Raw genomic sequence first — 72,089 nt, forward strand, 5'->3', positions numbered from 1 at the left:
GAAACTTCTTTGCTTGAACACTTGACACAAGAAGACCTAACAGGAAAATCGTTCGGGCGCTATTGGACCGGTGGCAAGCGAAGCAAGCCGCCGTTGTTCGCTAGAGGCGACAGAAAGCCGAATTGGATTCCAAATTCCTGGTAATTGTTGCGCTGTGGTTTTCCAGACAGCGCTAACGTTATGCTAATGAGCTCGCCAATTTGTCAGCCTCTGTAAAGCAAGCCATCGTTGTTCGCTAGAGGCGACAGAGAGCCGAATTGGATTCCAAATTCCTGGTAATTGTTGCACTGTGGCTTTACAGACAGCGCTAACGTTATGCTAATGAGCTCGCCAATTTGTCAGCCTCTCAAGCCGCCGTTGTTCGCTAGAGGCGACAGAGAGCCGAATTGGATTCCAAATTCCTGGTAATTGTTGCACTGTGGCTTTACAGACAGCGCTAACGTTATGCTAATGAGCTCGCCAAGTTGTCAGCCTCTCAAGCCGCCGTTGTTCGCTAGAGGCGACAAAGAGCTAAATTGAATTCTAAATTCCTGGTAATTGTTGCGCTGTGGCTTTTTAGACAGCGCTAACGTTATGCTTATGAACTCGCTAAGTGGTCAGCCTCTCAAGCCGCCGTTGTTCGCTAGAGGCGACAGAGAGCCGAATTGGATTCCAAATTCCTGGTAATTGTTGCACTGTGGCTTTACAGACAGCGCTAACGTTATGCTAATGAGCTCGCCAATTTGTCAGCCTCTGTAAAGCAAGCCGCCGTTGTTCGCTAGAGGCGACAGAAAGCCGAATTGGATTCCAAATTCCTGGTAATTGTTGCGCTGTGGCTTTCCAGTCAGCGCTAACGTTATGCTTATAAACTCGCCAAGTTGTCAGCCTCTCAAGCCGGTGTTGTTCGCTAGAGGCGACAGTGGCAAAGCATGCAAACTGTACATGTTAGCGTGGGTCTTGTCCTACATTTATGTTGTGAAGCAAGTCTATGATTTATCAGTTGGTGAGTGATTTTCATTGCATTATAAACAATTGGTAATTGGTGGTCAAGATGTGCAAGTGGTTTGCAAAAGTAATTTTTTTTTTACTAGACGAAATACCCGGCGTTGCCCAAGTTAAATATAATATTTATCAGTTATTTTAACTCGTTAAAAATGAATTACACCACACAATAATCATCATAATGTACGAAGTCTACCTGAATTTTGTCTGATTAAACAAAATGAAACAATCCACCATACTGTGGCTCTTTATCACTATTGCATATTACGTTGCTACTGCTGGCCTCATGTTATACCCAATGATTATGGAAGATAAACGTGGTAATCTCAATATACCCAAAAAGTAATGTTACGGATAGCGTAAGAACTTTGTAAGAGGCTTAGATAATGCAAACATATTTTTGTAATGTCATAACAAATTCGCTTATGCCGAAACGTTTGCACTACGTGTCACTAAATAAAAATTTCAAATCATGTGATGATTGTGATGTGTTTCAAATCATGTCATATCTTGTGTCTAATAAAAGGTTAACCTAATGCTTCCCCACAATCAGAGTAACACCCCACAGCCTGTGTGAACGCGGCATTAATGCAATGGCGGGTTTAATTGTGTGACTTATCTGCGTGGCTCTAAAGATTTAATTCTTGGTCTCAGTCAACTCCCATTATTTTTGCATTTGGTTAAAACAAAAATTAACGTTTAAAAATCAGTTTTGTGTTTGAAATAGGCAACTAAAGGAAAGGCGCGAACGCGCTCCGACCATTTAATTACTAATCACGTATTACCAGCATTGTATAACCTTTTTCCTGAAGCCGCATGTTATAGCTGATTATTTAAAAAAGTATATTTAACATCAAACAAACTGCAACGTTGTGTGTTTTTCAAATGGAGCTACTAATCAGACAACCTTGGCTAAACACGTCTCGCATATGTTACGTAACGAAAACCCGTGACATATGTCGATCAAAAATTATTAACAAACGTAAGAAAGCCGCAGCACCAATTGTATAAATTGCGCGAAATTTAAGCAAATACGCAATCCTGGTAGGTATCATGCATCCAACAAAAAATAACGTTTGAAAATTAAATTTGCTTAGTGTTCGAACAGCTGAAATAAACGCGATAGTTTGCAAACTTATTCCAAATGTTGCGCAGTTTATACTCGGTTAGGGTTGCTGTAGTACGTTGTCTGTGAAGTGTCCTAATGTCTAATGTTACGGAAAACGCTGCAATAAACGCAATGTTTTGCGAGCTTAAGCTTTATTTACGTGGTTAAACAAACTGCAAAAAGGCAATAAACATAAAGTAGAAATTTTGCCACATGAATTTTTTTACAAGGCAATGTGCTTGACTTGATTTTTACGGTCACGCAGGTTATTTCCCTAAAAATGTTTGGAAACGTTTTACCCTCCTACGTCAAGAGGTTTTGCGTAAAGTCGCACGCACGCCCTTTGTGTATTTAACATGCGAACAAACTACAATGCTGTGTAATGTTTTTGAAATGGTATGACTAAATAATCGACTATATCACACATCACGTGGATAAGCATGTCACACATCTTGATAACAATTTACCATTTAGGTTGTAGCAATGTAGCAGCAATTGTTTAGATCTGCTTAATAGCGTGATATACGTAATCCCGGTGCTAAACTGCGTCAAACGTGGGAAAAATCCTCATTGAAAAAACAAATGCTTACTGTTAAACTGCTGCAATAAACGCAATATTTTGCGAACTCTACCAAGTATTGCGTGGCTAAACACGTTTGTTGTTGGATGTCCGTGTAGGTTTCCTGACGTTTATGCTTTTATTTAAGTATGTTTTAAAAAAATGCAAAAAAATAAAAAAGTAAATAAAACAAATATTTTTTTGCTAAACCTATGCACTAAACGCCAAATTAAGCTGCGTCCAACGCCAGACAAACCCGTAACCCGTTGAAAATATAAATTGCTTACTGTTAAAACTGCGACAACAAACATGATATTCTGCGATCTCTGCCTAAATTTGGCATTGTTAAACTTAAGTCTTTACCTGGAACGTTGCACACGTTTGTTAACATAAATTATAACATGTGATGTGCTTTTTACGTAATCCCGGTACCCATGGGCGCCCGCAGGGGGGGCAAGGGGGGCACTTGCCCCCCCTGGAATTTCAAAATGTGATTATTAGTATTATTTGTAAGTGTAATATGTATTACTTATGAAGGTTAAAAATAATATACACTATCCATTGCCCCCCAGTGGCGTATCTAGTGGGGGCGGGAGTTCTTACCCCCCTTTTTGTAAGTGATATTATCGTTTTTGGTTTGTTTTTGTCAGGGTTTAACAAACTGTTCGAAGCGGCGTGCTTTTTAAGTAATTGGGTCACGCGTCTTAATCTAATTCGAATCCAAAATCAAACGCAAAACGCCGTTTTTCGTCTTTAGTTTGGTCGACCGTAAACGCTGGATAGTTTTTCTCTATCGTTATTTGTTTAGGTCAGTGGTTCTCAACCTTTTTTCTTTCGTGGCCCATTTACCTTGCAAAAAAATTCTGCGGCCCAATAGAATTTTTATGAAAGAAAAAACTTTAAAATAGGTTTAGAACAAAACACAGCAGAACATATTTCAAAACAGATTGTTTAATCAACCGTGCATTAGTGAGATACTTGCGGCTGAACAATAAATTTACATTCCTTTTTAATTCCTCCCAAACGATTATTCCTTTAAAATGAAATATAATGACACAAATGAAACTAAATCTAGCTTTTTAAATTGGTTTGTGGCCCACCTTAAATGTTCTTATGCCCCCCTCTGGTTGAGAAGCGCTGGTTTAGGTTGACTGATTAGCAAGTGTGTATTCGATAATTGACAAAGCTAAGTCAAACCTTATTTCTTTTTTTGTCGCTAAAAAACGTCAAGTTATACGCAGTATGTTTCTCGCTGTTCGGTCTCTGCGCTAATATCCGATGTTGGTGTAACATCGACATTTGTTTAAATGAAGCAGATTCTTAAAAGGAGGTATAATGTCGTGCGCGTTTTAAAGTATAAATTTTTAAGTAATGATAGTTAACGCAAAATTATGCTCTTTAAGCATACTCTAAGACCACGTTCTAAGTGTGCAATGGACACGACTTATTTCCCCTCAACCTCAGCTTGTAATTTAGCTGACTTGGCACACAGCTGTTGCGCCAATCGTGGCATAATAACACCAGGAAAAAACGATCTTCGTTTAGTATTGCAGGTGGTGAAAGGCTTGCTTGTAATTTAGCGCTAGTTCCGTTCATGGAACTTAAAACTGCGCTGCTGATAACTGCGCTGCTACCACAATTAAACACACATTTTTCCTCGTTTGGATTCTGAGCCTAGGTTTGACTTTCGCAACAAACTCCAATCTTTCGTGGTTTGTTCTGGTGAGAAAAATTTTAAAAGTTAGATATTGATTGAATTAAAAGTAATCATACTTTACAATTAGGTTAATATTTTTCTTAAAAAACATAATTCAATAACTTAAGTTAGGTGATTGTGAGTGTTTGCCCAGACTTTAAGTATTTCAAATTTAATGTGAATCAACTTATTAACGTTTAAGTTAGAAATTAACTGCATCTCACGCAACACCTATGTCATTACTAGTGTCAAGTTTAGCGCGAACTTTAGGGAAATAATTCGTCATGCTGCAAGCATAGGGATGTCCGATAATATCGGATCAAAGTCGATACCCGATACCAAATGGTGGTATCGTTGATACTCGTCCGATACTAGGGTTGTATCGGCGCCAATCCTAAACCAAATTACGGACATTCCTAAATTCAAGTAAAAAAGTCTAATGGAGTTATTATCATTGCGCCAGTCAAGCAACTAAACTAACTATAGAACAATGAGAATACGCATTTCTATGCAAACGAAATTCAAGCTGAGGATTTTTTTACCTTTACAATAGCTCGCGTGATTTCCAGACAGGAAATGAGTGAAGGCGTTGGAGGCCAAACTAAATGGATGGAGCCTTAACGTAATTTCCTTTAGAACAAGGAAATACCAGTTCGCCTTCAACAACGAGCTAGCGTTTGGTTATTGCCTGCAGCTTGGTGCTAGCGCCTTACTGCTGTGCTGAGGTAAATGTGTAATGTTGTGTAGGTATATGAACAGTAATGTCAGGTTAGTTTATAACATCAAAACCTTAAATCAGTGGATCTCAACCTTTTCCTGCCGCACTCCAATCTGTGGTGTTTTTAATGTCACTTCGAGCTACCTGGTTTCAAAAGAAACCATTTTTACTCAAGTTTACTTAGATTGAATAAGCCAAATAAAGATTTTTTCAGCGCTAGCCGTACATTTAAGATTATAGGTCGTCTTGCCGCAATGCCGCAATGCACTTGCGTTCATTTCTATAAAACTTCGATTGCAGCCAGAAAGCTGTTCGCGTAACATTGGTCCGTGTGCTAAAGGTTGACAATCACTATTTGTATGTACGAACAAGATCCAGCAGGCAACGCTGCTATAATTATCGTCTCACGACTTGCTCCCACTGAGCCTGCCTACCTCTGTACCTGGTATAATATTATGTGTATGTCAATCGTTGGGCAGTGCTAGTTCAACAGGGCTAGATCACAGATATCACAGTAGGCTATATACCCATGCTGTCATTAACTTTGTATCTTGTTTCATTTTACAGACTGTATTTGGTAAAAGAAACTGTATCAACCAATCAAGCACAAGGAATAACATGGCCGATACTCCAAACCAAAACCAAGTAAGTTTTTGTCGTATAAAATAATAAAAATCTTTGCTGCTTTGGATTTTTAATTCCATGTCACCCTCCTCATAAATCTGTCTAGCACTGGTATTTGACAAAGTGAACTTATCTTATTAACTTATCACAATACGCGCATTGTATATTTTCCCGAAAAATGGCAAAATTGTTTTTAAACATGCCTGTATAACATACGACCTTGTAATGCGTCTGTACTAACTCTTTCGGTTTATTAGTTCGATTTTAAATAGCTTTAATGAATATAATAAACTAATGTTAAACCATTTAGCTTCAAAAAAAGGTCTCGCGTGACCCACGGTAGGCAAAATGACGTTATAAAATTACGTCACAATAAAAATAGACTTCTTAAACCTGCTGATTTTGGTCCAAAAATTTGAAAATGAAATGAGTCTTAATACATTCAGTGCAAAACCATTTTATTTTTAAATAAACTGTTTTGTTTGATAAAAAAAAAACAATTTTATATGTTTCCACAAGCCTTTAGATTTCTCGCAGTATAAACAGTTCATCGGAATGTATAACGTCAACTTGAATTTATGAGCAATCTAAATTTTTATCTGAATAAACAAATGCGTACGGCAATACGGTAAGAAAAAGTCTTAATGAATTCTAGACTAAAATCTCACAGTTTTAAGAAGGAAATATAATTATTGAAACTACGCAAAATATTTTGACTGTAATGGTAAAAGCAATCATTTAAATCAGTGGTTCTCAACCTTTTTTCTTTCGTGGCCCATTTACGTTGCAAAATATTCTGTGGTCCAATAGTTTTTTAAAAGAAAAAACTGTAAAATAGGTTTACAACAAAACACAGCAGAACATAATTAAAAACAGATTATTTATTGAACCGTGCATTAGTGAGATACTTGCGACTGAACAATAAATTTACATTCCTTTTTAATTCCTCCCCAAGCCATTATTCCTGTAAAATTAAATATAGTGACACAAATGAAACTAAATCTAGCTTTTTAAATTGGTCTGTGGCCAACCTCAAATGTTGTTAAGGCCCACCAGTGAGCCATGGCCAACTGGTTGAGAACCGCTGATCTAAATTGTACAATAAAGACGATAAAATGATAACAGAGCGAAATCTGTCGTGCAATGCTATTTACTAGGGTTGCCATGTTTTTTACATCATCTCTAATAAACAATATACTGATTTAAGGGGCATAAAAAGGCCGGAAACGTCAAAACAACAGTGCGCAGACAAGCAGCTTAAGTTAAGTGTTTTTGCGCAAAGCGCGAAAAAGTTTTTTTAATTGTTTATACCAGGGGTGTGCAACCTTTTATACTGCCGGGCCAGATATGTGTATTCCGGTTAAACCACGGACCACTTGTATATATATCGTCGACTATAAGTTTTAGTGACTACCACGAAAAGAAAACCGTTTCGTTTTTAGTTCATTGAGAATCAACGGAAAGGTTGCTGGCAACCCGTTTATTCACTAGGTGTACATTAGTCAGTTCTGAGCGATGAGGGGATTTTATGAACACCCCAAAAAAATTGTTCACACACGTACGTTTAACCGAACAATGCATTTTTTGAAGTAACAAATTTTCTCAGCTATGAAAAATTATTTAGATCGAGATGTTTGCGGTATAAAAACTCATTTTTAGCTGCGCAGAGAGAAATTTGTTTATTTTTTACAACTCACATGAACATTAAAATTGATTGTAAAAAAATTACATTTCAAATGAGGTAAAACGACCTAACCCCATTCTTTATTACACTTTTGCTATATGGACCGCAAGTAGCTATTCAAATCCATTTCAAAAATAAAAAAACTGCAGCGCTTAAGGCAATCCGCACATTCAACTTTCACACAGCTTGTACACTTTCACACAACTTGTACACTTCCCGCAACAGCATCCAAATCAAATTTTTGTAGTTTTATTTTGTGAACAGGCCACATTACTTTGGAATTACTTTCGCTTTCTGCTTCCGTCAACCAAGGAATTTTGCTATAAAGTTTGACTCAAAATTATGAACAAACTATTAATTAACTGAAACAGCTACTGCCGCGATAACTCCATTGTTGTTTTAAAACAATAGCTCAACAAAGGGATATCGTTTAAGGCAGTGGTCGGCAAATTGTTATGAATGCATCAAAACAGTGGTCGGCAAAATTTTTTTGTCGCGGCCCAAAGTAATTTTTTCAGAGCTATTGTAGGCCAACTAAAACCACTAGGAAGCAGTGTCGGATTGAGAATATTTGATTTTTAGGTGAAATATTACACGGCGCCTTTATTCCCCAAACTCTGCCATACCATATTATTAAACATACTATACAACGAAGAATATAAAAAATTTCAGTTAGGTCAATTAAAAAAATATTGAAACATAACGAATAAAAAAAAAAAAAAATTAAAAATTAAAAAAAATAACAATAAACCTTGAAAATACACCCCCTGACAAAATATACAGCAACCGCACCCCCGTCTAATTTATCTTAATTTTGAAAGATAAAACAATTCAATTGCTGTGTGTTGCGTTTATGTTATTTTTTACTTGAGATTTTTCTCATATTCGCACGAGTTCACCAGTTTTAATGTTTAACGTTTACTTTATAGACAAGGTTTTGACTTCAATTTGACATGCTCTAATCATTACTTGACACCGGGTATTTATTCTAAAATAAAAACGTAAAGGTGTAACGGCAAGAAACAAAATAGGACAAAAGTAAAGTGCAGCAAAGCAAATTAAACAAAATGAAACCAAAAAACAAATTCAACTGCATTGTGACGTAATACGAAGTCAGAAATGATCGCCATCTAGTTAAAAGCAACAACATCCTAAAAATAGAAAGGGCAAGCGGGGCATAGGCGTAGCCAGGGTTGAGCCTCAGGGAGCATGGCCCCACAAAAATTTATAAATATTTTACTCTTAATAATTTGTTATTTTAGCATTTATGAGCAGTACAACAGTCGATCACAGGCATGTCACACCTTCAATTGTCATGCACTGTTACGTCACAAACGATGTAGTTATTATTACGTTTGGTACACAATAATGTAGTTTTACTGCTTTTAGACAGTTTTTGCTCTTTGAATGTTTTTTGAGTATTGCGTTAACACTCAGTCAGTTGCTGCTCGAAACGGTTTGCCAGCATTGTTATTTGTGTTCGTTACGGCAGTTAATACAAAGACAAAAGCTAAACAAAAAAATTCATACTTTTTGCCCCCACCCACCCTAATTTTCGGCTGGCTGCGCCACTGAAACGGGCAACTTGACCAAGTCGAAAGATTTACATAAAAATACCGCGGGTGTGTAGCCGCCCCTGGTTTAAACGGCCCGTATTTACTTCGTTTTGTTGCGGTTAACAGGTGCAAGTACATGTTTGGGGAGCATAATCTCATTCTCTCCCCCTGAATCTTCCACTGGTCACATCCTTCAGTTTAATCGGATCAAAGCCGATACCCGATACCAAATGGTGGTATCGTTGATACTCGTCCGATACTAGGGTTGTATCGGCGCCGATCCTAAACCAAATTACGGACATTCCTAAATTCAAGTAAAAAAGTCTAATGGAGTTATTATCATTGCGCCAGTGAAGCAACTAAACTAACTATAGAACGATGAAAATACGCATTTCTATGCAAACGAAATTGAAGCTTGGGATTTTTTTACCTTTACAATAGCTCGCGTGATTTCCAGACAGGAAATGAGTAAAGGGGTTGGAGGCCAAACTAGATGGATGGAGCCTTAACGTAATTTCCTTTAGAACAAGGAAATACCAGTCCGCCTTCAACAAAGAGCTAGCGTTTGGTTGTTGCCTGCAACTTGGTGCAAGCGCCTTACTGCTGTACTGAGGTAAATGTGTAATGTTGTGTAGGTATATGAACAGGAATGTCAGGTTAGTTTATAACATCAAAACCTTAAATCAGTGGATCTCAACCTTTTCCTGCCACACTCCAATCTGTGGTGTTTTTAATGTCACTTCGAGCTACCTGGTTTCAAAAGAAACCATTTTTACTCAAGTTTACTTAGATTTAATAAGCCAAATAAAGATTTTTTCAGCGCTAGCCGTACATTTAAGATTATAGGTCGTCTTGTCGCAATACCGCAATGCACTTGCGTTCATTTCTATAAAACTTCGATTGCAGCCAGAAAGCTGTTCGCGTAACATTGGTCAGTGTTCTAAAGGTTGACAATCACTATTTGTATGTACGAACAAGATCCAGCAGGCAACGCTGCTATAATTATCGTCTCACGACTTGCTCCCACTGAGCCTGCGTACCTCTGTACCTGGTATAATATTATGTGTATGTCAATCGTTGGGCAGTGCTAGTTCAACAGGGCTAGATCACAGATATCACAGTAGGCTATATACCCATGCTGTCATTAACTTGGTATCTTGTTTCATTTTACAGACTGTATTTGGTAAAAGAAACTGTATCAACCAATCAAGCACAGGGAATAACATGGCCGATACTCCAAACCAAAACCAAGTAAGTTTTTGTCGTATAAAATAATAAAAATCTTTGCTGCTTTGGATTTTTAATTCCATGTCACCCTCATCATAAATCTGTCTAGCACTGGTATTTGACAAAGTGAACTTATCTTATTAACTTATCACAATACGCGCATTGTATATTTTCTGAGAAATGGCAAAATTGTTTTTAATCATGCCTGTATAACATACGACCTTGTAATGCGTCTATACTAACTCTTTCGGTTTATTAGTTCGATTTTAAATAGAGTAAATACTTTTTCACAATTAAAGTAGGATGCCGCCCTTGTGAGAGCAGCAACAGTATTAGGTCTCACTAATCTCGCAACTTTAGCAAACAGCAGCAATTACCAAACAAAACGGTATTTAGTTTAAAAGTACCTGTTTAAACAGAGATTCTGTCGCAGTGTTTAAACCAGGGGTTCTTAAACTTTTTTTACCGCCGACCCTAAAAGTTTTTGGGGACTCGCGTGGACCACGGTAGGCAAAATGACGTTATAAAATTACGTCACAATACAAATAGACTTCTTAAATCTGCTGATTTTGGTCCAAAAATGTGAAAATGAAATGAGTCTTAATACATTCAGTGCAAAACCATTTTATTTTTAATTAAACTGTTTTGTTTGATAAATTGATTTCTTCTTAAATATACACTAATATTTCAATTAGACCTTCATGGACCCCATAAAACTAGTTCACGGACCCCTAAGGGGTCCATGGACCCCAGTTTGAGAACCCCTGGTTTAAACTGTACGGCAATATAAAGCCCGTAGTTCAGCTGCGCTTCTATACAAACTGATAAGCATTTAACAAACATAACTATCTTTAGTTTTACGGTTGCTACCGGTTGCTACCGAACAGCGATCTACCTTACTTTGGAATTTAGTATAATCCGACAAAATATATTTTACAAAAATCAAGTATAATTAACAAACTTTGGAGCATAATGGTTGGAGGTTGTAGTAAGACGTAATAAGAATATCAAAGCCCATACAGAAGTAGGTAGCATTTTGAACGTTTCGAATAACTCTTTATTCATTTTCACCATAGAGAGAAGTCACTGATGGTAAGTGTATATATAGTGCTAAGACAGACATCAGAAAGAAGGAAACGTGGATAGATACATAATCTAAACCGGGTGTGCGGCGATTAGAAGGTAGGTCGCCGATAGCAGATAAGGCCATCCACGTGATCAGATGTTGAAAAGATAGAGGGGTATAGAAGCTTGGTCTGCGTTAATTTCCGGGTTGTGCCGTGTTATTTCTGATGTCTGTCTTAGCACTATATATACACTTACCATCTGTGACTTCTCTCTATGTTGAAAATGAATAAAGAGTTATTCGAAACGTTCAAAATGATACCTGCTTCTGTATGGGCTTTGATATTCTTATTACGAAAATAAAATTTACAAATAATTGCACAGCGGGGTTAATATTTGTAATCTTGCAACTTTAGCAAAACTGCCGGCGCCACATCATTCTCGGGATGCTTTAGTAAATAAGCGCTAACCTAATCGGCTTCAATGTGACGACATTTCGTGATGTGTATATCGATCGGGAATTACTAACAAACCTAAACCTTATTTTTTACTTGGAACGACTAAGTACCCAACGGCTAAGCACGTCAAACATCTTTTACGTAAAAAACCACTGACATATATCAATAGGGAACCACAAACGTAAAACCTTAAGTTGTAGCAGCCAATGTTCGCATTGCTTGATATTCAGCAAATACATAATCCTGGTGTCATACTGCCTCCAACGTAAGTAAAATCTCGTCTAAAACTGAAAATTGGTTACTATTAAAACCGCCGCTTTAAATGCGATATTTTGCGAACTCTATAAACCTAGTTTTGCGCGGTAACATAGTTCAAGGAGTTCTTAATTACAAAAGTCGCAAGTTGGAAACATAAAAATTTATTTTTATTAAGGCAATATACTTCATTTGATTTTTATTTCCACGCAGGTAATTGCGCTTGAAAAAAGGTTTTGCACGGTTACGTTAAGACAGGGTTTCTCAACCGTGGTCCTCGGCCCCCCTGGGGGGCCACGGAGCGGTAATTGGGGGGCCACGGTCATAGGCGTAGTCAGGGGGGACACAGGGGCTATTTCTCTGCAAGAAATTGTTAATATTTTACTCTTAATTATTTGTTTTGTAGCATTTATGAGCAGTACACGACTGTCGATTACTAGCATGTCACACCTCCATTTGTCAAGCACTGTTACATCGCAAACGATTTAGTTATTATGTTTGTTGTATACATTAATGTAGTTTTACTACTTTTAGTCATTTTGTTTTTTTCCTTTCAATGGCTTTTGAGTATTTCGTTAAAACTCAGTCAGTTGCTGCGCGAAACGGTTTGCTAGCATTTTTGTTTGTCTTCGATACGGCAGTTAATACCATGGCCAAAGCAATCAAGTTGTAACGAGCCTCGCTGGCGGGAAGCGAATAATGGACTTTTAATCGTAGTGTCATTACGGATTTGTAGTAAATAGTTATTTGTTTATGTTTTATATACAGTCGATTTATCGCTGTGAGGTATCAGCTTCAGCCTCAACTTTTACCTACTCAGCGTGTCTTGTTTTTTTCTGCATCGATAGGCGGTGCACCAAACCAAATACTCTCACTAGTTCAAGTTCAAAAACAGTTTGAGTGTCAAGTTATTTAAGTTGATAGTTTGCCTACTCAGGGTGTCTAGTTATATGGGCCGAAAATTTATTTTTCGGGACATATCTTGTTTTTGCTCGAATTCTTTTATGTTTTTTTTGGTTTGTTTCAGACCGTTTTTTGTCCAATTTACCTAGGGGCCTTCAGCTGGGGGTAGAAATTGGAAACAAAATATTACGTCATCGTAAAATTGGTTTTAGCTCTGTACTCCTACCTAGCGGTGGCAATATTTCCTAAAAAATGATCTGGTTAAAACGACACCGGTTATACAGACTGTCTCGCGTTAATACGCGACAAAGGGGCACTGTTAAAGCAGCGAAACAGATTCCGCCAAGGGAGTACATTCTGCTTTGAAACGCCAGACACAAGTATGTCAATACTTACAGCCGACACCTAAACATCTTCCCTGCCATCGGCTGTTATCTGCAATTACGAAAACTGTCCATTATGTTTTGATAAGCCTTTAGATTTGTGTATTTTTATTTTTATCATTAATGCATTAGGCAAACCATAATATAATCAATTCTTTGAAACGTATAACGTCACTCTAAAAAACACGTACTACGGTATGTTATGGATTCTACACTAAAAGCTAACATTCTATAACGTTGTGGCCATAGTATGATTTAGCTCGTTTTAATGGAATCCTTGCGCAATTCTATAAGATTTGCAAAAGTCAACTTTGTATCTCATGCGGCCGTTTGTAACAAACTTGCCCATTTTGGTTTAAATGTTTAAAAAACAAATTTCAATGAATTCTTCTCTAGTACCAGGATTATTATAACGTAAAAGCTTAGCAAAATTTACGTTTAAAGTCCAAAATTGGACAAGATCAATTGTAAGTGTCTATTTTGGTTTAAATGTTTAAAAAACGATTTTCAATTGAAAAATTATTTTTTCAAATTTAATGTCACAATAATATGTCAATTGCAGTCTTAGGATTTTAGGAAAATCATTTTTAAAACAAAAATACAATTTCTCAGGTCTTTCATCCATTATGTCACAGTTGGGCGCACAAACGTTTGACGTCTTTTTCGCAGCTGCAGTCTGGGGGAGTTTCTACTGCTCTGTAGTGAAATGATCTTTGGTAGGCTGCATTATCTTGAAACTGATGCGTGGCCGCCCTAAACAGACACCGCGTAACGCAATCTGATTTATGTTTATTGTCGCGTACACGCTTAATCAGAACCGGAACCTTTTACGCGATTGCGATTACTCAACAACGTTTATTTATTGCTTCACTACCATAAGAATATAATTATTCGCAAGGATTGGGAAGAATTACAATTTTGAATTTTAACTGGAAAAAATTAATTACACAGAAACTGCAAAATTTTTCGCTTGCAATGGTAGAATATAATGGGCAATTGTAAAACGAAATCAGTCTTTGAATATAACGCCACAAATGTTTCGTGGTTTTTGGAAATTTCGTTTTCTGTTTTAAAAGAACTAAACGAGTTTGCCGCAATCTATTAAGTGGAACATGCACTAAATGTTTTATTAATGCACAGAGCAAAATATTTTCACTTTTAGCCAAAACACACTTCAAAGAACCCTAACCCTAACATTACAATCTCCATTACCAGGATTATCATTTAAAACGCAAAGGCTGGCATGAGTTATGTTAAAAGTCGAATATTGGGCAAGATCCATTATAAGTTTGGTACAACTTTAATATTTGGTACAGCTGTTTGGACAATAATTTCGATAGCCATAATAGGTTGAAAGGAAAATGTTGTGGAGGCTGTTTCGCGCTAATAAGTGACAAAGGGGCACCTTGATTGCAGCGAAACAGATTACGTCAAAGCGTTGTATTTTGCTTTAAAACGCCAGAAGCCAGTATGCCAAACAAATACAGAAAAAACCTAAAAGTCTCCCTGGCCATCGGATGTCATATGCATTTATGGAAACTGTTTAGTATGTTACCATAAGCATTTATATTTCGCAGTATAACCAGTTCATCGAAATGTATAACGTCATCTTGAAATTGTGCGCGCATTCTAAATTTTAACTTAATAAACAAATACGGAATACGGTAAGAAACAGTCTAATGAATTCTAGACAAAAATCTCGCAGTTTTAAGAATGAAATGTAATTTTTTTTGTCTATATTGGTAAAAGCAGTCATCTATTTATACAACGAAGATGATATAATGATTTTATATTCACAAGTAAATAAAAAACAAAATCTGTCGTGGAATACTATTTACTAGGGTTGCCATATTTTTTACATAACCTCTGATAAACAACATGATGGTTTTAGGGGCATAAAAAGGCCGGAAACGTCACAACGTTTTAAATTTTTAAGCTGCTGTCACGCATATCAGTGCGCAAAAAAGCAGCTTAAGTTAAGTGAAGTGCGACAATGTTTTTTGTTTATATCCTGTTCATTCTTCGTATTTGAAAAACGGATTTTCTTAATTGCGCCTCAAATAGGTTTGAGGGTCTATAATCTGGTACTCATAAAGTTAACCTTTAAAACTTAACATATTCGGCTTTCATCTTTAAAATTTATGTTTATTATGTTAATTGGGTTTTTACGTTCAAAATTATGAGCGGGTTTTATTTTTCGCTATAAAAAAGTGTGACTTAAAGTTATTTCAAGCTCTCTAGGCCTACCTAGCGACAGTAATATCTAGCAATATACCACCTCCCTTTTGTAGTGTTCGCCAATAAGCTATTTATGTAATTAAACCGCTAGTAAACCATACAAATGATACTACGAACACCTTGTCATTTGTTAACAACCCAACAATCGGGTGGTTTTATGGCAAATTAATACAAAATGTTGATTGATAAGAAAAATTGTTGGTTGTTCTTAATTCGAATTTAGATATTTACTCCCGGATGGAGACTGTTTATTGTTACAGGGGCATCAAACATATAGTTTTTTAATTGATTGTAGGTTTTTATTAAGGGAAAATAAATTGTTTTTTTTGATTTGGTTTGAGGACAAGGAGGAGAGAGGGTTAAAACAAAAAGCGTTTTTTTGTGAAAAAATATTTGCATTTACGTCGTAAGGGATGGCAGAGAGAACTTGTTTTCAAACCGATTTTTGTCCGAAGCTTTATAGAAAAAGTAGACATGGTAGAACTTTCAAATTCTCAGACATGACGTAGAGTGGTATGTTGGTGCTATGTAGAGGTTTCTGAGGCTGCACCCCTAGGTGCCTTTGACTGGGGGGACAAAAAACAATAATGTGACGTCATATCTTAAATTCGCTGTAGCTATCGATTCCCATCTAACGGTTGAAAAGATTCAATACAGAACTAGACGGGGGTGTGGTTGTTGTATATTTTGTCAAGGGGTATATTTTCAGGGCTTGGTGTTTTTTTTAATTTCAAATTTTTACTTTTTTTTTACTTTTTTTTTTTTTTTTTGATATTTTGTATTTTGTATTGTATATTTTATATTATATATTTTATATTTTTTTTCCTTTACTTGTTTCTGCAAGCAAAAACAGATATGGGCCGAAAACTTCCTACTTAATTTCTGGCGTTGATGCGAAAGGGGTTCAAATATGGCGTCATAGTATTTGGGAAATGATCGAAACATATATTTGATAAATAAATTTACGTAGATAATGCGTACAAGCATGTTATTACACTTTGGCCAACTAACATGTTTAAAAAGCCAATTTTATCATTCTCTTAAAATGGTTTGACGTCCATGGTTTGCTTTTGCCAACTTTTACTCGGTCATTTTTTACCATGGCGTGGTCCGAGCAATCAAAGTTATAACAGACTTTAAATCTGTAGTTTCGATCAATATATAAAACAAGTTTATGTGCCTAATACAGGGGTCCGCAAATACTTTTTGGTGCGACCCAAAATTGCTAGTACCGAGGTCTCGCGACCCAAATACTTCGAATTTTTTTAATAAAATAGCTTTGCTAAAAAAAAACAGTAATTTATTGTGTTTCCATTCATTAAGACAGATCTACATATTATGCGTTATTAAAGAGAAAGGGTTCTGTAACACAACTGAAAAGAAGCCTTGAGTTTTACTACTTTTGATGTCTCATTCGGATGACAAATATGATTTAGCAACCAAAATGGGGCTTGCAGCCCCCACCAATTCCCCGCCATAACCCCTTCAAGCGCTTTCTTAGTGCAATAATTACTGGCAAGGTGTGTAATGTTTTTTTGGCGCGAATCACTAAAAAATGTCCGACGTCTCATCGCAGTCGTTTGAGGAAACTCAATATTATAAGGCTCACATCTAAGGATTTTTCAGAGGGCAATATTAATTTTAAGACAGAGGTCGACAACCTTTACCAAGGCGCGAACCAGACCAAACTCAGCAAGTTCTCGGCGGGCCGTATTAAATTTCCGCTAACAATTTTTTTATAAAAACGTGTGGTCTCTAAGCACTTCAATATAATAACTCTTAATCAGGGACAAACCCAAATGTTTGACGCAGTGAAAATGATTCTAGTTACACTACAACAAGGAAGCAACGGGCGTAGCGCGAAAAAAATGTTTAACTTGGCAAACCATTAAATTTACAAGGAGACGTGACGCATTTTCCACACACGACATAAAATACGAACATATTTCTTATGCTCTTTTTGTTAATGTTTATCATTAAATAATACATCAGCAAATTAATTTGGAAAAAAATTGATTTTAGAGAGTTTCATGCTACGAAAATTTTCCTATGCTTATGGTTGTCATCCGCACGTCACCTTTGGTGTGAGAAGACTACATCAAAACGCCAACGTAATTAAAAGTCAAATTTGATACACGCGGGGAAAAGTTTGTACAATTTCGTATAGTTAAAACAGTTAAAAATATTGTGCATATGCTGGCCTTGTGTACAGTTTGTGAAAGAGTTTGCGTGCAGGATGATTTTCATTGGAGGGCCAGATCCGGCCTGCGGGCCGAAGGTTGCCGACCCCTACTGAGACATAATTAAGGCTGGAAACTTTCGGCCCATATCTGTTTTTGCTTGCAGAAGCAAATAAACGTTTATACTTAACCACAAACCAAATTTAAATTAATAGTATTTGAAAGCAACCCTGATGAGTAACGCTATTTATAACTGTTCACTACTTTTTTTTCTTTTATCATGTTTTAATGCCGCTGTTTGGACACCAAACTGTTTGTCCTTGTTCGGTATTAGGGCTGTGCAATAGTTGCGGTTATAATTTGGGTTAGGGGTGAAATTATTAGTGGGTTTGGGGTTAGGGGTGGGCTTTGGGTGAAGGTTAGATCTTACTCTAGTCAGTGGTCGTATTCCGATGTAGGCCTTGTTCCACGTTATAGTTGTTGGTTTAAGTTTGGTTTTGTGATTTATTTCGACTTTGATGTTGTTTCAATTTCGATCTGTTACTGGAGTCCTGTCGTGAATGTTAATATTTCATTAAAAGTTTGTGATGCACCCTTGTATACCTTTTCGTTCTGCTGCAACCCATGTATATTTTGATGCACCCTACAGTGCACCGTACACACCGGTTCAAAAGCACGGGCGCCATTTTGTGTCCGCTGCATAGTCACGTGATGTGCGAATAAACGTCGGTTGCTCGAATGTTTGGGCGTAAATGCAATAATGCGTCGCGTCCAACTTTCCATCATTGTGGAATCCGTGCCATACCGCCTTGATGTCACTTTACATCCAAACACCAGCTGCTCATTATGACGTCACTTTGCATCCAAACAACAGCTGCTCATTATGACGTCACTTTGCATCCAAACACCAGCTGCTCATTATGACGTCAATTCAATTATTGCGGGAAAGGTAAGTGGCTAAATTCACCTCATGGTTGCCAGTTAGGATTTTTTAAAGTCAAATTTGAAAATTTAGGTTTTTTTTGAACCTCTTTGGATTTTATTTTCTCAAAAAAAAATCCAAATCAAATTTGGCTTTTTTAGGCGTTTTTTCGTTTTATTCCAAAATGTCATGAGTGTTATGTTGAAAAGAGATCAAACTAACACAAAAAGGGAAAAAAATTCCAAAAAATATCACAAAAAGAGAAAAATTTGCGAAAACAAAAAAAATTGCCAAGAAAAAATTCCAAAAAGAGAAAAAAATTAAGAAAATTTGCCACAAAAACAGAAGTTCAATGTACCAGCATGACCATTTATTGCATTTTTTATTTATTTAAGGAAAAACATAGGCTTGTTAGAGTTTGTAGTAGATTTGGCTTTTTTTAAAGTAAGTTTGGCTTTTTTTATTTTTTTCATCTAGCAACCCTGATTCACCTCAAAATCACAAACAGAAATGAACTAAAAGTAAAATAAAACTATTTACTTATTTGGTGAATTTATAATGTTATTGTTTCACTTGCCACAAAAGTAGGCATTCAAAATTGTAACAAGCTTATTTAATTTAATAGCTAATTTGCATTTGAAATATTATGGCAACTGGGCATAATGTGGATTTAGCTCAAGTTTGAATATTTATTCTCTATAAATTCGGGCGATTCTTTAAATAAAACCTTTAGGGAAACCAGGGCTGCGGAGTCGGTTAAAAATAACCCGAGTCCGACTCCGGTCAAAAAAATAAACGAGAGTCCGACTCCGGTCAAATGTGCGATTTCGTCGAGTCCCGAGTCCGGCCTGGACTCTACAGCCTGTATTTCACCAGTTTACATAACTAAAATAACGTGGATATTCAGCAATTCACTTACAGGGCCAGGGATGTTCTATAATTCATTCACTCACAATACATGTTCGGAAAATATTCCGCCATATAATATTCCGCCTTTACAATTTCCATTTGGCGGCCATATCAGTTTTAAAATTCGGTACTGCACATGCGCATGTCTGACTCTGGACTTGGGTAGTTTTACAAGGTCTTATCCGAGTCCTGAGTCCGACTTCAGCAAAAACAAACTGAGTCCCGAGTCCGACTCCGCAGCCCTGGTGGTAACACTATTGCTTAAACTTTGGGACGCACCCTCCTTGACACAATTTGTCCAAACTCACGTAACTATCACCTAATCTGTATAGCCTTTGTATACCTTTTGTCAGCTGTGCACCCTAGTTCTGCTATACACTTGGGTATGCAATATACTTGTTGAAGCTCATTGGATTAATGTACAGTTATTGCTGCAAGAGTTTCCTTAGTGGGGTCATTATATAACCAAAAAATGGCTTTACCTGTGATTTTTGTTCAGTAAACTAGTTTTTTACTGTGCCACAAGCTAAAAATGTTTGAGAACCAAGGTTTCTGTTGTTATTCCAATAAATTAAATCAGCAGGTGTATATAGGTCAAGACGTGCTCACTTCCTTAAGAATTCTTGAATAAAAAATACATATTTTGTCATACTGGTGAACTCCACCAGCACTGGCCAAGCTGTATACCATCCACCCTTGCAAACCATTCTTGGTTGTATACCTCAGTTTTATTTCGCTATGCAACAAGTTGTAGTAGCTGGTTCAATAGCAGCCCATTTAAGCAGTAAATCTGTAAATACCATATTTAACAAGGCAATGCTGGGTTTTAATTGCAGTACATTGTTTGGTAACCTGTAGGTCAGATCTAGCTCACCAAGCAGATTTATCCGGTCATCAGCCCCTTTTTTATTAATAAGATGACCTACTGTGCTATTCTATTTTGCAATCTGTCTTTTTTGAATAGCATATATAACGTTTTCAGTTTGTTTTTATATCTTTTCAGTCTGTTTTACCAAAGTTCCTGTAGATGAATGTTTGCCAAAAATCCGCCAGTTATGGTGCAACAATTGTAGAATGCAGTCGAGAAGTATAGCTTGCTGTCAGATACTGGAGGCCTAGGTCTACTAAAATTTTGCAATTAATTAACAGCGATGGAAGTGATTCATGACTGACCTACTGTTGGCGGCTAACTTAATCCAATCATTATGTTCTTTATAAGAAAGTAAATATTCAAAATGGGTGATATATTTATTTCTATGGCATGTAATAATGTTTATAACAAACTGTGTAACTGTCAGGTCATTTAACAATTGTGTTTTGACGTAAATTGCGAAAGATTAATAGTCTGATAATTATCGATTTTTCAGGTTAAAGCAGTGCTTCTTAAACTTTTTTAGTTTTGTTCACTCGTAGCATTTTTCTCCATATTTATTCACCCTTGTCCAATGATATGATAAAACTATCTCGTATATATGTAACAGCACATCCGGAATATCCGCCCTACTCGCAAGCTATCGTCCATTTTGGCCGGTTCACTCTTATTCACCCCTTTTGGTTGGTTCACCCCTGCAAAAATATTATTCACCCTGGGTGACCCATTCACCTGATTAAGAAACACTGGGTTAAAGTACAAATATCCGGATATATCCATTATCCAGATACTAGAAATATTAATATCCGAACCAACCTTAGTTGAACAAAGCGAAGTTGAGTAATAATTCAGTAAACTATTAAAATATAAACGAAACAGAATTGTAGGTTGTAAAGGAAAGTTACTAACTCCCAATCTAGTAGATTCACATACATTTTATCTGTATGAGCATCTTAATTTAACCATGAAACTGTAACATATCACAAAACATGCTAATAATTAGAATTTTCTTTCGAATAACAGAATCTGCCTGAATCCGAATGATGAAAACAAACTACTGGTTGCACATCAATGATAAGATAAAACTTAATACAGGACTTTAAAATCAGTTTGTTTATATGTTATAATATGATAAATATATTTCGCTACTAAAAGCATTATCAGTATCTAACACACAATATAAGTCAAGAAGTACGCTAATAAAAAATAATAAAAAACAACTGTTCTAGGCAAGTGGTGCACTGTACAATCCGCAACCTGGATCAACGATGCTTATATTGTGTTATGTTTTAAAATATATATATATATATTTTTACTTAACATTTTATAACATCTAAACAAATGATTTTCGGTTCATTAAGTTCTGCAAATAACATGCTTGTTTTTTTTCAATAATGATTAGGTTTCTCTCATGTTTGCAAGCTAATATCATTTAAAAGCATTGCTTATAATTATTTTCTTTTGTTCAGACATGACCTAATTCTGCATCTAAATTTGTCTTTGTACATCTAAATATGGGACAGTTTTTTAATGTATTTACCCAGTTTATCATTGTTTTATTTGTTGACAAAAATATTGTGTGTTAGATTTAATACTTATACACTTTTTGACTTAATTCAAGGAATTGTTGAACATTAATCTCCAAATAAAGAAAGTTGAACTAATATATAAATATTCCTTGCTCTAAAAATCCTCAACGGTTAAAAACAGTCAATTGAACACCTACTGACCCCTAGACGTTGCAAACCTGGCCTTAATTTAACCCCATAATATCCCCCCAAACCAATTTACCCTATTATTTAAACTTTTTGTCGAGCAGACTTTTTTTCTTTTTTTTTTGTCGAGCAGACATTTTAGTGACAATATGCAGAACAGCAGAAGCACATATCGTTAGGCCTATACAGAATTTAACTTTAGTAAGAACTAAGAACACCCAAAAAACAAAGAATTTGGGCCACAAATGCTTGTCACCAGAAGGCGGCAATGCTACCAGCCTGCATTCGACATAATTTATTTGTTTTTTTTTGTGGTGGTGATTTGCAATTACCCATTCCCTTACACTTGGTATTTGGGTCGCCAAGAAAAAGGTTGACAACACTGAAAATAATATGTCAATGCTTCTATGGGTCGCGACCTGAATGTGTGTCGACGTTTAATTCGGTTTGGTCGCCCACTGCAGTAGTTACACTTCTACAACAGTCAAAATAATCATGGTGTAAATACCGATTTTCAGATGCTATAATAAATTTCTCCTTTTTATGTTTCTAAATGTGTTTAAAATGTTGTTAACAGTCTAGACATGCCAAGCCGTGTTGTCGTATCAATATGTGCTTATACCAAGTTATAATGGATGTCTAGAACAGACCTGGGCAACTGCAGCCCGGCTTATTTTGTTTAAAACACTTATTTTGGAATCTGCAATTCAAACCTCAGGAAACAAACATGACTTTCTATATGTTTGAACATTTATATACACACCACTCTTTCCAGGGACGGATCAAGTTATGTAATTGCCTAACCCTTGTTAAAAAAGGCGCCATTCAATCTAAGGCGCACAAATGTCGACTTCAAAACGGCCGGTGCCAGACCCATGGCCCCTGTCCCCTACCCTCTTCCTACAGTTTTAAACTTTATTTGGGCCATTTAGGCCTCATTCCGATGAATTTAATACTTATTCCGACGATTTAGATATTACTCTGTCGTGGATATTACTTCGTATTTGGCTTTATCATGTCATTGGCACTATGCTTTTACAGATTTTTCTGCTTTAGGTACTGTTGTGAGTTTCCCATTTTACAAGTTGTTTGTAATTGCCTAACCCTTGGCCTTGAACATTATCAACCATGTTGTTAAACTGTTGGTGCTTAAAGATCTCACAAGCTTGTTTGTAATTTTACAAATACTAAGTATATGTTATAACAGGTACTACCTTTACTAAGCCCAACTATAGAAATGAAACATGCACTGTGCTCTTTCAAGTTTGTTCGTTTGGTTGAGTTGCGTTTAATATTAACCTACAGGCATTAGTTTGCTACTCAAGAACCAGTTTTATTTTTAGATTTTCAAGAGTGAAGCGAAAAACAATTCATTCATTATTTTCCTGGATACAGGAATCTACACAAAACAATGTTGTCATTTCACTCTTTAAACTTATTCACCTTCATCAGTCTTTACTGAAATAAAATCTGTTTGAGTAAATATAACCCTCTATACCTGGTGCCACCATACTTTTTAACAAAGAACGGGATAACTGTAATACCTGACGCTTGGGGCCAGTAACAGCTGTCAAACTTATTAACTTACTATATGTTACCTTCGTTGAGTATATATGTTGCCGCTGGTCGATAAAATCAACTGGACAGGCTTCATCTGGTCGTACTTGGTTGACCTTTACTGTAAACTAACAACTTTGCGCACCAAGGCATCCAGGCTTACCTAAGTGTGACTGTGAAAACACTAAAGTATAATGCTGAAACAATCAGATTTATGAAGCTCATATTGCATGAAGATTTAAATGTGTTTTATTGCAGGTTTTTCTTATTGTTAGTAGTAAGTAAACTGTTTTAAACTTGTGATTTGTGAGATTTCCTGAAGAAGAAGCGAATAACGTATTTAGTGAGGTGAGTGGCTGTGTGCAATAACTAAGTTTTGTGTGTTCGTTTACCACTTAAAGTAGCTTATACTTTTAACTCTCACTACTGTACACCAGGGGTTGTAAAGTGGGCGATGTGCCCCCCCTACGGGCACATGAAGGTTTTGCAAGGGGGCACAAAGGACTTTTCAAGAAAAACGTTTGCTAACAGAATATCTCCGAAACATACTTCTCAGTTGTGTCTAACACACTTTATTTTATTCCAAAAAGCACATTATTTTATTCCTGTTTTATTTCGTGCACTATTTTATTGTTTAAATACTTTTTTGCCGTTAAAAGAAAATGTGCCATGCAGACTGTCGCACAAGCTGTGCTGCACAAAATCTTATTGGCAATTAATGTGCACCTAGCAATCTACAACTCACCTTCTAAACAACTAGAATGTGCTTTAGATGCCAACATAATTACACTTCAAGCTAACTTTACTGAAGAAAAACATGGGGGTTAAAATATTTCAACCTAACTTTTACCTAAAGATAAACATAGGTATTAAAATAATTTCACATAATTTGCCGGATTTTCATTTAAGCCCCTCATTGTTGGTAGCTATGTTTTTATTTATATGAAAGAAAACTGCCTGTTTATGCTGATCAGTGTGGCTATTAAAGAGGCAAGAGTTTCGATAAATTGTGTTGAGGGGTCGCAGCCCCAAAATGTCCCCTGCTGTACATGAATAGTATATTTATGGTTATGTCCAACCTTTGTGAAGTTAGACTGAACAATGGTACATATATCAATAAGATTAACTCGTATTTCCAAGTATTTTGGCTTGTATAAGCACTGCCTTGCAAAGCATTAAAACTTCAATAGAATCCTGTATAATTTTGTATGCATTTGCTTTGTTGCTTGGCTTTAAGTGCTGAACTAATACCCAACATTCATCATAGCACCAACTTATGTTAGAAAGCTGTTTTAACAACTTATAGCTGGTCGTTTGTACAACTGAAAAGGCGTGTAACTTTAAATTTACACATAAATAGATGTTTGATACAAGGTCTGTACCAAAAAATCTACTTCTATATGATTTTGTGTATTTAAAACCTGTTAACTTCACTACATTTTACACCAAATGTAGTATTCTACGGTTTTGCTGGTTGGCCTTTTATTCAATGAAGATGACTTGTGTAGACTTTTTTTGGTTTATTTAGGGTTGTGAGTAGTAATTTATTTGCTGTAGGTTGTTTCATTAAGTTGCTTTTGCTTAGGGTTTGCATGAAAGAAAGAGAATGGCCGATAATCAAGAAGAAGGCAACGGAGCTCCAGATGATCAGATCATTGACTTGGTGAGTTTCACAATTGCATAATTTGTGAACACACATTCATCTATAAAGTAACAATATCTAAAGTACAATAACGCGATCTTGTATGGCTTATAAAATGTGAGAAATTACTTGGGTCGCGAGATTTTACCGAACTGATTTTTTTTTCAAAAATGGGTCGCCTTTAAAAGGTGTTGGGAACCCCTGATCTATATCATAGAAGCATTTTGTTCATATTAATATCAACATGCTCAGTGAAAGAGAATGGTTAGTTGTAAAACTGTAATATTGTGCAAAATATATTTGATATCTGTGACTTTCGTTTAGCCAAACAAAATGTGTGCACTGTGCAACCGTTTAGTTAACGCTAGTGTTAGTGATATAATAATAATCTTAATGATGTGGTAGTGATTTAACGGTTGTCCTTTCTTAAGGTGATATAAGATGCGCGTTGAATCATTTGACGTGCGCTGAAAATTGTGGTGGCATAGGTTGCTGACCCCTGTAACAGAGTGTGTTGAGATATTTGTCATGTTTGTTCAACTAATGTGTAAGTAATTTGGAAGCACCCAGGTTGTATTGTTCAACTAAAACCTAGCTACTGGTCTCAGATGTTGCATTATCTTTATTGCGGTTTTATCAGTTGATTTTGTACAATTATTGCAAATTAACTTTGTCGAATTTCTGGGTAGTTTGAGCCCTATTATAAACCTACACACCTACATTTGGCATCTCTCGGTTCATGCAATCACTTGTAACTAAAAAAGTAATAAGACAAAATGCAAAACAAAAGTTGATTTTTCACAGCTGCAAAAGACACTTTTATTGCGTCAAGTGCAACAGATGTTTAACACCAATTTGTTGCAATGATTGATGTTCAGCTCAATAGTAATATAATTTGTTTGTGTCATTAACAGAACCAACTTCAAGTGCAAAACCTTTTCCTTGGTGCTCAAGTTCAACAACAAATCACTCATGAGACGAAAGAGTTTCACACTCATGAGACGAAAGAGTTTCACACTCATACGACCAAAGAGCATCATGTGCATAACGTACAAGCTGAAAACTTACTTCTCACCAGCGGTGATGTTCACATTCATCTTCCACAAGCAAACGTCCAAGCAGATGACAACATCACTGAAGCAGGTTGGTGGATAAAACTTTAATAATTTACTTGATTTAAACTTTCATAATTCATTTTCGTTTCCTGAAATATGTCTGTTACGTGTTTATCAACACGTTAAACAATGTCTAACTAGTGACTTATTTGTGATATCTTCTATTTGTGTGATTACAAGCAATGTGCGCAATTTTCCCTACAACATTTTGGTTCTATCTGCGTTTTGGGAAATGCCCCTTTATCGTCAAATTTGTTTCTTTTAACGAAACAACTGTTTTTCTGATATCAATGTAAATTTTTGCTATAATTAACCCAAACTACAGAATTATTTTATTTGCTGGGTCATTTACTGAATTACCAAGTAAAACTAGGCGGGGTTACGATTGTTGAATGTTTTTAGGTGTTAGTTTTGCACAGTTGCGTATCCAGGGGTGGAGGTTCGGACCCCCCTTTTCATAAGTCATTATCGTTTTTTGTTCGTTTTGTCAGGGTTTAACTCACCAGTCGAAGCTGCGTGTTTTTTTCGATGTAATTGGGTCACGTGTCTTAATAGCAATAAACCCAAGTAGTCTTTGTAATTCATCGGGCCTGCTGCCTCTTCGACAAACTATACACGAGTTCGTTTCAAATACTTTTTGACTATTTTAACTACGTAAGTGCGAGAATAGTATAACAGCATTTGGTTTGTTTACGTTTTGCAGCGCTAAGATTAAGTTCAATTTGTAGACAAATTAGTGCATTGTCTAATTTTTTCCACAAGTCTAATTTTCCATTTTAAGCTTTTTTTGGAAGTTCTTGGTATATAAAAAAAAATGGGTTCCTAAATATTTGCAGACTTAAGCAATTTAGCTTGATACGTGGAGAATTGTTTCTCTTTAAGTGCCCCTAAAGGCCTCTAACACTCATCCAAATGCAATTTTGACCCAACAAATGGTAGAAAACAAACTTTTGCTTCCATTTTTACTTAATTTATTGCATTTAAATGTACAGTTGCGTTTTTTGGGTGTCCGAAAACCCCCTCTAGTGGTTAATTTCAAAATCTTGTAACTTCCTAATGGATTGGAATTTTTGCAGTTTTTTTTTTGTCAACATATTTTTTTGATCCATATTTTGCACAACGTAAATATTATAAAAATCTGGGACGGGTGGTTACAAAATTTCAATTTTTGTGATGATTTGATATGAAAATGCTGCCAAATCAAAGATGATTTGATATGAAAGGCTGCCAAGTGCTTCGCGGAAAAACAGAAAACCTATTCAAAAGTATTAGCCATATATTTTTTAACATTTTTTTTTTTTTGTTATGTGTGTAAATCTAGGTGTTAATTTAAACTTCTCATCTTACTACACATGTGTAGCCACAGTTCTCTGGAATTTGTGTATAACTTAGGCATAATCAATCTCTTGTGATATTTAATTCAGGCATTATATACTTATTAGAAAACAAACTGGGGTGGCATGCTAATGCTGTTTTCATTTCATGTAAATTGACGTTGGTGAATAAAAGTTTGGAGACCACAGGGCTATAGGAATGTTTTGAGCAGCATGGCTAGGGTTGCCAGAAAGTCTTTCAATATTTAAATGTTTTTAATTGTTGCATACTCTTTAAATGAAAGGATGTTTTTCCAAAAGCATTAGAATGATCTTTGAATTTATTTGCTCATTAAAGAATCTTTGAACACTATTTTTACTTGAATGTCTACGTAGCCCAGGGGCGGGTAACTTCTCCAGTCGGCGGGACGATGTGGGAAAATGATCCACCTTTTGTAAGACCGGAAACTGTCTGCGGGCCGCTCAAAATCGCGGGTCAGGTCCGGCAACAGGCCGTATGTTGCCCGCCCCTGATGTACAACAATAAATTGATAATATACTTCTGGGAGCGTGATTTCCTTCAATAGCGCGACAAAAAGTTTGCCGATCACTGATGTAGAAATTAAATCCAGTGAATTACTTTTGTGTTTAACTACGGGAAGGGAAAGGGGTGATAAAATATACTTTATGTAAGATAAAATTGATTCAAAATCAATAAAGGTTATTTGGTAATGTGCAAGAAATCAGTACACTTGGCAGTTTACGTTAGTCGCTCGTCCTATAATGACCGTACTACACCCGGTTTTAAGTTAAGGTTGTTGCGTTATACAGAGTTGATCGCTCAAAAAGAAAATAAGTGCTAAAGCATCTGCTCAGTACCTAAGAATCAACCTTAACCCAGTGAAGTAATATATAGAGTCATTCACAAAAGGCCATTCCATGCTTAATTCAAAGGGGCGGAACCCAGGTTTCTGGAGTTTCTTTATATTTTAAACAGTTAAAGATCTCAAAGAAAAAAAGATTGCAACAATTGTGAGCGTTCTGTGATGAGCGGTTCCGAAGATATGACGCTTTAAAATATTTGACCACTAGGTGGAAATAGGTCGTTTTTTGGTTCTGCTTCAGTGCTTTCAGCTCTCTGGAGGCTTTATTTTGCAGCAGAAGCCTGTAGTAAAATGCTATTTCCACATTTATTGGGGTGCTGGTTAGGGATGTTCAAAGTAGAATATCGAATCCAATTCTGCCGTTTATTTCGGGTAATTGGAACCGATATAATTTAATGTTTTACCGCGGATTGTTGCGCCTAATTGCACAAACGCGTGTGGTAAGTTGGCCTGTCACTGCGGCGACCAATTAGTGCAGTGTCAGCGTTTTTTCGGGCGACCAATTACCGCGTCTCGCGATAACGTTCGTCTAATAATTAAGTGTCAATCAAGCGTTATTGGGCGAGCGACTAACGTGTAATGTCTGGTGTGGAGTTCGCAATTGCCCTAAATGCGTTAAGTTGCAAAAGTAACATAGCGTTGCAAAACGTGCTGGCCGTCTACAAAATGCGCTATAGGGTTACTTAAGGTCAACTTTAGGCCAACATCCAGCGAGGTTATGCAGTTATGCACAACGTAATTGTCAAGAATTCGTTATGTCAATAATAACTTTGTATTCTTTGCAGTACATTATTTGACTGCATAACAGATCATGTTAGTCAAAAAAGAAGCACTAAAACCCGACAATGCTTTAAAAACAGGACCGAATTGCTTAAGACTTCTGTGTGCAGTGTTTCATTGTACTCACTATTGGCAAAAATCTAAGTTTTGGCAACAACCTGGACAGTTGACATAATACAGTTTACTGAACTGCTTCAAAACATATGGGAGAATTTTTTATTATAATGTACACATGTTAGCAAATTGTTTGGGCGATTTATTGCTGTGATTGTGGGCCCTATAGGGTAGATGAAGATTAATCCCTTCCCCAAACAAAACCTAGGTTAGATAATTTAATAAAAATATACTAGGATTCGCTATTCTGGATTCGTTATTCTAGATTCGAAACCTATTATTCTAGAATACCTTGGGATTCTACTTTGAACATCCCTAGTGCTGGTTTTCAAAATGATGCTTAAACCACTATGTGGTTATTTTTTTTATATGAAAATCGCATTTGAAGTTTTATGACTTCCAAAGAGTTTTCCGAAGCTCTCTGCATTTTTTTTCAATTTTTTTGTTGGCAAAATAGTCTTTAGACAACATAGTATTTGGACAACCTATACAAGCCGAAACGTTGGTTAACAATTGCAATTACCAGAGGAGCTGTTTTTGATTTATATTACCATGCCTGGTAGCAACAGTTTTTATGGTATTTGGACTTTCTAAAGTGGTTCTTGGTATTTTACAATTAGTAATTGGTTATGAAGTTTCAAACTTGAGCCTCTTGTAATAAAATAAAAAGTGACCAAACTTTCAAATGTGTTCAACTTTACATACAACTATAGTACAGACATACAATAACACATTAGCTGAAATATTTCTATTCAACAGATTGTATAAAGTTCTAGAAAAACAAATACATACAAGTAATAAGACAAAGTATTTGTTAACTATGTTTGATAATAGTGTGTGGTCATACCACTGCCTGTTACTTGTGAGGTTTCAATTTACACAGTACGTCATAAAATTGATTATAGCAAATACCATTGTATCGAAGCTAATAAAACCAGGAATGGCCGCATATATTTGACCAGAGCACATAGTTGCTATTTTAGATTATTTTCATCTAGATTTAAATGTTGTGGTATAATTCTAGATGTAATATTCTACAATTTACAAGATAAATATCTGTTTTAGATTACTATTATTTTAGTTTTCGATTATAAGAATTGCCTTATTTTTACAAAAATATGACAACTGGATATATTTTTTTATTAATTTTATAAATTTCAAATTTTCACCAATTGAAAATTTATTAACTAGGTATAAACAAATTTCGAATAAATGGTTTTGTTTCATGAAATAAAAAGAAGAATATAAAAGGCAAAATTTTTCAACGGTGTCCTTTGGACCCCAGGGGGGCAACAGGCATGTTGTATTTTAATTTTTAGCCAGTTAACCATTTTGTTTTGGTTTACGTTTTGTCCAGAGATGTTTTTAGAATTCGTGGGCAAAGGGATCACAAAGTGTTTAGCGCTAATGGAAGGTAGCCACGACACTTATAAGGTTAAGAACCACTGGTCTAAGGCATCAAGCAAGACCCTTTAAGCAACTTTATCTTGCAATATGCCAAATGATATTTTTATTTTGTACAAATATATTCATTAATTACTTTCTAGAATTCCTGAAAACTATCCAGCTATTTCTAAATATAATTTCTTTAAATTCAAGAAAATTTCTTTAAATTCAAGATATTAACTGTTAAAAAATTATTACTATGCAAGCACCTATTTCGTTCTCATCCACTTGAAATCATACCTATCCAACATAGAGAGTCATATTGACATTGTCTTGGAACCCATTAATTTACTTTGTCAAAGTTGGACAAGCCATAAAAACTAACCACTTTGGTGCTACTATAGCTGGAGTCCAAAATTATGTATTGTCATCTGGTTTGTCTGGGGCCGAAGCGATATACTAATAATAGGATCTTGTTTCAAAAAAAGTATCTCCATGGTTAAACCATATTGCTAACTCCTTTCATGTTGCTTTAAGTATTTTGCTGGAGTCTTGGCTAATTCCACCAATGCTAATTTTACAGTAATAAAAAACATTGTACAATACAGTATTTGATTGAAATGTGAGCATTTTTTTAATAAGCCTTTAACAGGGTAACCTACTCCATCACTAGGAGATATTTGTAGCTAAGAAGATATAATCTGCTTTGATGTCAAACAGCTCTACACATAGTTGCATTTCTGCTTTTAAATTTACACAGTATGTCATGGAATACAGATCTACACATAACAAAATATCTGCAAAGTTTTGTACATTGTCTCATTGTTTGCACTTCTTTATCTGAAATCTTATACAATATGTTGAATAGAAATATTTAAGCCAATGTGTTATTGTATGTCTGCACAATAGTTGTATGAGAGGCTGCAAAAGTCCGCGTATTAACGCATTTTAAAGTTTGGTCACTTTTTATTTTATTACAAGAGGCTTAAATTTGAAACTTAACCAATTACTAATTGTAAAATACCAAGAACCACTTTAGAAAGTCCAAATACTATGTTGTCTAAAGATTATTTTGCCAACATAAAAATTGAAAAAAAATGCTGAGAGCTTCGGAAAACTCTTTGGAAGTCATAAAACTTCAAATGCGATTTTCATATAGAAGAAATAACCACATATAAACATCATTTTTTGTTTAAGCATTATTTTTGAAACCACCACCCCAATAAATGGGGGAACAGCATTTTACTACAGGCTTCTGCTGCAAAATAAAACCTCCAGTTAGATAAAAGCACTCAAGCGGAACCAAAAAATGACCTATTTCCACCTAGTGGTCAAACATTTCAAAACGTCATGTCTTTGTAACCACTCATCACAAAACGCTCAAAATTGTTGCAATCTTATATTTTCTTTGAGGTTTTTAATTGTTTAAAATATAAAAAAAATCTGGGAACATGGGTGGACAAATTTTGAAAAACTTTAAATTAAAGATGGAATGACCCAAAATAATTTAAGGCCTTGCATACATGCACCTCTCCTTGGGTTATAAAAGCCTAATTAAAGCATTGCAAATAAAAAAATTACTGGCTAGATTATAGTTATTGTGTTTTACCTCCCACACTTAACTTAACTAATATTTTTGCAGCTATAAAATGCCTTTCTTTGAGGGTTGCACTTTACCAAAAGCTAATGCTAATACTTTGTTCATATTACATCCAATAAGATAAGTTTATGTTTAGGACATCTAAAGCTAGTAGCATTAATTTGTTCAACTGATGAAGCAGATGTCTGCTAAGGGCTGAAACTCAAACAGCAACTCAAATTAACAGGTTTAATTTGTCCCAAAGGCAAACAGAATTTATTGAATCTATTGTTTTACTATGTTTTAGATTCAACCTCTGTTGAAGTTTTACTGGAAACTATAAAGGAAGATCTCAAGAGACCACAACAAGAAGTTGTTTCACTCGGGCTAAACTACGAGCAGGAAAACTTTCCCTGTGTTCATCCAGTTCTAAGGACAGAGGAAAACTTTTATCGAGGTGGAGCCGGTAAAACTGAAGACTATAAGCCTTTCACACAACAAAGGTATGTCGATTCTGGCTCAAAGGAGATCAGTTTTGAGCGATTGCATGATTATGTAGTACCTCATCGCTACACAGCTTTAGTTGGGGCTCCTGGTTCTGGGAAATCAACCATTGCCAGACGACTGTCAAACACCTCTTGCATAACGTGGATTCTCCTGTTGTGCATGGACATGCTCTATGGGTCAGAAAGAGTCACTCTAAGGCAGGTTGTGGTTGATTATGCGTACCCATGGTTAAGCGAAAGAAAACGAAACGCCATATTTGCAGCAATAATGAAGTTCCCAGGGAAATTTGGGATCATACTTGATGGTTACGATCAAGCAACTTGGTCACTTGATAATGTAATGCCTAGATATGCATCGTATGATACTCCAATGTTAGTTGAAGAGGTAATCGCAAATTTATGCACCGGAAAATTCTTTCCAGGCATTTCTATAGTTTTGACTTCCAGGCCACATTCTATAGTAACCCTTAAAAAATTACTTCGACCAAAGGAAATTGTTTTAGTACATGAGTTTACACCAGCCGACATGAAAAAACTATTTTTTGCTTTTGCTAAAAATGAAGCCCAGAATATATGGGATAGCTTTACCAAACTCGCACCTGTGTTACTTGAGCTTTGTCTTACCCCGATCATGCTTCAATTGATCCTTTTGGCTGCTTTGGGTACAGATAATCTCACCGAACTTTTTAACATCACTCAGATTTTCATAGTTTTACTTGAAAACCTGAGACGCTCAGAATTTGCCAAGGGTCATGACATCGAAAATATCAAAGTTAAAGTCGCAAAAATCGCTTACAACGCCACAAAGAATTCAACTGTCATTATGACCTATCCACAAATGGCTGAGCAAGGTTTAAGTGATGTCATAGTCCAGGATATTATAATCGCAGTACCTGGGTATTCTCACTTTAACCAGAAACTTTTCGACGGGGACAAAAAGTTTTATTTTTCACATCAGTTACTTCAAGAATTCTATACCTCTGTCCATATTAGCCAGAACATGAGTTTAGATGAGTTTAGTCAGATTGTCGATGGTTTGGTCGCTAGTCCTCACTGGGCGATGGTGAGAAGATTCGAATGTGGTCTTCTACTCGGAGAAAACTTCACAGTTCCAGAATCCGATGAATCCTCCAGTGATGCAGAATCCGATGAATCCTCCAGTGATGCAGAATCCGATGAATCCTCCAGTGATGCAGAATCCGATGAATCCTCCAGTGATGCAGAATCCGACAAAAGAAAAGGTATGTACACCATTTCTAACCGTGATTTCTTAGATTATATTTTGGTTTGGTGACATAAGCAAAGTACACCGTGTAGTACAAACTACGCTAGTATGAAATGTATTGTATCAATATGTAAGGCGCTTTTTTACCTAAAATCGTTAAAAACGCCGTTTTTCGTAATAATTAATTTTGACAAAACTTTAACCTAGTAGCGTATCCAGGGGGGAGGAGGTTGAAAACGCCGTTTTTGGTCTCCTGTTTGGTGGACTGTAAACGCAGGATGTTTTTCTCTTTCGCCTTTTGTTATTTGTTCAGGTTTAGTATTCGACAATTGACAACGCAAAGTCAAGCCGTCTTACTTATCGTCAAAAACGTCGAGTTAGGCGCAGCTAATGTTCCTCACTGTTCGCGCTAATATCTGATGTTGGTGTAACATTGGCATTTAATGATTGTTACCGCAAAATTATTCTCTATAACCATATCCTAAAACCACGTGTTTAGTGTATAATTGACACAACTTATTTTTTCTATCACTTTGCTGACTTTGGCAAACAGCTCGGCGCAGATATTGCGCTAATCGTGGCATAATAATACCCGGAAAAAACGAGACAATTTTATCTCTTTGTTTGTTTCGGTTCGTTTGGTTGGAAATGTAAATTAAATTTGTTTCATCACTTTCCTGAAATTACTTTGTGCTCATGAATCTCTTTAAAAAAAAAACTATTACACTACACAATCTTGTTAGACTATAGCTTGTACAAATAGATATCATAAACATATTTCTTGCTCAACTCTGTAAAAAGTCAGCAGTGGACTGGAACAAACAATATTTCACTCTGAAAAGCTTAAACGTGAAAAAATAAATATTACATCCCGAGTTTATTGGCGAACTGAACTAGTCACTCAATTAGGTATTTTAGAAAACTGTATGTGGTGAGATTCGAACTCACGACCTCGGCCTAACGGGTCCGCCACTCTACCAACCAAGCTAAGTTTCCCTTTTTATCAATAATGCCTTAGTTACGTCCATATTACAAAGTATGCAAAAGTTTAGGTTAAATTTGAAAATCAACTTTTGGTACATAAAGCTTTTTTTTGGTGCAAGTTTGTCATGCACCCTTTGGTAGTGGTGTTGCACCCCAAGCATAATTTGATACATACTGGAAAGCTGTTGGAAAAATATGGATGTAAGGTGGTCATATGTGAAAAGTTTAATATTTTTATATTCACAAAGTGCTATGTTTCACCCAGGAACGTCAGAACCATCAACTAGTTCATCGACGCACTTGGCAACTCCGCAACCACTTGACGGCGCACCATCCACACTACAAGTAATGCAGTTGATGTTTACAGACAAAAATATATTATAACAAATAAATTTCAGTAGCATTTTGTGCTGTTTTGCATAAGTAGTGCAATTTTTGGTTTAAAAGTTTTATATAAATTAGTTTAGCTAACTAATTAGTGAAAAAGCATTCCATTAAGAAATTGCTTTGGATGTTTGGAATAGTTTTAATATTTTTGTGATTTATTGAAATGCAATTCTTTCAGGCATCTGTGTGTGAGGAGAAGATACAGGGAAGCTCCTTGCTGCTCGATCAACATCCAAGCGTTGCCCCAAGAGAAGCGCAATCAACTTCAAGCTACGGGTTTGCTATCACCACCAACCTGTTTATTGTCACAAGTTTTGTGTAATGCTAAACATATTTAGGATTTGGTCGTGCCAGAATGTTTCACCTCGACTAAGACATGGCCCATTTATCCATAGAAATCATAGTTGTTCAGTTCATATTTAAGTGGATTAATCGCTTACATCAAGAGTCGGTAACCTAAGCCCAATGGAAACAACGTTGCAACAAATGTATTGATTGCGGCCAGTAAGTCCTTATGTGGATTTGTAGCAACACTTTATTACGGTTCTTTGTTAAAACTAGGGTTGGGCATTTGACCGGTCAAATTCTCGTCAAATAGGTCAAATATTGGTCAAATACTATTCACACTATCAAAATACAATTGAAGGTAAAAATAAGCCTTGATTTTAAATTTAAATACATATGCGAACGTTTTGGCTCCAGTGCAATGGTTTGTAAAACAAAAACAATTATTTTTTGACTATCAATAAGAATTTTTGCAAAACCATGCCCATCTTGCAAGCAATACTATATCAGTATTGTAGTGATTTTTACCTCTACTACAACCACCAAGTTAAGCCACCAAGTTTATTAATGAAATTTAACAAACTGTGAATGTATCAAGAAAAAATATTTTTACGCACAACTTTTGTCACTATATCTGAGTTTTCTAAATCATCACCAGGGTCCACTAGAGATAAAGCATTTGGTTCTTCTAAATTTCTAAGTAGCCTCAGATTGTGGTATACCCTAACTAGTGTTTCCTTTTATGACAAATGTGAATTATCATTTATTCTAAACAAAATAAATCTACTTTGCTATTACAAACACTTTGTTATTAGCACAGAACATGTGTCCGACTGCTGTACAACCGACCAACCGACTGCTGTACAACCGACCGCTGTACAACCGACCGCTGTACAACCGACCGCTGTACAACCGACTGTTGTACAACCGACACATCAACAAACTGACCAACAGGTTGCTATTTCTTTCTATAATTTGGTGTGATTGATATTAGTAGCAGTTTAGTTTGATCGCATGTGAATACAATGGGATAAATATAGCCTACTGGTTGGCATCTGGGAACTTCAACGTTTTGTAGCTGGACGCCATCGTGGTCGCATCACACCCAGTGTTCTAAACAAGCCAATTTAAAATGACTAAATCCCAGTCAAATCACTAGCAAGCAACTTAAGTCCAAGTCAAGTCTTTCTCAACAAATAACAAGTATAAGTCGTTAGTTACCCAACCCCAAGTCAAACCCCAGTCACAACATTGTCATTTTAGAACAAATGTTAAACTTGAGTTCTGAGCAATATTTCGCATAACAAATATCGAAAACCAAACTCATCGTAAGTTAAGATTTCTACAATGGACGAAAATAAACCAGTATTCAAATTAAAGCACTAAATATCAGTTGTGTGAGACAACATTATTCAACCTCCAGCGCTGTCATCGTCACTGTGACTATGACGTCACCAGTAACACCCCTTCCAACCCCAGGTAACCTCACACTTTGCGCCCATGCTTCTGCTTGATACGCATTTATAATTATAAGAGTTGTTCTGTTTGTTCACCAGCTATGTGTGTATGCAGGTTGCCAAGCAACAAGCAGCTGAACCACCTGTCAATCAACCAAACCAACTCTATGTCGACCAAAGCAGAACGGACAATCCGCAGAAACCAACAAATGAAGGTAAGCGACCATTTGATGAACTTACACCTGGCAATGATTCAGATTATCCTTCATTTGGAAATCATTAAATGCTCAGCATCAGGGGCGGATGTAGGGGGGGTGAGTGGAATATTTTTTTCGCCTATTGTTTTTTTTCGCGGTTCCCTAGGTAGTATGGCTTATTTTCGCCAAAATAAGACATATTTTTAAGCTTTGTAGTGGTGTTCGAGCTTATGGCGCCATATAATGAATATTTCAAAAAAATGGTAAAATTCGTTTCGCGCACTCGCGCAAAGCGGCGTTTTTCAGATTTGCAGAGACGGCTTAAGTGACCGTACGCCAGTATAGCAGAATGCTGGCGACTTGGCGACTATGTCGGCCAAAGAATCAGCCAGAAAACCGAAGAAATGGGTGCAAAAAAATTAAGCAAAAAAAAAATTGAAAAAAAAAATTTATTTATTTTTCAAAAAAATTTTAAGTTTTTTTCCAACATCCAATTTACAAAATACCTTGTGGTTGTTTCCACACATATATTTTTGAACAGCGGAAATATGTAATAACATTACATATTACAATTGGCAGAAATTAATTTTGTTTGTGTCATTTTAAAAATAGTTATGGTAGTGTAAGGCCTATAGACTGTTTATTATTTTAAAATGTACACACTTTTGATCATAGGCTACAATTGTTACGTGTTGGCAGTTTTACTTTGAATTGGCAAGTACTTCTACATTGAGTTGATTTCCTGTATATTGAGTTGAATTCCCCATTCCTGTTAAATGTACTGGTATAACATTCGCATCGGCATATAAAGGATGTACTAGGCTATGCTTTCCACCTAAGGCCTAAAGTATATTTTTGGTTGTTTAATTACGCAAATGCTAAAAATTTTCTTTAGCCTGGTTTTGCTACGTTTCTGTGTCTTTTTTTTTTCAGCAAATCTACCCCAAAGGTAATATGGCAATGTGACTGTGACCATTTCTATTAAATTTTATTATAAATATCATTATTTCGAGCAATATAAATTGAAAATTTATCCAAAGAATATTTTTTCGTTTTGAGCAGCACGTTTTCACACAGGTTTGCCTGAAAACAGCTATCTATGTAACACTTTTAAAGCAAGAAAAACAGACATATACGTCCACCCCCAGGCCCCAGGTTGTACCTTCACATGTCCCTTGTGTACTTGTTAATAATGTCACAAAATTATTTGCGCCTTCGGTGCTACGTTTATTAATAGCCTTGTTTATCGCCAAAACATGGCAAGGTTCATACATTCCTTTGGCGAACACATCATTTAAGGGGCGCGACCAAAAACCGAAGAATTTTCGCCAAAAATGCTTGTCACCAGAAGGCTGGCAAGATTCTGCCAGCCTGCCGTACGCTGACCTCGATTATATAATAACTAACTTATATCCAAGTACAATTAAAAGCTTTTTTGTTGTTAATGCAAATCTGTATCAGAACCAGCCTGCCAATATACTTCATCCGGCCCGCCGCCTCTTTGACAAATTAGACACGAGTCCATTTTAAATACTTTTTGACTATTTTAAGTGTGTAAATGCAAAAAATTTTCGCGCTTCGCGCTAATGATCTTCCTACATCCAGTGTGTTTACGTTTTAATGCTCTTTTTGAACTAGATCAGCGCTTTTTTTACTGTTGCGCCGTGGAAAGCTGCCAAGTGCGTCGCGGACAAACGGAAAACGTATTCAAACATAATCGACAAATATTTTTTAACCATTTTTTTAAATGTAACAAAAACAAGAAATTTAAAATAAATACCGGTGTACCAAAAAAATCGCGCTCGCTAGCTTCGCTCGCCAGGTCTGCCCCCAAATGGTTAACAAACACTAAAATAGATTAACTATAAAATTTATCGCGATTTCTCAAAGTAGTTTTATTACACTTTTTTAATAGTAGTAGGGGGATGGCGACGTGTGGACTCGAGTTTTAAACCAAGTATACGCTTTTTTAGCGAATTTGCGCCAAGACTTTACTGCCTCTTTAAAAGTAATTATAAACACGTTTTCAAAGTGCAAAAAATCCGAGGCCCACCTGATTCACAATTGTTATAAAGTTGTAATAACACCAAATCTTATTTAACATATGTTGTGCGGCCCGCAGAGACCTTTCTGAGTTTGCTTTTGGCCCGCGACTACTACACAAAGGTTGCCGACCCTTGTGTAACCTATCTAATGTTAGGATTAACTCTGCATAGAGTTTTGCTCATTTCAGCAACCTTATTTGGCAAAAACCAACTACAGTAACTTAAAAATTGAGAAAAGTGTCATAAAAGAACCACAGCTGACCCCAGCAGACAACGCTATGGTTTTATTGCGACGTGGCCTCGGCGCTTTTTCGGTGGCATGTGCGGTTGCTCTCGCCTTTTCGGGAAAAAGCAAGATGTGTAGACAATAGACATGGTAGCGTCTTTCAGCGATATTCTTCATACCGGGTCAAACTAGGAAACCGGCCCACTGTAGAGGCTAACCTTATTACTTTTTCGTGCTTTCAAAAGGTCTGTTTTTCGCGTTATTTTGCAGGAGTTGGTTTATTCGGCCAGCCGATGTTATTTTTACCTGAATTATGACGTCACGCAATGGCATACTTTTGTGACGTCATATCTGAAAAAAATTCATGGCCCTCCCAAAACTGAAATCCTAGATCCGCGCCTGCTCAGCATCTAATTAAGCTTGATGGGCGACTTAAAAGTGCGAAAAGTGAAAGTTTGTCAACAAAAAAACTTACATGTTTGTAAAATATGTTTTCCTGATATATTTCCAGGCAAGGCTGAGAAATTGTACAAACGCCTTTTAAAGCAATTCAAACGAGAGCCCGAAGGTAAGTTTACAACATTTATTTTACTTTGTGCTATGTTTTCACTGGACATATGTATTCAAACAAGTAAAACACACGTGAGCATATTGGGCTGCTACAAGCTTTAGCCGTGAACGCGATTAAAGAAACTCATTAAGTAGATGGCGGTAAAAATATAAAATCATCAATCTATGGATAACCTAGCATTAAATAAATATCTTCGTGTAAAAATGACTTCGTTTGAAACAACTTCTTCTCCGGGTTGATCCACTTACGTAAACTTTTTACTATTAGTTACGATTTTGAAAGTTAGTTGTCCAACAACATAAAATAAGCCGCCTACATGGCAGAAATATTACAATATCTTACACAAGTACTATCTCTTTTATTTATTGTGATTTTTTGCCGGTCCGTGGACATATTTTTATTTAATCAGTTCGTTTAAAAAATTTGCAACTTCTGCTTTAAACAACCATTGTTAGAACAATTCACACTTGTGACGTCACAGTGCCAATTGCTGGTTCAACCTACAATGTTATTTTTGTTGCTTTTTTAATATTTGTTGAAAACTGTGTTTAGATATTATTGGAATGATTGTTGATTTGCAAGAATGCAATGAAGCAGTGATCCAGTCTTTCGCAAAGCACTTCCCTGTGGAGGCTGATTTTCACTACCAAACCATCGGTACAAGTTCATGCCACGCTTTGGGGCGGATGCTCCAGCATGTCGACAAACCAATCGAGAAGTTGGATCTGGGGAGCTGCAAGCTGACAAGTCAAGGTTGGGAACACATTTGCGAAGGAATCGGGAAAATGACTCACAAGGTAAAGTGCTTTCAGGTAATTATCAGCATGTTGTCTCATTTAATTTATTTATAGAATAATTTGTATTTGTTACATTATTGATATAAAGATTTCAATGCCATACCCTGGCTAACAGTTACTTGTAGCGTGGTTTCCCATATAAGGAAGCATGTTAAAACAGAATCGCCCCCCCCCCCCTGTTTTTAAGGGTACAGAATAAATATGAAATTAATTACCGGGACAACTTATTAGTTTACTTCAGGGGCTACAAACATGTTAAACGATTGGTTTATGAATGTTAGTTTGTAGCGTTTTTTTCCAAAGCATTAAAACTGTATTGCAAAGACTAAACAGGAATTGCGCTTTAAGCAAAAACGCATTGATCTATTAAATTATATTTTTATGGAGTTCAAAATCCTTATGACGCTTTGGCCTAAGACAGTGTTTCTCAAACTGGGGTCCGCGGTCCTTTTGGGGGCCGCAAGACAATTTCCTGGGACCGCGAAGCACCTAACAAAAAATCAACACGACGCTCCCGAAGAAGAATTATTTTGTTTAATAAACTTTTCAGGCAGCTTACTTTTCCAAACCAAGTTGGTTATTAGTTGTCCATTGACGTCATTGCACGCTTCAAGTTAAATTGTCCATTGTGACGTCATAGTGTTGCCTTGTGCTAATAAGAGTTACGTTTTTACAGCTTGCTGCGCTGACACTGTGGGCTATATACAGTCACGGTTTTAAGACTGTTCGTGATTGCTTCACTCAAATAAGTGATTCGTTAGAGGTTAACATAGCCGAGCTGATAGCAAAGAAGCAAGTGCACCCATCCCATTGTTACCATTAAAAACAGCGTGTTATTTTGTGTTAATTTGTGTACATTTTTAAAATTTGTAATTTTATTTTTATGGCGAATATTAATATTGAATATTAATATATTTTTTTTTTAAATTATTTTTTTTTTCAAAGTTTAAAAATACAAGCCAGTCTTAAGACGGTGGTAACTTTTTAAAGACGGTGGTTTGTAAGAGGTAGGTTAGTCGCTTAACAAGTGTGTTCAGCAAATTTCTATCTCTTGGGTTGGCGTTTACTTCGCGATTTGTTGTTAAAATTATAACATTTCATCTACTTGCTTACAGTTATCTATTAAATGTATTTTCACCAATATTTTAATATATATATAACATATTAGGCTAGAATAGGTATATGGACATTGGACACATTAGGTAATGGGTGTTTTTAATAATATTTGCACAAAATAATTATCGTTATATTTAGACAGTTATCGTTTTCACACAACTTAACCATTTGAATTAGGTTTATTGAAAATAGTACTGCATATTATAGAGCAGGGGTCGGCAACCTTTTTCTAGTCGCAGGCCAAAACCAAACTCAGAAAGATCTTTGCGGGCCGCACAAAATGTTAACTAAGAATTGTGTGATTGAAATGTTAGAACATCTGTGAATCAGGCGGGCCTCGGATATTTTTTGCGCTTAAAAACGTGTTTAATTACATTTAAGTGGCAGTAAAGTGTTGGCGCAAAGCGAGAAAAAAGCGTTTGTTTGTTTAAAATTCGAGTCCACATCATCCATACTACTAATATTAGTAGTATCGTCATCCATACTACTAATGAAAAGTCTAATAAAGCTACATTGAGAAACGCGATAACCTTAATAGTTAATCTAGTTCAGCGTTTTTTAAGCTTTTAAGTTAGGGCAGACCTGATGAGCAAAGCAAGCGCGATTGTTTTTTGGTAAACCGACATTTGTTTTAAATTTGTTGCAAGTTTTTGTTACATTGCCGAAAATAAAAAAATGATAAAAAATATATGTCCATTATTTTAAATACGTCTTCCGTTTGTCCGCGACGCACTTGGCAGCCTTCCGCGGCGCAACGGCAAAGAAGCGCTGATCTAGTTTAAAAGACAGCATCAAAACATAAACAAACCGGGCGTAGAAAATAAAGCACATTGAAATTTTCCGCACTTGCATAGTTAAAATGGTCAAAAAGTATGTGAAATGGACTGGTGTCTAGTTTGTCAAAGAGGCGGCGGGCCGGATGAATTACATCGGCGGGCCGTAGGTTGCCGACCCCTGTTATAGAGTATCCTTAGAGATGTGGTCACAACATATCGCCACAAATTTATGATGACAATCAACAAAATCCGATAATTGGTGCCTGGGAGTTCACGGTTAACATGGATTAAACTTCGCTGGGTTTCCGCCATTTTGTACTTGACGCGCATCATGTGCTTCATGTAGATCAGAAGTTCCCAACGTGGGCGGTACCGCCCCTTGTGGGCGTTGGCGAGTTACAAGGGGGTGTTTTTTTCTCGTTTGGGGGGGCGCCGAACACGCATAAGGTGGCGTTACATAAAAGTACTTTCCACAAAACTTTACAAAAAGTTCCCATATAAATAGTAACAAACAGCACTGTAATACTGTATGTAACATTTGAGCTTAAATGGCAAATTTCGTTCTAAGAACTTGTAGAAGCCCCATACCCCCCCATTCTTAACTTCTGACGTAACAATGTAAGGGTATTGTTCTTATGTAAGGTTGTTGTTGCGCTTAACCGTTTTATACGCGGGAAAATGTTTGTATATTTAAAACAGGGGTCGGCAATGTAATTCATTCGACCACCGCCTCTTTGACAAACTAGACACAGTCCATTTTAAATACTTTTTGACTATTTTAAATAGTGCGAAAAATTTCAATGTGCTTTATTTTCTACCTCCGGTTTGTTTACGTTTTGATGCTGTCATATATCAGCGCTTCTTTACCGTTGCGCCGTGGAAGGCTGTCAAGTGCGTCGCGGACAAACGGAAAACGTATTCAAAAATGTTATGCATATATTTTTTAACATTTTTTTTATTTTTTATTTTCGGGATTGTAGCAAAAACTTTCAAGAAATTTGAAAGAAATGCCGGTACCAAAAAAAATCACGCACACTTCGCTCGCCAGGTGCCCGGACTTAAAAAGGTTAACAAACACTCAACTAGATAAACTATAAAGGTTGTCGCGTTTCCTCAAAGTAGTTTTATTACACTAACATTAGTAGTATGGATGATGTGGACTCGAATTTAAAACCAAACAAACGCTTTTTTCTCGCTTTGCGCCAACACTTTACTGCCACTTAAATGTAATTAAACACGTTTTTAAGCGCAAAAAATATCCGAGGCCCGCCTGATTCACAGTTGTTCTAACATTTCAATCACACAATTCTTAGTTAACATTTTGTGCGGCCGCAAAGATCTTTCTGAGTTTGGTTTTGGCCCGTGACTATAAAAGGTTGCCGACCCCTGATTTAAGTCTTGGTGCAGAAAGTTGAATTTTTCGTGATAATAACATAACCTTGTGAAATAATGTATGTCTAGTAGGAATTAATCTTTTATGTTCAGCTAGCGCCAAGCTGGATTGCATTATGAAACTATATGTTGAATTGTCAGCCATTTTTATTGCAATAGCGCAAAGAAGTATTCACCAGTGTGTTTAAAGCTTAACGCAATTATTGCAGGGAGTCGAACCGTTTGAATTTTCCGGTTCAGGTTCGGTTCGGGTTTAAGGATTTTTTCGGAATCCGGTTCACTTCCGGTTTCGGTTTCGAGCAATTTAAAAGTTCCGGTTCAGTTCCGGTTCAACTCCGGTTCGACCATCGTTATTTCAAAACCGGTTCATAAAGTTCCGGTTCGGATCCAATATAAGTTGCGTTAAATCTAAAAATGTGGGTCAATAAATGTAGGGAATAATCTTTGAATTGTAAGTCATTTAATCTAAGTTACGTGACTTATTAAAAAACAGCAACTCAATATTGAAATATCTAAAAAATAAAAAATCAACCTTTTATTTAATCAATATTTATATTTTTTTCATAAAATTTCGAACATGGCCCGTTCAGCTCATTAAAATCTTATAAAAAAAAATATTGTTATATGTAAATTTTATGTCCTCCTTGTCCTGTTACCTACATGCCTTATTTTTTAAGTTACGCCATTAATTTAGTTCAATTTATACACATGCTCACGTAAATTCCTATAGTGAATGCATGTTAGTCAACCTAAAACATGACTGACAGCTCATCGAAACAAAAGTACAGACAGTATAATGTCAGAAAACGATTGAAATAATACTTTACTGTAAAGCAAGATGGGGGGGGGGGGGCGATATGAAACAATATGGAGCGCAAGGGGCACTAGTGTAAAAAAGGTTTGGAAAAGTATGCATAGCGCTTTAGTGCTCAACTGCTCATTGAACTTAATTAAAACGGATAAAAGTTCGCTCTTGACGCGAAAAAAGTATAGTTCTTTAGGGTTGTTCATGAGAAAAAATTTACACTCGCCAGTCTGGGTAGCGGCTATCAATCAACACTCGCCAAATTCGTTGGCAAGCCGTCTGCAAATTTCCGTCCTAGCGCGGTCATTTCTTGGGTTATCGTTAACCTGTCTTGTGGTTTCTATACGTAAACATTAGTTTTCATAAAAGTCTGTTCGTTTATTTCCAAGCATGGATAAACAAATTAATGACCCATAAAGCAGTTTACGCTTAAAACAATGTAAACATTTGGAACACAATACACGTTTTTTTTTAGTAATTTTAATAAAAATGTCAAAGCCATAATATTCGATAAAATCAACATTTCGCAATTTACAGACGTTTCATCAATAACGCATGCGATCATCAGTGTAAAAATCAAGTGAAGATAAAAGCGATAAAACATCAATGTAAAGAATGTAAACAATTCCTTAAATATATTTTTTCTACAATCTTTAGTGAAAAAATAACACTGACAATATTTACAAGCTGATATGACAGCTACACGAGCTAATGAGAGCGCTTTTCATTTCAACATTTGTCAATTGTAGCTTGGTCACAATCACTGTCCTTGTCGTATTCATCCGATCTGCAATCAGCGTCAACGACCACAGATCTTGATGGCGATTCTTTTTGTGTTACTTTTCTGCAGCGTTTAGCTCCATTTAGCCACCCGTTAATGGCTGGTTGTGGGTCGAATTGTGTAACATCAGTGGAGCATATTTGCACCACCGTCAAGTCGTTCATCGTATCAGTGGCTAGACGGTTCCTCAAACAAGTTTTCGTCAATTTCATGTTGCTGAATCCACGTTCGTTTTCGGAAGAACTAGCCGGCAAACAAAGCAGTGAATCAATAAGAGCAAAAATGTTGCTGTAATCGTCACCAAATGAACGACCAACCTCATCCCAAGATAGTTTCGCGACCGATTCCTTGAATCTAAATAAAATACTGCAATTACTAAAATAGATTATATTTTTAGATTGACGCTGATACCGTCTGCATAAATGCATCTTTAGCAGCTGCCATTTTCCTGCCACGCTAACACTATCTATTCCAGCGCTTACGAGCAATGTGGAATACTGTGTACAGATCATTTGCACTTCTTTAAATACTGCAAAATATGACAAATAATCAAAACTAAAACTGTATTTATTCCATAACCAGTTACTTTTAATTCTTCTTTGTCGAACGAAGGCCATCTTGGGAAGCTTGCAATCGCTGTGGCTGATACGAAGCTGTCAGTTCCAACAGAAAATCTTTTTGGAGCGCATAAATTACTTTTTCAACCAAAAATTTTTGCTGACCTGTTCAGTAATCGGCATGTCACGCATTTCTTCCCCATTAAATATTTCCTCGAAATTAACTTCTTTGTAATATTTGTTTAGATTAACACCATTTCTAAAATATGAATTTACTAACTTAAAAAACACAGTCTTGGGAATTATCGATGTACACTGAAAAGTATACGTTTGTTGTAGAAAACTACCTTTCTTCAAAAATGCGAAGAACATCTAATGTTATGTCAAACTTTTCCCTCACATCAGCCAGGGTTGCCTGGTCAGACTGTAGACACAGCGATAACGAATGAATCGGGGTTAGCACATCGTAAAGTAAATGCTATAAAGACATAACATCAGATCTCTTCATCGGCCGTAAATAGCCACCGCTCTGTTTTGCATCACCCGTCAAATTTACCGAAAAATAATTTCCTTTACCCTTTCCTTTGCTGTAAGATCTCCAAGTTGAGCGCGGATTGCGCTGTACCCTCGTATAACATTCTTGATTGACAGCAGAGCATGACCCACCCATCTTGTGCAACACACTCTCGTGGGCATTACGGCACATTGGTTGAGGCCCTCAAAAGCCCGTCTAAGGTTTAGACGCTGTTACGGGCTGTTATGGTAAAGATAGTATAGCCCCATTAACAGGACAAGAACACTTTCGTATAGCTTGTTCTGTTTTATAGCGTCTTTGGAGGAAAGCTGCAAACGATGTGCAAAGCAGTGGACAACCACAACGCTAGGCTGCAAACCCTATAATAAGCCTGAAAGCCACCTTTCTTTCCTACCATTACATTAGCTCCATCACAGCAAAAGCCAACTAACCTTGACGTAATCTCTTCCTTGCTTATACCCACTTCTAAAAGGGATTTTAAAATACTGTCATAAATGGCTGCAGCATTCGGACTCTCTGGGCTTCCGAAGGCGACAAACTTAGTTTGCACCAAGCCCCTAACGCTATAGCGGACATGAACGGATGTCTGCTCCGTTATGCTGCTGTCCTAGTTCACACAACCAACAGTTGGCAGATCGGTCTTCTGTGCTTAGCAATAGCGTGATCGTTTCTCAATAAATTGCCCATTCTTTTGCTGTATTGCTCATTAAGCTGATTGAATGCTATTAGAGCAGGAGCTGTCGCCGGTGATTTTTGCCCTTCATAACACGAACGAGCTAATGCATGGACTTCACTTTGCTCGTGATAAGCAATCGACTCACTTAAAAGATTTGCACCCTTCGATAAATATTTTGGAAGTCGATTGATGTTTTATTTTCTCAAAATGCTCTATGGCCTGATTGTTTTCCATTTTTCTAAAAATCCTCGCGCTCTCTTTTTTTCGTATTCTGGTGTTATTGTGCTTGAGACGTTTGGCCGCAGGTTGCTTAGCGCCACAAACAAAACACCGCATTTCGCCTAACAACACTATAGTTACTGACTGAACAGCAAATAATGACAAAATAATTGTAAATTTACAACTAAACCATTTATTTGCAAAGTTACATGCACCAGAGGTTCTGTGCTGCTACGCCCATAGTGGGTCGTTTCTATTTTCCAAGGGCGTCCGCAATGGTTTCGTTTCGTATCTAAACTTCGCTAGACCGTTTCGCTCCCTGAAAACGTCTTAAAAAACACTGCTTAAAAATATTATTATAAGACATTTGCAATTGAACTTATTGTTACCAAAAACTGCAGTAATTGCTTGTAATTTTCGAATACAAACAATTCAATAAACACAAAAAAGTAAAATTCTTATCGTTGGGTACATCACAAGTCCAATAAACTTTTCAAAGGCGTCATCGACTGGGTTAAACATTTTTTTCTAATTAACAACGTTTAAGTTAAAAAATAAACTTCAACTATTTACCACTGCAGCAATGGCGATGTTTTTAAAACGGGACAAAGAGTCATTAGTACGAGTTCGAACGTGACTTCGATTAACCTTATTATTTGTGTAGTGTTGAAGGTATTTGTGCTTAGTGTTTAAGAAAATAACTGGCGCTAAGTAATATTTCGCTTAGTAGTGGTGCTTAACACAAGTTGTCCTACACCAACTAATTACATTTCTCGCCGAAGCCACAGTCGGGCGAGTTGGTGTCAATCAGCACGGGTAGGGGATGGCCTGGTTGCCCTGTGATGCAACAATAAGCCAAAATAAAAACTCTTAACCACCCGTTATAAAATACAGTGCAATGAATGTTCGGTTATTAAGCGGCCCAACAACTACATGATATGACCGAAATATTAAAAAATAGCTCGTGGCCACTAAAAATTGCAAAAAGGTGCACATCGGGCCACAGTTTGCCGACCACTGTCTTACAGGTACAAGCCTAATCCTGGACCTGTGTGACGTTATGATAAACATTGACAAAAAATATTGTGTGACAATACTAGCGAAAAAACCAGAGGCAGCGATGTCACATTTCTTTTGTGTGCTTATGCAAACCATAAATCGTAACAAAAATACGCCGCTATACATAAATTTAAAGATTGTCGCGACCAAAGTGAACGCCTTTGCATTTGCAACTGATTAACGTCAATCGCGCGAAGCTAAAAAAGGGTTTCAAAATGGCAAGAGGTTTATTAGAGACTTGACGCATTAAGACTATATTTAAAAACATGTGTACTGTTAGGTCAGTTTCACAAACCAACTTTTATTGAGTTGACAAAATTTGTATCAACGTACGGCCGCCCACACTTTTGTTTTCTTTAACATGCGTGGTGTAAATCAAACATTGCTATGTTTTGCTACTTTACCTTAAATTTTCGGTCAAAATTACTTGAAATTTGTTTCGGTATAAACTTAAGAGAATTTTTTTTTTTTTTTTCGAAATAAAAGTAAAAATCTTTTTTTGGCTTGCTTGCGAACATATACACCCTCACCCATTAGTGATTAAACATTACTTTAAACTACTTTTTAGTCGGGAAATAGCTTAAGTTTATAACTACTGCATTATTAAAAACATTTGGTAATTGATTCAAATATCTAATACATATGCGGGTAATAATTTAAACTGTACCTTCCCTGACGTCACCTTGAAACAAGCAATAAAACTTTTTGCGGTATTTTGCCACTTGTATATTTTCGTCCAAAATTACTTGAGATTTTGTTTCGTTTTTTGTACAAAATAATTTATTTCAACGAAACATTGAAAAGAAATATTTAAACTCACGGCGTTATGTTTCTATGAATTAGTTGGAGCTTTACCTCACAAGCAACCAAATCGAAAACGCCGGAGTGAAAAGTTTGTCAGAGATTGTTCACAAGTTGGAGGAGTTGGATTTGGAGAATTGTGGCATCACAGACATCAGTCCACTCACCGACGCCATCAAGAACAAAAATTGCAAAGTAGGTTGTTTTTAAAGTTGGATTCTCGAGAAGCAGTCAGAGGTACAGTAGCCAAACAAGCAAGTTCGTGAAATTTAATAAAAAATGTTGCATTTATAATTTAGCAAAAAGTAAAAATGAAATGTTTTTGTTTTTTAGTTTCTCTTAGGTACACATACACCCATTAGTTATTAAACATTATTTTAAACAACTTTATTAGCCGAGTGAATAACTCATTCCATAATTTTTCTGTTAATTTATTCAAGCAATAAATCCATTTTTTGCTACAGTTGCCGAACAAGCAAATTCGTGAAATTTAACAAAAATAATAAATTTATAATTTGGCATGATAATATTGTTAATTTTCATCAAAGATTGTATACATTCGTGTTTTGCTACTGCACCTTTGATACGTGGGTAATGATTTTAAACCGTACCTACACTTATGTCACTTTAAAATTTAAATCAAACATTGAAACGTTTGGCTACTTTACCTTTGCAACGAAATTTCTTAAAATTATGTTTTGTTTTATTTTTTTAATGTTATATTTCTGACTTTATCTACTGCACCTTCAGCATGCAGGTAATAATTTAAACTGTACCTTAGCCAAACAAACGTGACGAAAAATGTGTGGCATGTTATTATGATTGCTACTTTACCTCCACCACTTTAATGCCCTTAATTGCAAATGTGTTTTGTGTCGACCGATTCACCCACAAAGTGTCAGCTGTGCTAAACCATCTCACTAAATAAATAGACCGTCCTAAGTAAATAATAATAATTAACCAATGGGTCAAATTCACCAATAATATGTGTCCACTGCTGAGAGCCCAAGGGTAACAACTTTAAAATCTTAATGCTGTGAAGTTTATAACTACTGTATTAACTAATTAAAATATTTCTGTAACTAACCCAGGGTTTTCGGCCACGGAGCGGTCATTGGGGGGCCACGGGCAAAGGCGTAGCCAGGGGGTGACAGGGGCCAAGAAAAAAGACCCAAAACCCTCCCCCCGAAAAAGATAAATATTGTACTCCTAATAATTAATTTGTTGGTAGCGTTTATGAACAGTTCCACAACAATCACAGGCACGCCACACCTTCAATTGTCATAGACTGTTACGTCACAGCGATATAGTTATTATGTTTGCTGTACTTTTAGTAATGTAGCTTTAATATTTTTAGTCTTTTTTTTATTTCTGCTATCTGAATGGTTTTGAGTATTGCGCTAAAACTCAGTCAGTTGCTGCTCGAAACGGTTTGAGCTTTCATATTTATTTGTCTTCGATACGGCAGTTGATACACTGGACTGGAAAAAGCGATCAAGTTGTAATGAGCCTCGCTGGCGGGAAGCGAATAATGGAATTTTAATCGTAGTGTCATTACGGATTCGTAGTAAATAGTTATTTGTTTATGTTTTATATACAGTCGATTTATCGCTGTGAGGTATCAGCTTCAGCCTCAACTTTTACCTACTCAGCGTGTCTTGTTTTTTTCTGCATCGATAGGCGGTGCACCAAACCAAATACTCTCACTAGTTCAAAATATTTGACCACACAAAACATTTTAGGCTGGCTACAGGCACAACTCTCTAGCTAGGTATTGCAAAACCAAAATGTCACTACTTTTATCACTTGCCAGTTGTTATGACTGTAAAACTTTCTTGTAACGTTTTGTAACTCATTTTTCAGGCACGTTTTTTGACCCTTCAGTATAGGGATGTTTAAAGTAAAATATTGGATCCTTTTTATTTGTTTATCGCAGAAAGTTACGCCTTATCCTACGTATGCGAGTGACAAGTTTAGATAAAGGCCTGTCGCTGTGGCGAAACATTAACTGTGCTGCTTTATATGTAGCCATGTAGTGCGGCGTCGGCGTTTTTTCGGGCGGCCAATTACTTGATGAGTTCATAAATCAAAGTGGACTTAAACCTGCTGTTTTCAGTTCAGCAAATGTCAAACTGAAATGAATTATAAATGCATTTAACAAAAAAGTATTTTTCTTTAATTTAAGTTTGTTCTTTTGAAAAATTTGTTTCTTTTTTTTTTATAAATTACACACTAAGATTTCAATTAGGCCTTCGTTGACCTCAAGAAAAATAGGAACTACGCAGTTGCTGAAGTTTTATGTCTCAATATAAAAAGTATTTGCTTAAATGCTTAGGTGGGAAACACCGTAAGAAAATGTTGCTGTTGTCAAATTGTGATTTTTCGAGGCCATTTAAGTTTGCAACACACACAAAAATTATAATTTGCCAAAGCCACCAAACTGATAAAACAAATATCATACAACAGTGTTTATTTTTATGTGGCCACACAAAACCTGTTTTTGTCTGTAACATATTATAACCACTCGGTATGTCACTTCACATTCATCATATTTAAACTATCTACTTGGTTGTTTGAATATTTATTTTGTTTTGAATCATATTTCACTTCTCTTTCCCCGATGTACTAGCATTCACCGCCATATCTAAAAAATTGAAAAAATTATCAGTAAGTTGCCGTTTCGGTAAGTGATGAAATCCGACATTAAGGTGCTGAACATTATCACCTGGAGCTATTTGGTGCCTTGACGCCATTTGTGGCTCACTTTCAAAATCTAACCTCGCTCGTCAATTTGTTGTTTCAGATCAAGTTGCTGGATCTGAGAAGGAACCGCATCGGCGACGAAGGAGCTCTTGAGCTTTCTCGCGTCCTCCCAAACATCGAGGAGTTGTGGGTCGGTGATTGTGACATCACTGAGGAAGGCGAGGAGGTGATCAGATCGAAACTGAGAGAACTTGGACTTGACGTGAGTAACAACAACAAATACAACAACAAATTAATGTTTCAACAGAAGTCAAGGAAATAAACTTTTTGTTTTCGGCGTTTATAAAAGAAATCTTACTTGGAAGTAAAGCTTATTATTTTAACACAGCGCCGCACTTTATTGACGGTTTTTACCAAATTCGCCCAGAATATCAGGATTAACACAAAAATATGCGCAACTAAATAAAATCACGGTTTCGACTCAATTCGCGTCATTTTGTGACGTTTGTACCTCGGACAAAATGTGCATTGTGTGCTTATGACGTAACAGTAGGCCCATTGATGGGACGAAACAACTTAAACAAAATATTGCGAGCTCATGTTAATAACATCCGGGATATTATTTGCGTTGATATTAGAAACAAATTTAAAAATATTTTTTTGATAAGTTGTTGAATATCCGAAGTAAACTAGTAATAATCCGAATAAACTATTACAATAATGATTAGGAGGTTACAGCAAATACGCTAAAATATATATATTTGGAAGTTAAGCAACGAAACAGAAATATAATGCAAAAGTAATATATTTTCCTAATCATGTACTTTTAATAACAACGGCCTATGTTAAAATGCATCTTAACAAACAATTCGTCTGGTAGCACTTTTCATAAAGTCACTCAATGTGGGGTTGCCAGTAAAAAATTATAAAAAGCCTTCATTACAAAAAAAAATAGATTTTGCGGAATAAACCTAGAATACATATTTATTATATTATCTTGAATTATTCTTCGATTGTCGCCTTTCTTATGTAAATTGTGAAAAGTAACATCACTCACTACATATGTACATTATTTAGCTCAGTATACATTACGTATTGAATATAATTATTCACTGTGCCTCTTCTTAGCTATTGTTTAAACAGATTTTTTCAACCGTGGCCCTCGGCCCCCTTGGGGGGCCACGGAGCGGTCATTGAGGGGACACAGGCATAACTCTCTAGCTAGACATTACAAAAACCAAAGTGTCACTATTTTTAAAATTTCACAGCCAACTTAATTTTGTGTTTTTTTATTATTACTGTAAACCTTTCTTGTAACGTTTTGTAACCCATTTTCTGGCACGTGCCTGACTCGTCAGTATAGGGATGTTTAAAAGTAGAATATTAGATCATTTTTAATCGTTTTATCGTGGAAAGTTATGCCTAATTGGCCGTTCGCGTGTGGCAAGTTTGGTTAAAGGCCTGTCGCTGTAATTACTGTGCTGCTTCATACATAGCCATGCAGTGCGGCGTCAGCGTTTTTTCGGGCCGGCCATTTTTACTTACCGATACCCTTCACGAGGGTCGAGGGTCTTTCAAATAAAGTACGCTACAGGGTTATTCAAATATTCAAGGTCATTTTTAGGCCAGCACGAGGGTCGAGAGTCTTTCAAATGGGGACACGAAGCATAAAATGTTGAGAACCACTGGTTTAAATTTTCATTCTGTAACCATGCATCTTTAAATAATTTTACATACTATGCTTTTAATGTCTAATTTGGCAACCCTGCAACTAAATTAATGTTTAGTACAAGCTTTCTACGACCGTGAAATACAATTTGAACTTAAAAAAATATTTAACACTAGACGAAATACCCGGCGTTGCCCAGGTTAAATAGAATGTTTACCGGTTATTCGTAAGATCTTCGTAAATGACATAAATAATGCAAACATATTTTTTTAAATGTCATCAAATTTGCTTATGCCTAAACCAGTGTTTCTCAACCTTTTTCACCCCAGGGCGCACTTGTAAACCTTTCAAAACGTGGCGGCGCAACTGACGAGCGAGTTGACTGCTAACTTTGTTTGGATACTTTGTTTTTTGCTGGCAGTTTTTATTATATCAGGCTCCTAACTTTATTATCTATAAAGAAGCCTGCGAAGTCGGTTAAAAATAACCCGACTCCAACTCCCGAGTTCGACTCCGGTCAAATGTGCCATTTCGTCAAATTCCGAGTGCTTCTGCCACCCTACAGCCTTTATTTCACCCATGCACGCAACTAAATTAAAGTGGATTTTCAACTATCCCCTCATAGGGGTGTCATGTATCTCATCCACCCACAAACCATTGCTGGAAAATATCCACCATATGCTATTCCGCCTTTCAATTTGCAGTTGGCGGCGTTAGTTTAAAAATTGTTACTGCGCACGTCGGACTCGGCTCAGGCAGTCCGACTTCAGCAAAACAAATCGACTACGGTACGAGTCCCAAATCTGACTCCGAGCCCTGCTTTAAAATACGATGTGCTTAATAAGACAGGCATAAATAAAAAAAAAATTAAAATAGGCCTTTTATGTTGCAAATTATAAAAACACAGTTAGTTAGAGCTCGATGGAAACACAGAATAAGCCCAAGAGCAACAACATCTAACTCGGAATAAATAAAAAATGTAACGGAAAAAAACCTAAATGGACAAAATAACGCCCAAAACTGCAAAAAAGACAGGGTTTGGGACGATAAAAGGACATATTCTTGGCATCGGCCGTTTTGGTGTCGACGTTTGGGTGCCATAGTGTTTTGGCACAGGATTGTTTGCCTCTGTTTGGGCTTAGGCGCGAGTAATGGGTAGAATTAGAATTTGGGTTATGGTAAAAATTATTAGGTGAGTTTGTGTCGAAGTTATGGGTGGGGTTTGGGGTTAAGTAAAATGTAGCAAAGGCCTTATTCTTGCCATTTAGGCCTTATTCGAACGAATTTAGGTCTTATTTTGATTTAAACGCTATTACGAGTATTAGGTATTAGTCGTATTTTGGTCTTACTCCGAACTGTTTTTTTATGCCGAAGTTGCTTTTGTTTTAATTTTGGTCTTATGGCGGAAAACCCGCTAGATTGCAATAGTTTCTCTTTCTTTGTTAGCGAAGAGCCAACATCAACCATTGGGACTTCAATAAGGGCTACGAATCCAGTCATATTGCTCAGTGTTTATTCACAGAAAATAGTGACTATAGAGTTTATTCTAAAATTATTCGCAAATTCTACAAATAGGCCTCATACAGAATTTTTGTAACATTTTTTCCCCGTTTTCTCGCGGCGCACCTGGTCACCTTCCACGGCGCACCAGTGCGCCGCGGCGCACCGGTTGAGAAACGCTGGCCTAAACGTTTGAACTGAGTGTCACTACATAGAAATTTCAAATCATGTGATGTGAAGTCGGTTAACTATAGCGCACAACACTTATGCATGCAACATCTTTTAAGTAACGAAAACCTGTGACGTTTGTCAATTGAGAATAACTCCCAAACGTAAAACTTTAGGTTGCAGCAGCAATTGCTTAGACTTGCTTGGTAGCGTCATGTTTAAGCAAATACGTAATCCCGGTGCTAAACTGCGTCAAACGTGAGAAAAATGCTTACTATTAACTACTGCAATAAACGCAATATTTCGCGAACTCTGCTAAGTATTGCGTGGGTAAACACATTGTAAGAAGTCATTAGGCTTTGGCCTCAATCACTGACGCTAACAAACGGCTTAAAAATAAAAATTCAATTCTTCGTAAATTTGCGAACTCTACCTAAATTTTACGCGTAAATTTTACGGTTTTCTTTATTTTGAAGGAAAACCCTAGAAATTTTAGATGAACTATAAAAAACTAGATCTAGTTGTAAAAACCTGACGCTTGCATCCCTGAGCAAATGTATGGCACTAAATTAAGCTGTTAATGGCGATTGTCAATATTGTGTGCAACTTGGCGCTGTGATGTAAATAGATTGTTTTGTACATTTTGCATTTGTTACGTTGAAACTATACATATAAGCTCCAGTATACTCAATTAATATCGCGCTCGCAAGGTGCGCCACCACGTGTTTAGAGGTCTTCAGGTGCACCATGACGTAAAAACTTAAGAAACACTGATCGGTGGTCTCTTCTAAGGGTAATTTGGAAATATGGTCATTATGCAAATCAGCATAAAACCACAATTACGAACAGTGTGACATAATAGCCTCAATGTATGAGATGTAACATTCTCAGCAAGGAAAATAACTTAAGTAATATGTTTGCGCTGATTTAAAGTCAGTTACAAAACAGTTGTTGTTAATATGGAAACTCTTGATAAACTGTGGGGGGCAGATGTTAAGGGTTGGGTCTCAACTCACCTACGGACCCAGTTTAACAACAATTCTTTAATTTACCCCCGATGTAAATAAAACAACATCAGATGGGCTAGATTACAATTGTTGTAAACAGATGTGACGGTTGGAATTCTTCTTTCAGTTGAAAACACTTTCATCAGCTTTTAAATTTTCGTCTTGTGTTTTGCAGGAGAACAGAGTGTTTGGGTTACGATTCTGAAGTTCGACTGATCTTGGATTGCTTCGAGCGACCAACAATCGTCTCTCCGTGATGCGAAACATTTATCAGCTTTCCTGTTGATGGAAGTGAACTGAGGGGCAGGGGCGGTTCCGGGGGGTGGGGCAACACGCCACGCCTTATGGTTTTAGTTGAAAGGAATCTTTGTGTCTCATCGCAACTCAAACAATACGTAAAGGAGTTTTTTCTATAACATCCTTTTAATGTCGCTTTTGTTTCAAAACTAACACCTCTCCAACCTAAAACATGTATAAACGAAATGTGTTCTTATGGAGGTTTAGATGCAACATGTGACGTCACCCCTCTTATTGACCGCTGTTACTTTTGTTTTGTTCATGTTTGGCCGACTCTTTCCCAAACCACAGCCGTGTTTATTTGAGCGAGCGCTCGTCTCCCCAAAGCGCTTTGCCGTTTTGCTCGTTGCCTTGTAATAGCGTCTTGATATTACCACTTTAGCGTCTTGTTTGTTCTTATTAAGTCGATATTTTTATACTTTACCGTTGTTTGTAATTACCTCGCTAACATTCAAGTTCACTGCATTGTTTTATTTTATTCAGTTTGATTTTCGTAATGTTTTATTTTCACGTAAAATCCAGAGTTGTCTGAGAAATAAATGGTATGATTTATAAGAACTATTGATGCAGAACTTATTGCACACAGTGTTTTTGTATCTAAAATTGTAACTAGTGTTTTTTATCTTGTGTAAAATACTTTATTATTGCGCATGTTTCGCGGATTAGCTGATTTAACCTTTTCAATTGCCTAGGGCTTGTTTTGCTTTTGTGTTTACGTTCCCTCGTGGTAAGAGTTCAACAACATTAGTTTAACTTCCTTAACAAATCACTTGTATGGTAATAGTTTAATATTTATCTCTAAATTCGCCCAATATTTTGGCCTAAAAGTCCTATGGTTTTTCTTCCTGAGTTGGTGGAGGCGCCGACTTGGAAATAGTTTTGTTCACCCCGCAGCCTTGTATAATGGGAATGTAAGTTTTCTAGAGGAGCCATCAAATTTGCCAATGTTTCTGGTAATTTGTTGTTTTTGAAGTTATGCGCTATTTGCAGTATTTCCAATTTGGTTAGGTCGAGTAATCTGAATATTGAGATTACGGTATAAATGGAAGTAAATCTTGTTTAGGAGGGTGCCGCTTAAAATGTGGATTGCCCTGTTCTGTAATACTTCAAGATGTTTTAATTTAGTTGGATAAGCTCTACCCAGGTTACAACACAATATCGAAGATGAGTATTAATTAAGCTAAAATATAAAAGGCGAAGTGCAGAAGTGTCTTAATAAGTTTTCATTTATGGTCCAAATTCCCATAGAAAATATTTTGTTCAATCATTTTAATATGAATTTTAAATGACAATTTATCATTTATGATGAGGCCTATTATTTCGCTGAATTTACCTGTTTACTTTATTAACCCTTATTTCAATACTGAAATTTGAATTGGTTACCAAGTAATGTGTTTTAGAATGATTAATTGATGGTTTGTCAGCCCGAAACCAGTGCTCAATTTTTTCTATATTTATTTGAATTATTTTTTGAAGCTGTTTTATGACATTATGGGAGATATAAATAACAGTATCATCTGCGTATAAACTACAATTTATATTTGAGTTTATTGGTAAGTCATTAATGTAAATTTGAAAGAGGAGATTGTGCTAATATTAGACCTTGTGGGACACCGCATACAGGCATCGACGGATTTTTTTACTATGCTTTCTGTGCCTTAAAAAAGTTTTTATTAGTTTCAAGGGTGGGTCTCTGATACCATAATGATTAAGTTTTTTAAGTAATATTTGGTTGTCTATGGTATCAAAGGCCTTGGCTAAATCAAGGAAAACTACACAACTATATCCGTGTTTTTCTTGGTTAATTAATAGGTTTTCATATAATTCTGTTGCGGCAAGTGAGGTTGAGTGATATTTTCTAAATCCGTGTTGATATTTACTGATAGTTTCATGTTTTGCAAAAAATTAAGAAGTTGATGGTGCATTATTTTTTCAAAAATACGCGTAACAGCTATTAGCCTGAAGTCATTAGATGTTAATGGTCTACTTATTTTTGGGTACAGTTTCATTTTCTTCGAAAAAAAAAAAAGTTATGGATTATTGTCGGTTTCGACTAGGACTGTTTTCCTTTGGTAACACTTTTCAAACAAGATAAGTTACGCAAAAAATATGCCAAAGTAATATGTATATAGGACATTATATCGAGAAATGTGTATTTTTATCCAATCGTAGCGTCTCCTAAATTAAAATTTTAACGAAATAAAGGCACTTTTTTTCGCGCTTTCTGCGATCGCTTTGTGGAAGTGAGTAAGAAATGGAGTGATAAGCAATTGTAGCGCACGGCTATTGACCGACTAAGAGATTTTGTGTTTATTGTGCAATTTACGCTGTAACGGCTTAAACCCCAGATTAATTGTTTACTCGCATCAAAGTGTAAAAGCTAAATGTCCTGTTCCACGATTATCTCGGCGGTCAGCAGTTTGATTGTCGGTAGCTATTTAAGACCGCCTTACGCTTGTAAGACGAACTTCTTCTCAGTTATCGTCTTGCTGTTCGCAACTTTGAGATTGCAAGTAGCATCTTACAGATTCTAACTTGTCCGCCTTCTATAGTTTAACTGGTTGTTGTTCACTTATCATATAATACAATTCTATTAACCTATACGTCTTGTGGTTGGCTAACGAGTTATACGCACGCAACCTTCAAGCAACCTTAAAACGAGAGTCAGAAGCCTCAACTAAACTAATCTCGTGCCCCACACAATTCACTTTGTTCCATGTGTGTAAAGCAGTGGTTCTCAACCGGCACCTTAATGTGTGGTTTGTAATCCTCAAGGTTGCCGCGACATATTTGGCAATCTTCGAGAATCTGATTTTTGCTCAACTTTTACAACTTTTTGTGGAAGATTAGAGTGGAATAAATCCAATTAAAACTTCGTAAGGTGTGTAGTGTTGATGTGTTCTGTTTCAGTTCCGTTATTGTGACATTCTAGTGGATTACCTACGGAAAAATCTTGGAGGGGTGCCGCAATCTATTAATTATTTCTGAGGGGTGTCGTTAGAATCCATCTCTGTTTATGACGTCAGCCCTCCACCAGTTGCCACTAACCAGAAAAGAAGTGGAAGGGCGCAGTCATCTACTTTTCTAACAGGATTACCGAATAACAAGACTTTGAAGGAAAAGGAATTGGAAACAATAGAATTACACTGCAGTACAACAAAAACAAAACAAAACAATACAAAACAAAATTTATTCCGAAAAAACAGACCATAAAATGGAAAAGAAACTTTACCCAAAGAACATTGGTCCTGCGCAGGGCTAAACTAAATTGAAGTTTAGTTTGAAGACTGAGGCTGGTTTCTGCTATGATTTGAATCCGAGTTCGTTTGTTAAAGGTTGATTAAAGGTTGCTTAAAGGTTGCGTGTTCTAACAGTTTAGCCACAGCAAAGTATTAAACGGATCTGAGTTTATTGAATCACATCAGAACGGCAAACAACTTACAGTAAGAGCTTAACGTCCATGCACAGTACTAACAATCCAGCATAATAACTTCTGTCCGTTACATTATTTCAGTTGGTTAAATTTTCCAAATCAGTTCCAGATACGATTTACTGATTAAGTTAAGATCCCGTCTCTTGGGCTTTAGTACACATCGCCTGGCCATAAAGGCATTTAGCGTCTCCGCGTTACTTTTTTATAGACACGGTCAAATGTTTATCTGCGTTTGCGTCACGTCATAATATATGTTTTTGTGAGAACAAATAATAAGATTACCCTTACACCTGCGTTGTGTGTGGTGAAAGCTATTTGACTTCCACAGAAAACTGGAAACAATGCAGCCAATATGGGCACTTGAGAAATGTGCTGACCCAGAAGGACCACTCTTTATATGTGATTTATGTACATAACCTCATGACTGTCAGTTTTAAACTTCTAGTATTCGTTGTTTTTAATAAATGTAAAAAAAGTGGAAATGTCTGTTTTTTAAATGACTATTTTGAAATTCATGTTTTGTCGCAGGTAAATTGAAAGCTTTTGTATCTTTATGGTATACATTAAGCGTTGTAAAATAAGTATATCAATAATGTTAAGAAATATAATATAGTTTGCATGTGTCCCATCTCGCGGCTCATGCTGTCCAAAGTTTCATGAGACGGGACAAAAGTACGATTTTTAAATCACCATTTACCAAAAAAAAGTTCAAATGCTAAAGGAAAACTGGAAAGTGTTAAACAAGCAGGGATGACGGAACTAACAGTTCGACCAAAAATATTTTTTTAATTTATTGTTATAGTTTAAAGCTACAATGATATGAAACAAAAATGTCCCATCACGGGCAACCTTCCCCTACACAAAATAGCAATGCTTTTGCTACATTTTAGTTTTGAAGAAGGTATATTCTTAGAAACCTTCGGTCAAAAAATAGTAATGTTGCAATTACAAACCAGCAGTTCAAAATATCGCAACAAGGCATTTACATAAACTATTCTTACCAAAAGCTAGCCAACACACAGGGTCAACACAAAAATGTAACGGCAAATTAAATATATTTATCTTAAATATTTTAGAAAAAAAATTCCACCACAACTATAAGAATGCCCTATATTTTCTTAATTAAAAAATATATATATTAAAAACTTAAATAAACAATAATTCGCGGTTGAGGAGGGTTTGTCAGTTCAATGCGATTTGTAGAAGTATCGTGGTAAAATTTCGCTCGATTGCGAATTGAATTGGGCAAGTGACAGACGTTAAAAAATGACAGCAATCGCCTATAAATATTAGTATCGGTTATCGACGATAAAAACCGGTATGATCAAGCGCTACACGAATTTCTTGGTCTCTCGGTGTGTAAATTAATATTTGGGTCTATTTTGGTCGGTTGTTGGTGGTATGAAAATTCGCGATAATACGCATATTTAATGCTGGATATGATATTGAATATTGATATTTTTTTAAATATTGAATATTAATATTTTTTATATTTTTTTTAATTTAGAAAATATAGGACATTCTTATAGATGTGGTGAAATTTTTTTCTTAAATATTTACGATAAATATGTTTAATTTGGCGAGACATTTGTGCGCTGACCCCTGTGTGTTGGCTAGGTTTTAGTGTCAAAGAGCGTTAGATTTAAAAACCAAACATTTTACTTGAAGCCTCTCATCGATGCAGAAATACTCAATCACGCAGATTTAATTGATCCTGAGGGTAAATACCTTAAGTGTGTTTTGGTCACACAAACCTGCTCAGATAGAGTATTATCGGTGGATTAAAAGTAACCGGTAGATGGTGCTAGAGAAATCACATAGCTAGATAAATCGCCACATTTAAGCAAATTATTCAAACAATTATGTTTGCAGGCAATTAAAATTGTCAATTTAGAAAGTTTGTGATTCCAATCGAAGCTTAACAACAGTTTTAATTCGTTTGTTTTTTCATTTGACGGAAATCGGTTGCAGTTTAGAGGTCAGTGTTGATTTGGACTCGAAGTTACTCTGTGTTTAAGTATTCTATGAAAAGGGCGAAGTAAAAATTTTGCAGCAAAATAAAAACATTTGCAAAAGTTTTCGTCAAACTTTTTAATATTGTACAGTTAAAAAACTATGTCGGAATGCAGCAATACAAAAGGTGAAAAATTGGGCGCTTGTCCACAATTCTACCACAGCGTTCAAACTGTAAATAAACAAAACCATTAGTAAATCAATGCACATTATTTAGGCTAAGTGCGCTGGTCTAGAATCCTACCACATTTTCGTCCTGGGGTTTATATTGCTAACATTATTTGGGCTAGGTTGGGAGTAAGTGTTTGGATTTGCCGAAGTATTTACCACTTTATTTGGCGCTCGTCTAGAATCCTACCACAATGCAAATTATTTGGGTTAGGGTGCGGCGTTAGCGTTTGGGTTAGGGTGGGTCAAGTATTATTATTATTAAAAAATGAATATATTAATACTTGACCCACCTTTACCCAAACACTAACCGACACCCTAACTCAAATATTGTGTGTTGTTTTAATAATGTGGTAGGATTCTAGACCAGCGCCCTTTATTTATTTATTTATTGCAGTTTCAATTTGGACAACTCTTTTGGTTACTTTAAAAAAATTTGTAAGATTCTAGACTTATGCCGAATTTAAAAAAAAAAATTTATGCAAAAATATTTTTTGGTTTGAATTATTTACGGCCACAAATTACAGAATGCAATCTTGGGTCTTACAAGATCATGGGTTGAAAGTTTCAGTTTAATAGGCTTTCCAATTAACATTTAGACCACAGGTTTTTAAGAATTTTACGTACCATTAGCAATATTTTTTTATAATTTTTCAGTTTTAACATCAATTTACCATTTCCATACAGGCTGCAAAACTAAAATTCAGTCGAACATATGTTTTGTATTACGACATAAAGTATAAAATCAAAGAATTCAGTTGTGCTTTAAATTTCAAATTGTTTCATAAATTTGCGACAAAATGTCGGACTCTGGAAATAGAAGGGAAAGTAGCGCTCGGTTGAAGCGTAACGTCACGAAAATGGCGTTCAGAGGTCGGGAAAAGGTCAGTATCAAATGTTGGCTGCGTCAATTTACTAACTGTGTGCTAGTCTGCACTTGATTACACTTTTTGAGGACATCAGGTGTGCAGAGCCAAATTTTCAGGTGTGCAATTGTGTAATCATGTTTTTATGCACAACGACGTTCCAGATTCAACCACATTTCAACTTTTTTTCAAAATTTATGTGTAAATTTTTTATTTCAGAAAATAATATATTCTCTAGCATCTGTTTTGGTTCAACGTGTGAGTTTCAGATTAGAGTCTTCATACTTTGTTTTATCCAAGCGTCTGCTGAAAAAACACCAAAATCACCAAACCTCGCTAAATTTTCAATAAAATTGTAGTGTACACACAAATTGCTTTATAAAAATGTTGGGTGTGCACCTGCCACAGAATGCAGACAGGTTTTATAAAAAGGCCGAGTTGTGTTAAGATTCTGCACCTCCATGGTGCATGAAAAAGTCAACCTGCAAACTTAAGCTGCACACCCAAGATCTTGTCGAAAGGTTTAAACAAATGCAGACTCAGTCATGATTTTTTAAAGCAGGATTTCATTGTGTTTGAGTTATTAACTTTGCATTGTATGTATTTTACTGTTACCATAATTGAAAAAAATGACCTTTTAGGCAAAATTTTTTTTTAACAATAGTCTGAATGTGTCTTATATCGGGAATGTTCAAAGTGGAATCCCATGAGATTCTAGAACTTTGGATTTCGAATTTAGAACAACGAATCCAGAATATCCAGAATAATCCTAGTATATGTTTATTAAATTATTCAACCACGATTTTGTTTGAAGGAGGACTCATTCCTTATATAACCCTACAAGGCCCACAGTGTTAACCTGTATGTATTGTAATCAAAAATATATTCTAACAAATGTTACCTTTTTAACAACTGCTATTTCAAGCAATTTGGAAACTGTAGTACATGTCCAGCTTGTTGGAATCCAAGGTTCAATATTCTACTTTAAACATCCCTAGTCTTATACTTGAGTTTTTTAATTTTTAGTGGATTTGAATTTTTATAATAGAACATTTGCAATGAACCCAATTGTTTGTTCCGTTTTATAAGTAAGTCATGATTATTTGAAAGCGGAAACTTTGTCAGATTAACTAGCATTCTATAGTTATCTTACCAACTATACATATACTTTACACATTTAAAAAAGAGAAGTTTTAATCGGAATAAGACTTTAGACTTAGAGATTCAATCTTGAATATAGTTTCTTTGAATATTTCTTTTGAAATGAAGTCGCTATGGTTACTATAACTTGCAAAAATCTCACCATTCCTTGAGAAAATAATGTTTTTAAGTGTTCCTGTTGGATTTAAATTAAAAAAAAAGTAGTATTTCCAACGAACCTTATTAATTTGTTTTTACCTGTACGAGTCATTCTCTGCGTTTGTCATATCGTGTTTTGTGTTTTGCAGATGCTGCAGATACGAAACCAAGGATGAAATCATCGACAATTACGTTCACCTTGTTACTAAGCAACAGGTAAATCTTGATTAAATAACAACAATGAGTCACTTCCCGTACTTTTATCTCCAACTTAAACTAACTAGAAAACTTTTACTTTTTGAAATTCTGCTCCAAAATGTTTAAAACCAGATTTGTAGCAAATTGGTAAATTTATATTTTGAAAAGTTGCACTTCAGCTAAATACATAATTATTAGGGTTGTTCAGATTTAACTTTTTTTTGAAAATTTATGCTTCCCGCTTGATTTCCCATTATGTGTAACATAAAAATGAGTTTCGTAAGTTTTCAAAACAATTGGACAACATTTAAGGGCTCCGCAGGCACCCCAAAGTTTTCACACTAAAGTCGCTAAAATCTGGGACTTCCCCTAACACGATACTGCACGTTTTTCTTTAAAAACACAGAAGCCTCGTAATTTTTATATTAAACAAAGGCAAGAAAGCATCTCTAATCTATTTTTCAGTTTTATGTAACTTAAAATGTATTCTTAAAGCCCCCAAAGCCCCACTTTACCCCATTTTTGAAGATGTCATTTAATTTATCACATATGTACAATAAAATATATTTTAACAAATTGTATATTATGAAAAGCAAAGTATTTTAATCAACAGTGAATAAAAAAGGAATATAGCAAAAGTATACCAATGTCATAGTTAAAAAAATGTAAAAAGGAAACATCAATGAGTAGCTTTTTTATTTTTTAGCCAAGGTTTTTTGTAGAAAATCTGGGTTTGATCGCCTGTGATCTTCAACAGCTTGTAGCAAGTTGTTTGTTGCTGTGGATTGTCGGTTAATATAGCAGTACAATCTGTGTTTTCTTTTAACCCCTCTTTCTGCGGCATCATTCACAACTTCAACAGTACATGAAGACTTTAACTCGTTGTACCCATTATGAGCACCATGAATCGGGAGAATGCGTCGGCCAATCACATATCTGATTGAGTAGCGTAAAATAAACCAGGAATCTGTGCCAATCAAATCTTTCTAAAGTGGTATAACTTTTGATTTTATGATGCAAAACTTAAATGCCTTGGTGAAAATCTTCAGGTTTTGCAGTTGCAAGAAGTTTTCGGGCAATTGCTGTTTTGTGTCCTTGGTCATTTGTGGGTGATTACTAAACAAGGAAAATATGACAAGTTTGTCAAGAAAAATAGCATCATTACCCATCTGTTCAGACCACATAAACATTTTTGGCCATAGAAAACTTGTCCTATCCACCTTGTAATGTGTGTTGCACCAGCTTGATCGTCTTCTTCTTTCGTATAGACGATCTTATTATTCCAGTTCAAATGTCCGGGCAGAAGTCGAGATGCCAGCGGATAGTCTCATCGTCCAAAAGTGTCAGACCATTTGTCCCACTTGGTTGGCGATATATGGGCACCGTGCGACTATGTGATCTGCAGTCTGTTCCTCCAAACCACAGTCACAGAAGCCCCATTTATTCATGGAAGACCTGGCACGCCCGACCCCTGTTCTCAGCCTGTTAAGGCGAGTCTAGGCTCGAATAGACAGGTCAAAACCCTAAGGCTTATTGGAGGTGGTGGGGCACTAGTGGTGGAGAGGGGTAATCTTGCTCCTCGTCCATTTGGTGGCCATCCATTCACCTACTCCAGAGCTTTTACATTTCTGCATTGATTTGAGTGCAGCTGGTACAAAGGGGCATCTCAAGGGTAGTAGCCTTTGGTATTGTGGCTCCTCTGGGGCGAAGCTCAGCGGGCTAGATGCCTGCCAGGGTCGTAATGTGAGTGTCCTGTCCACATGCAATGCGAGGTATGTAGACGTCGAAATCCAAAGTTCTTCCAGTGGTATTGACGGACACCCCACGTTTAATTTCCTTGTTATTGAGGTGGACTAAGAGTCCTCTCAACACTGCGCCAATTCCCTTCAGCATGCAAGATCGCCAAGTCATCAGCGTATGCTTGGAGACTGTGGCGGGCAGATCACTGTAATAAACATCAAACAGCAAAGGAGCCAGAACTGACCCCTGAGGCATGCCATTTCTATGGCGTCATAACCTGCTTTGATGGAGCCGTTGTTTGTCTTAAAACAAAGCTGCGATTATGGACAAGTTCCATGATCATGCTGACCATGTGTTTGTTAAAAATATTAAACACTGATTATGCTGCTGTGTTAAATGACAATCCTCAGCAACATGCAAGCTTGCTACAGGCTGTTGAAGATCACAGGCAATCATAAACATGTTTTAAATAATTTGATAAAATGTATTTTATTGAATATATGTGATAAATCAAATGACAACTCTAAAAATGGGGTAAAGTAGGGCTTTGGGGGCTTTAAGAATACATTTTAAATTAAATAAAACTGAAAAATAGATTAGTGATGCTTTCTTGCCATATATAAAAATTACAAGGCTTCTGTGTTTTTAAAGAAAAACGTACAGTATCGTGTTAGGGGAAGTCCCGGATTTTAGCAATTTTAGTGTGGTAACTTTGGGGTGCCTGCGGAGCCCCTAAATGTTATCCAATTGTTTTGAAAACTTGTGAAACTGATTTTTATGTGACACATAATGGGAAATCAACCAGGAAGCATAAATTTTTCAAAAAAAGTTAAATCTGAACATCCCTAATAATTATGTTCTTGGTAAACTTACATTCTGCTTAACCTAATATTGTTTTTTTTTCACTTGTATACATGCTAGTGCAATGTATGGTGACGCATGCATTGTATTGTGATGATCAGGTGTCACTTTATAACGACAAATTGTATTCAACACTTAAAAAGCTTTTGCACAAGCTGCTTTATCAGGTCAAAGTAGAAATTCAACTTACATTTGTAAACCTCACTTTTCGCAAATGAATTTAGACAAATTTAAGCGCACAGCAATAGTATTTTTTTTTTAGATAGTAATAAATGTATTGTCATTTATCCAGTGTTAATAGCGCTTTCCTTAAAACTATCTTTGGTAAATAATTTACAATTTTATTAAACTGTCGTATAGCATATCATGATAAGTTAACTTTGAAGCATAATGGTTGGAGGTTGTAGTAAGACGTAATAAGAATATCAAAGCCCATACAGAAGTAGGAAGCATTTCGGACGTTTCGAATAAGTCTTTATTCATTTTTTTCGATGTTGAAAATGAATAAAAAGTTATTCGAAATGTACAAAATGATACCTACTTCTGTATGGGCTTTGATATTCTTATTATGATAAGTTAAGATTACCAGATTATAAATGATTGGTTAATATTATCGCTAATAAGAGTTGCCACAATTATTTGGTTGTCTTTGAATTTTGTCAGTCAGCTTAAATTATCATTTCTTTCCAAATTTTCAACTATTTTTGCTGTTGTGTTAAACTCGGCATCTAAACTGTTTTGTTTTAAAATTATATTCAAAAACTATTGAGCGATCCAATTTAGGTTTTTAAAAAACTAAAGTTTTTTCTTTGAAAAGTTTTGAATTTATGTCGCATTTGAAATGTTTTAACCAAGATTTGAATTGAATTGCTGTTAATTCTAATGTTATTTAGGGATTCCTTGTATGTTTAAATTCTAGTTCTAATGTAATTTCCATTTTGACCCAAACTACTTAAAATGTACAATGGCGTTTTTAAGTTTCTCATTTAAAACAAATTTCTGAACTGCAATTGAAAATACAGCCTAAAAATTGCCAATCTTGGTTTACGAATTTTACCATTTACATTTCTCAGAAAACAAATTGCAATTCCTTATTATTTTAGTTAATTTCTAGTTTTGAGAATTCTAATCTAATTTGAAAAAGGAAATTAAAAATAGCGAAACGTATTTGCTACAAAAGTAGTCTATTAAGTCCCTTACTTTTTACTCTATGTATTATTGAAGTGTTCTCAAGTGTTACTATTATGATGTCACAGTGGTGTGTATTGTCAGCGGCTCATGTTTCAAACTGTTGTTGTTGTTCGAAAGTGAGATTCCGTTAATTAAGTCGTCATCCAAAACCTGTTGCCACTTCAATCTCCATTTCTTGTAGCTTTTCGTGGATAGTTTGAAATCTGTTTTATATAATTTGTTGAAAAACATAAGAATTTAAAATGAGTGTTCTTGCTTTCAAGAATTCAAACTTTGTGTAATGCAAAATAAAACTTAACCAAAAGGTTAATAAACTCAAATACATATTCAACGAGCTTAATTGAATAAATATTTCAACATATCTGAAGGACACCAAGGCAACATTTATAATTTTAATAAACACTAAAATATAAAACTAAAAACCAGCAAAGGCATTAATAAATAACCCACACCTTGTTGTGACATTATCTTTGCTGAATTATGCTAGTGCTATTACACTGGATTCAACAGTTTGATATATATTAGTTAAATTGTTGTTGTCTTTGTTTTTGTGAATAAAATGCTTCCAGTTGTATTGCATTAATGCTTGTTTATTAATGTTAATGCTTCTAGAGTCTAGATTTCAGTGTTTTGATAAAGAATTGATTATGTTTGAAGTGTTTTGTCAACATTTAAGCTTTCTTTACATAATTAGCCACAAATTCATTTTAATGAAACCAAATGTATTGTATGAAATGTATTGCTCCAAAGGCTAGTGTCAACAGTTTGAATTATTTGTTATTTCACCGCCACGCAATGAATATTAACAAAGATTATTGAAAGCATTCATTATAAAACTGTTTCAATCCTGTTGGTTTTTTGAAAATCTTAAGACCTCATCACAGTTAAAACAGTATATAAAATTTAAAGAATAATTACAGTAATTTCGGAGAAATGGGTGTTATCTGGCTTATAATTTATTAGTCGGATGATGCATTTAAACAGCACTTCTTCACCGATGCTCCATAGAATGATGCCAGGTCTGCAGTCCAAAACAAAAACAGATCTAATTTATAAAACTTACCGTTTATTTTTTATCATGTTTTTATTTTCTATTTTGGCCTCAATTGATCTAACAGTACTCAGATATGCAAAAATGAATCCCTTGTAAAAAAATTACAAGCAGTTTAAGACACTTGAGTAAAAATTTTTTAACACTTTAACTGTATTCTTAGAATATTAGTGTTTCTTAACTTTTTTCACAGCGTCCCAAACACTGAGCTATACCAGCAAAGCTTTGCCGACCTAATTCTACCCGCTGAACATTTTTAAGGGAAAAACATAATAAATTACTATTAACAAGTTAGATGTCTTTGTATTGCTTCCTCAATTCACTCCTGATTTCCCCAATTTTTTAAACTTTGTAGAAATCTTGCTTGAAGCAACCTCAATAAATCTAAGCATGTGAATTACTTTAGTCTTTACCCGACCAGATTAAATGGCGACAAAGTTTTAGTTCGCTACCTATGGGTTGAAAAATCACTTTTTCTAAATATTTACTTGATTTTTCAGGTTCAGTTGACAAAGTTCCAGCAAGATATAAAAAGATACCTGCAATCCATAATCGGTAAAGTTCATATTTTTTAAATTTCTACTGAAAACAAGATATTTTGAGAATTATAGTTGTTACATTTTCTTTTTTCGCTTTTTAAAGCTAAATATTTAAACTGTTGATTTAAAAAACATATACAAAGCCCAAATTATTTATTAAAATTCACAAAAATAAATATTCCGTCGCATAACAACAAGCATCATCAGTTTCTGTAAAAAATATATTTTCTGAAAAAAAAAATTAAATTGTTTTCATGAGATTCTTTAAAACCAAAAGTACTTTAGCTTTTTAAAGTTGCTTAAACTTTTTTTTTAAGCCAATGATTTCTATGCATCGCTGGGAGAGGTTTACGAAGACGGTTGGATGGGAAAAGATATGGTCGCAACACTCTCAAAAGTAAGTGTTAATTGAAATAAAGTTGTGAGTAGAATACCTGTAATGTATTGTGTAAATTTTTTAAATTTCGTATCTGTTTGTAAAATGGCCTGGACTGGCGAAGGGTGCGGCAGAAAAACCTACCGCATTTCAAACTATGAAAAAGAGACAAAATTTCTAAGCAATCAAACCATTTATTGTCTCATCTCAAAGTCACAAGATTACCATTTGATGTATTTATGTTTTAAAGATTACATCCTGTAGATGGCGCCCTCGAGTCACAGATTCCCCATTTTTAACGAAATCTTCCACAATAAATGCACAGTGTTCGCCAGTCCAGGCCATTTTACATACAGATACAAAATTTTTTAAATTTGCACAAAACATTATTTACTTATTAAAACTAACATCTGAAACACAAATGGTAAGTCATTTGCTGCAAAGTTTCAATTCAACCTCCTGTCAGACTGCTACAGCTTTGGTACAGTGACAATTTAAAATGTGGTAGGTTTTTCTGCCGCACCCTGTATCATTGCTGCATTCAATCACAAATGCTGGCTGAAATTTTTAATCAAACTGTTATCGGGATGAGATATGGACATCATACTTCCAACCTAAATTAATATTTTTATTTTTTTAGACGACGAATCTTCTGCACAGTGACCTTCACGCCTGACTGAACACAGAGGTCATATCTGTCCTACAAGATCATGTTACTCAGGTTTGAATAAATTGAGTGTTTTACACATGATTAGGGCGATTACTTTCGACCAAAAAAATTATAATTTTACCCTATTCGAAAAACATTGATTTAAACAACATGAAGTACTGCATTACTAGGGCCTTGGTTGAGTGGACAAAATGTTTTAGATGTTTTACTAACTGCCGTTATTTTTTCGGGTTTGTGCAAAACTCTTGAAAATGCTTCTAGATTTTTGTCATTTCAAAAAGACAAACAACTATAAAAATGCCAAAGAAAAGCAAGACCCTGGTTATTTTAGTAAAATTTAAACACTTAAGTAAAACTGTTGCCCTCATGATGCTTTTATTACAAATGGCCTGATAAGAATTGACGACCGCAGCGAGATACAAAATTTTGTGAAAATATAATTCATCAGGAAATAAATTTAGAAAATGTGGAACAAAATATGGCCCCTCTTTTATAGGCTTATATTAAATAAATGCAATCGC

The 72,089-nt window shown here is 35.9% G+C and overlaps 2 protein-coding genes across 2 annotated transcripts in view; both read left to right on the plus strand.

Annotated features, from left to right (window-relative positions):
• The first annotated feature begins 23,903 nt into the window (after positions 1–23,903).
• Positions 23,904–37,555, plus strand: LOC146157703 (uncharacterized). Its single transcript, XM_083384493.1, has 8 exons — positions 23,904–23,957; positions 25,195–25,272; positions 26,166–26,394; positions 32,730–34,169; positions 35,403–35,482; positions 35,703–35,800; positions 36,625–36,763; positions 37,382–37,555. Exons 2-8 carry the CDS (start codon positions 25,216–25,218, stop codon positions 37,547–37,549), a joined length of 2,211 nt encoding a protein of 736 aa, XP_083240619.1. The 5' UTR covers positions 23,904–23,957; positions 25,195–25,215; the 3' UTR covers positions 37,550–37,555.
• Positions 37,556–71,553: 33,998 nt separating this feature from the next.
• The window catches only part of LOC146157704 (bridging integrator 2-like), a 4,604-nt gene continuing 4,068 nt past the window's right edge, over positions 71,554–72,089 (plus strand). The window contains exon 1 of the mRNA XM_083383587.1: positions 71,554–71,619. The gene's annotated coding sequence lies outside the window, so the exon portion shown is untranslated. The remainder of the gene's footprint in view (positions 71,620–72,089) is intronic.

Source organism: Ascidiella aspersa, chromosome 3, assembly GCF_963924565.1.
Source record: "Ascidiella aspersa chromosome 3, kaAscAspe10.2, whole genome shotgun sequence".
NCBI classification, from domain to species: Eukaryota; Metazoa; Chordata; class Ascidiacea; order Phlebobranchia; family Ascidiidae; genus Ascidiella; species Ascidiella aspersa.

Coding starts and splice junctions, on each gene's coding strand:
- LOC146157703 (XM_083384493.1), top strand. CDS start 25,216: ATGGCCGATAATCAAGAAGAAGGCAACGGAGCTCCAGATGATCAGATC. Junction 34,170..35,402: donor AGAATCCGACAAAAGAAAAG/GTATGTACACCA, acceptor TGTTTCACCCAG/GAACGTCAGAACCATCAACT. Junction 35,801..36,624: donor CAATCAACTTCAAGCTACGG/GTTTGCTATCAC, acceptor CTTTGTTATTAG/CACAGAACATGTGTCCGACT.